This window comes from Canis lupus, chromosome 17 (genome assembly GCF_011100685.1).
Source record: "Canis lupus familiaris isolate Mischka breed German Shepherd chromosome 17, alternate assembly UU_Cfam_GSD_1.0, whole genome shotgun sequence".
Taxonomy (NCBI): Eukaryota; Metazoa; Chordata; class Mammalia; order Carnivora; family Canidae; genus Canis; species Canis lupus.
The window spans coordinates 4,221,365-4,293,453 of NC_049238.1; positions in this window are offsets into that span (position 1 = coordinate 4,221,365).

A 72,089-nucleotide genomic window follows, 5' to 3' on the forward strand; every position below is an offset into this window, starting at 1 on the left:
ATCCTAGAGCACACAAAGGCCAAACCAGTCGTGGTTTTGGGGTGGGGGGTGGGGGGATGCTCCTAGAGAGCCCTGCATACATCCCCCCCCAGGGCTGGGCTCAGCTGAGGACGGTTGCACTAGGAAGGCTGGAGGGGCCTTTTCTTTTCACTCCAGCCATCACACAACCCCAAATCTGGGGAGAGTGGAGGTACCCAGGGCCCACATGCAGAGCCTACCAGTTCACAACGAATGAATTTGTCACTGGAGAATATTGACAGGTGACAAATTATATAAATAGCTTTCCTGTTGCAGTTGGGAAAAGTGAACAAGTAGTTAACCCTGCTTCTAATATCATTACAGGTTTTTAAAAGTGACTTTTTGTTTTTTGTGGTTGGTTTTTAATTACAGGAACCTGAGAAATTATTCTGGGAAACTTCTCCCCAGCCGGAGCCAAAAGACTGAAAAGGTGAGGGTCACCTCAACCGAAATCACAGTGCTCTCCAGGCGCGTGAGAGAGTGACAGGGCCTCCGTGGAACCAAACGTTGGAAATCAGGACCATCTGTGCAGGGAAACTGAGGCCTCCCGCAGGACATCACTGGTTTGAGGTCCCTTTCACTCTTGGCATCACACGTGCTTCCTTACACAGAAATGAGAAGCAGACGCTGTTTCTACGCCTCTGTCTACACCCGAAGTGTGACACGTCAGAATTACAGGCAGTTGGAACCATGGGCTTTCTGTGCACAAGATGGGAGAACCCAGAAACATGCAAATTTCCTCTCTGATTCTTCAGCTCCTCCCTCCTCCTCGCCAGAGAAAATATATGGCTAGACCAGGACTGATTTTCCTAAACAGCGTGTGATTAAATACTCACGAGGTGCTTGCCTTAGTCAGCGGCATGTTCCTCCGTATCAAAACACACATAGGTTCTCTTGTCGTGTTATTTCTTCCCTCCTCCCTTCCTCCCTCCCTCCCTTCCTCCCACCCTCCCTTCCTTCCTTCCTTCCCTCCTTCCTTCCTTCCCACCCTGCTTCCTCCCATCCCTCCTTCCTTCCTTCCCTGTTTCCTTTTCCTTCCTTCCTTCCTTCCTTCCTTCCTTCCTTCCTTCCTTCCTTCCTTCCCTGCTTCCTTTCCTTTCCCTCCCTCTCTTCCTCCCTCCCTTCCTTCCCTCCCTCCCACCCTCCTTCCTTCCTTCCTTGCTTCCTTCCCTCCTTCTTTTCTTCTTTTTCTTTCATTTTCTGATGGAGAGCAGATGCAGCTTTCCATCCAAGCCAGGGCCCGCCATCTAGGATGTTCTGCACCAGGGAGCACTGCTGGTTGTGCTGTGTGAGTCGCTACCGAGCCCAGCAAGACCCAGAGGTCTCGGGCACAAGACCAGGGGTGGGTATGCATGCCCGCTACCGCACAGAGAGAGCAGGGGGGAGTCAACGAGGCCGCCGAGGTGCCCGCAAGCACACGCCTGGCCCATCCTGCCCTGTCAGCCAGGCAGCAGTCCTGGGGCCCAGCATCCTGACCAGCTCAGGCCACCCAAGGCCACACCCGGGCAGTGTTCAAGCGGCTTCCTCCCGCTGCCCCAACAGTCTTGGGGCTTCTTGAATGGGGGGATTGCTTTCCAGCCCATTGTTCTGGGCAGACACTTATTAACCCGACTGCACTGAGAGCAGGGGATCTCATCCATATCTATCGACCAGCAGTCGGTCGTACAGTAACCGCCCCACTCGGATCAATGCAGCCTGTAAAGCAGGCCTCCCCGCCAGCAGTGCCCTTTTCTCTGGCCATTGATGTGCTTGTCTGTGCTTGTCGGGATGTGGGAGAGGCTGGAGGGAAGGTGAGCTGTCATGTCCAGGGTTTACGGTTCCCCAAAAGGCCTGGTGAGAGCAGAGCTGCTTTCATGACAACCCTCTGCCGTTGCAGGCAATGTTAAGCAACTTTCAACAAATAAACACACTGTGTGGAACAAAAATAGAAGACTTTGGCCATCGTTCCCAGTTCGTGAATCACAATAATCCTCTGGCCAGGCAAGAACTGACATAGGCAGTTCCTGAGATCTTAAACCTTTCCCGTATCTGTGACATCAAAACCCATTCCACAAATCTGGCTTTATACTTGAACCGGATTTTATACATGCCTATCTGTAAGCGTAGAGGGGTTACCTTTGACTTCTTTGTATCCTGGGGGCATTTTTCTTGAACAAAAACATTACTGGGAAGTAACCAATGCCTGTATTTTACTTATGTCGATCAATTCTTTTTTTTTTTATTTTAATTGTCCCTAAAACAATTAAATTTTTTTGATGCATTTAAGGAATCCATCTGGGAACTCGTGATTTTTAAAGTAATCCTAAATAAGCCAGGTCCAAATCTAGTCAATTTTGTCCCCCCTTGATTGGTAGGAAGGAAGGGAGGGAGGAAGGGAGGAAGGGAGTCGAAATGATTTTATTTTATTATTATTTTTTTCTTTTAAAGAAAGCCAAAGCTAGGAGAGGCGGGATGCCCCCCTGGGCTTGCTGAGGATTCACTGCCAGGGAGGCCTGGCTGCTGGGAGGCAGAGATCTGCATTTCCCCTGCTTGCAGGGGTTGCTGACAACCTTCCAGTGAGAGAGGGTCCTTCTCTGTGCACATGGGAATACTTAGCACAGAAGGTTTCAAAAGAGAAAAGGGAGTGACCCTGACTCTCATACTCAGGTGGCCCTGCAGGGGCAGCTGGGCTGTCTGCCCCTCCCCCTTGGCACTCAGAAGCCCCGCCCCCACCTCCCCACCCCCACCAAGCATGCGCACACCCCTCTATGACCTTCCAGCATCTGAAAGTGTGCCTTCTGTGCCTCTCCTCCTAAGATCTCAGTTACATGCAATGATTTGAACTGAATGCTGAGGAGGGAGCAGTGCACGGGGAGTGGCACCACAATTATAGAGATTTGTCCACCTTAAACCCATGTGGCCAGACCATGGTTCACACCTCTGTACCATACACCTGCCCAGGTCAGATCACTCCCTTTAAGAGAATGTGAGCTTTGTTTCCAATTGTCTTTCCACATAGATGTGAAATTTTAATGTGTGTGTGTATTCTTGTAATGGTATCATCAAACATATTTATAATTAAAAGGAAGCTCTGAACAGAGGCATTGGGTGGATTTTCCACAAAGAGCCTAAGGAGCCTGTCTTTCTGGTAAATTATGCAAGTATACACACTCCAAAATTAAAAGGGAATCCAAAAGGGGAGATTGGTTTAGTTCTATTTAAAAGTAAACATTTTAGGGGCGCCTGAGTTGGCTGGGTGGGTCAAGGATCCAACTCTTGATTTTGGCTCATGTCATGATCTCAGAGTTATGAGACTGAGCCCCACCTTGGGCTCTGCATGGAGCGTGAAGTCTTCTTAAGATTATCTATCTCTCCCTCTGCCACTCCTCCTCTAAAAATATTTTTTAAATAAATAAATAAAAATAAACATTTTATTTAATAGTAGTAAAATATATGTTCTATATATGCATGTACAACATAGGTAAATTAATTTCTGTAAGAGCAGATTTTTTAAATGCTTAGATAATTTTAACAGTAAATTGCTAGTATTTTAAGGTTAGGGAATGCATCTTTCCCAAAAAATAAAATAAAATGAAATTTGGTACAAACTTGCAACATTCTTGCTTAATTACTGACATGATTTGTCAGTTCTAGGCTGGTCCAAACCAGGGTCTTCAAATTTTCTTGAAGGGTCCGAAACCAACCTGATTTTTCCAGGACCCAGATAGTAATATGATAGCTGTAAGTGGTATCTCACAGTTGTTGGTGTTGGAACAGAAACCATTCCTTGCTGGGCTCCTTTTTTCCCTCCTCTCTTCTTTCCTTCCCTACCTTTTTTCCTGGTCCTATTCAGGTGTATGTACAGAACAGAGAGTAATTCCTAGTGAACAGAAGGTGCTTCCTATGTTAACCAAATGAATAAATCATGCCTCTCATTTATGCCTTCAGATAGATAACATATAGATCCTGGGCTATGTCCTAGGGATGCACAGATCATCCCATCATAGCCCCTGCTTTGAAGAAAACTGCAGCCTGGAAAGGACAGAGGCAATCATGGCCCGTGTACTCGACTTTATACCCAGTAGAACGCCTCACCCTCTTCCTCTCTACAATGAAGTTGTTTTTCAGGAATAATCAGTTGCAATCATCGTGTTCTTGATTTATTTGCTAGTTTTAAAACAAGTAAAAGTTTTTTTTTTTTTAAGATTTTATTTATTCATGAGAGACACAGAGAGAGAGACAGAGAGACACACAGAGAGAGGCAGAGACACAGGCAGAGGGAGAAGCAGGCTCCATGCAGAGAGCCCAATGTGGGACTCGATCTCGGGACTCTGGGATCACGCCCTGGGCCAAAGGCAGACATTCAACTGCTGAGCCACTCAGGCGTCCCTAAAACAATTAAAAGTTAAGTCAAAATTCAGATTTTGAATGATATCACTCAGACTTAATTAAATATTTCTTGAATTACCAAGAAATGTGAATTTACAAACAAAACTGTCATGTCTGTTGGTTGGTAGTGTTTCACTTGTAAACTTTAGAAACAAACCTAAAATTCCAAGTGGAGTTTGAAGCAACTCAATTTCTGTTTCTTTATCTTTCAAACCGCTCAGCTTCATTGTCTACTGGAATGCTCCACTGAACCATAGGAAGATATAGAGATGCAAAGTGGGGGATGAGTGTTGTTCCTAAAGTGAGTGCCCACAATCTGAGTCACTCTTATGTAACAGAGTCCAAGCGTGACAGGGTAACCATATAGCTGGGTGTTCTCATATGGAATACAATATTTATCAAGAGTTAGGTCATAAAAATATGTTAACTTGAAGTTTACAGATATGTTATTAAAACTCAACAATAACCAGAGTTGTCATTTACAAATGAGACTAACAAAATATAATTTGCCAGAGAGCATATTTTACCACTGGCATTGCTTAGAATTTCCAGCATATCTTGATAATGAAAAGAAGGAAAGTCCATTCTATGACTATTTTGAATGCTCAGTTGACAATGCCTGTGCTGCTCTAATGCCTATTCTCACTACCCCAGACTTGATGTGCCACCTCAATCAAGCTAGCATAGAATCACAAGATAATATTATTTGACGTTGATTTGATGCTGATATGCTAACTACCCCCTTAGAGTCACTGCCACCTTCAAATATGGGTCTAGGAATCAGAACGCAAGACACTTCCCAGGGTATGTCCCCATGGGGAACAAGAACACGTGATACCATCTTCTTCCTAACCAAGTCTTCCCAACCTGTGTGGGTCTTCTTGGGATCTGAATTCACCCAGAGTGACAGAGAGTGCCATGCACACAGATGCACCATGTTGATGAGTCCAGGTGTTGTGAAGAACTGTGCCATTCAATTTCTTAGGACCGAATGAAGCTACTGAATGGTCCAGATTGATTTCATTGTTGGGGGTTTTCTGAAAACTCTCACAGGGGCTTCATTCTGTTCTGTACACTTCAAAAGCCTCTAAAATTCTTAGTGATGAGACGGAGAGTTTGCCACCATCTACAAGCTGGACAGGTGCTTATAGGACTATATTGCCAGGCACTGTTCTAGTTGCTGTATGTCAACAATGTATATCCCAATAAGCCTGTGAAGTAGCCACTATCTATATTCCTGTTTACAGATGAGAAACACAGAGAGGCCAAATAACATGTGCAAGCTCCCACAGTGAAGAAATGACTGAGCTGGAACTCAACCCAAGGAGTCTGGCTCCAAAGTCTGTGTTATCACCAGATATGACTGTGAAGTATCATGTGGAGAAACACAGGAGCAAAGCACCTAATCTTGAGAGATGAAAAGTGTGTTTGGAGTTCCATTACTTAAGTATGTTACTTATTTATTTCTACTGTCTGTCTGTTATAGGATCCCCTTTGGCTGTATAAATGAGTTCTCCTGGTGAGATTTTTATCTAGAGAGAGAAAATCAAGTTTTTGACTACCTACCATGTGTCAGGTACCAAGCCAGGAGACTGATACATGTCATTGCATTTAATTATCCAAACAAACCTGTAAACCAGGTACAGTAAATCCCTGGTTTTGTTTAGTTTCATCCTGTTTTGTTTTCCATTAGGAAAATGAAAATTCAAAAAAAGTCAGTGATTTGCACAAGGTTTCGCCTTCTATAGCTGGTTGAGAAATGGAAACTATTTTGGAACTTGGGCACACCTGGTTGGCTCAGTCAGTGGAGTATGTGACTTTTGATCTTGAGGTCACAAATTCGATCCCCAGATTGGACATAGAGCTTACTTTAAAAATTAAAAACAAAAGAAAAGAAGGAAAAGAAAGGAAAGGAAAGGATAAAGAAAAGGAAAGAAGTTACTCAGGAAATTAAACTCATGTTTCTCCAGGCAAAAGACAAAAAAACCCTGAGTTGTAAGATTATTTCATGGCTTTGGAGTCAGAAGACGTAGATTAGAGCATAGGATGGTCACAATCACCTTTTCTCTACAAACCCTGGATGGGCACTGCTCTGCCCACAGCCTCCTCCTTAAATCAACACTGCCAACAGGACCACACTTGAAGGGTCACTGCAGTGTCGCAGGTGAGCCAGGAGGTATCCCAACATGAAGGGCTTTTCCCCAGGGGTCCTATAGTAACGAGTTTTAAGTTGATCAGATGGGAACTTACTGGAATATGTACTGCAAATACATATTTGTATTTGGGGGGCGGGGGCGGGGGCGGATGCACCAAATCATGGTGCGAGGCAAATGATGTATCTAGGGTAAGGGTAAGTGCAATGGAAATGAGAGCCAGAGGGTTTAGGAGAAACCCAGAGGCAGCAGCAAGTTCCCTGGAGGCTGAACCTGCAAGACTCACAGGTTCCTGATCCCACCCATAACAACCCATGCAATTTTTCTTTGTCCTATGTACTCATGGTGATTTTAAAAATTAAGAAGATAACCCGTTTATGGAAACTCACTTAGGATTCTTACATATCTTGCACAAAGTGTTTACTTACTAATAGTTGCTATTAGTTTTTATATCACAAGGCATTCCTAAAACAGTTGTCATTCTTGTGAGCTTAGTCATAGGATAATTTCTCAAAGTTACTGCAGGTTTAAGGCTGCTGTGTTAAAAATCTAAAAGCATTGCGTTTGACATAGGAAGACCCCAAATACAAGTACCATCTCTGTAGTTTCTATCTGCGCAGGTTATTAAGAAGTACCTTCTGGATGCAGTACATACAGAGAACATAAAATATAGTGAAAAGGATTATAAGGGAAAGGAGAGAAAATGGATGACAAAAATCAGAGAGGGTGATGGAACATGAGAGACTCCTAACTCTGGAAAACGAACAAGGGGTGGGGGAAGGGGAAGGTGGGGGGTGGGGGGATGACTGGGTAATGGGCATTGAGGCGGGCACTTGATGGAATGAGCACTGGGTGTTATACTACATGTTGGCAAATCGAAATCCAATAAAAAATATACCAAAAAAAGTACCTTCTGAAGTTCTGCTTCTCCTTTCAAAACAGAAGATAGTATATATCTCCTATCTAACATGTAGATTGAAGAACAAATGTCAAAGCAGACTTAAGGTTCTTTAGAAAAGTGAAAGCCTATCAAAATGAAAGTTTATTTTGTTATCTGCTATAGTGCAGTTATAATCATAAGGAACGAGATGGGGCAAAGAAGATACAGTGCACAGCATCAGAGAAGTCCTCTCTGACTAAGTAAACTATACTTGAAACATGAAGGATAGATATGTAGGTGAGAAGGGGTAAAGAAAGAATTCCAACATATGGAGTAAGCATACAAATGGGAGCAGTGGTATCCTGGCATGAGATGAGACTGGCTTGAGAACCAATTATGAAGTCTTCAGGAATTTTGCAAGCCAGTTGTTGAACATAGCCATTGTTAAAAAATACATTATAGGGATCCCTGGGTGGCACAGCGGTTTGGCTCCTGCCTTTGGCCCAGGGCGCGATCCTGGAGACCCAGGATCGAATCCCACTTCGGGCTCCTGGTGCATGGAGCCTGCTTCTCCCTCTGCCTGTGTCTCTGCTTCTCTCTCTCTCTGTGACTATCATAAATAAATAAAAATTAAAAAAAATACATTATATAAGGAGAGAAAATGAGTGGAAATATCCGTGAGGGTGACAAAACATGAGAGACTCCTAACTCTGGGAAAAGAACAAGGGGTAGTGGAAGGGGAGGTGGGCGGGGGTTGGGGTGACTGGGTGATGGGCACTGAGGGGGGCATTTGCGGGATGAGCACTAGGTGTTATGCTATATGTTGGCAAATTGAACTCCAATAAATAAAAATTTAAAAAAATAAATAAAAGTTTTTAAAATAAAAAAAAAAGAACTTAGTAAACTCAACAGCAAAGAAACAAACAATCCAATCATAAAATGGGCAAAAGACATGAACAGACATCTCACAGAGGAATACATAGACATGGCCAACAAGCACATGAGAAAATGCTCCGCATCACTGGCCATCAGGGAAATACAAATCAAAACCACAACGAGATCCCACCTCACACCAGTGAGAATGGGGAAAATTAACAAGACAGGAAACCACAAATGTTGGAGAGGATGTGGAGAAAGGGGAACCCTCCTGCACTGTTGGCGGGAATGTGAACTGGTGCAGCCACTCTGGAAAACTGTGTGGAGGTTCCTCAAAGAGGTAAAAATGGAGCTACTCTACAACCCAGCAATTGCACTGCTGGGGATTTACCCCAAAGATACTGATGCAGTGAAACACCGGGACACCTGCACCCCGATGTTTCTAGCAGCAATGTCCACAATAGCCAAACTGTGGAAGAAGCCTTGGTGTCCATCAAAAGATGATGGATAGAGAAGCTGTGGTTTATGTATACAATGGAATATTCCTCAGCCATTAGAAACGACAAATACCCACCATTTGCTTCAACGTGGATGGAACTGGAGGGTATGATGCTGAGTGAAATAAGTCAATCAGAAAAGAACAAACATTATATGGTCTCATTCATTTGGGGAATATAAAAATTAGTGAAAGGGAATAAAGGGAACGGAGAGAAAATGAGTGAAAATATCAGTGAGGGTGACAAAACATGAGAGACTCCTAACTCTGGGAAACGAACAAGGGGTGGTGGAAGGGGAGGTGGGCAGGGGGTGGGGGTTACTGGGTGATGGGCACTGAGTGGGACACTTGGCGGGATGGGCACTGTGTGTTATGCTATATGTTGGTAAATTGATCTCTAATAAAAAAAAATCTAAAAAAATTTACAATTAAATAAATTGTATTTTTTAAATGTGATAAATACTCAAAACTCTGCAATTATTTTCCATATGTTTCTGTTATCTATTTTCTTTGGATTAATAATAATTAATAGTTCATAATTATTTTATGGTGGAAGTACAATGGGATGGGTGGCTTTGTATCTCTTCCCAATTCAGCATTCAGTGGGGTCACACTGCAGGTTGAAATCAGTCATGACAGGAGTATTTATACCATAAAATAGACAAACTACAAATCAGGGCTTAATTTATAGTCTAGATTTTTTTAAAATTTTTATTTATTTATGATAGTCACAGAGAGAGAGAGAGAGAGAGAGAGGCAGAGACACAGGCAGAGGGAGAAGCAGGCTCCATGCACTGGGAGCCCGACGTGGGATTCGATCCCGGGTCTCCAGGATCGTGCCCTGGGCCAAAGGCAGGCGCTAAACCGCTGCGCCACCCAGGGGTCCCTATAGTCTAGATTTTTAAAAAAGATTTTATTGTTTTATTCACAAAAGACACAGAGAGAAAGGCAGAGTCATAGGCAGAGGGAGAAGCAGACTCCCTGCAGGGAGCCGGATGCGGGACTCCATCTCATGACCCCGGGATCGCAACCTCAGCCAAAGGCAGATGCTCAACCACTGAGCCACCCAGGTGTCCCATTTATAGTCTAGATTTAAGATTATGTTGATTATTTCGATTTTAAAAAAGTGTGCCTGTCAATAGCTGTCACATTGTGAGTAGCAGAAAAGATTAAGGTAATATTCTTTCAATAATTGAAAACTGATCTAGTTCAGCAAAGAAGTCACTCATGCTTGACAAATGAGTGGAGTTCCAATAGACATTTTTGTTGTATATTCATGTTGCCACTACATTCATTTATCAATGTTGTGAGCAACTTCTTTGCTGCATCAGATAGTAATCAAACATTTATTCATGGACCGATTTAGTCAATTATGATTTGATTGTAACCATCGGCTGGTGATGAGTACCAGAGATTGGCAAATATCAGTGAACATATTCTGGGAGAGTCAACTAGCAAAATGGAATTTATGATAAATATTATTGCATATTTTATTATTTGCAAATTGTGAATTTTAAAATAAATTCATATGCACCCATACACACATACATACACATTTTTTTTTCCCCTAGGGAGCTAATCATAAGACCTTTCCCAGGATATTGGGTGGAAGATAGGCTTCTATCACAGTATGGAAGGAAAAACCATAGGACAGGCATTGTGAAATAAAGATAGAGAAAGGAGACGATAAGGAGAGGTGACACTGGTAGGAACCAGATCCTACAGGGAAGGTCTATCCTAGGGACTTTGGAAAGCCCTGAGAAGATTTTACTCAATGATGTGCAGTTGTTGCAATTTTACTGGAAAAAATTTTCCTGGATGCTATTGGAGACTAATTGGAGGAGACCAGGAGAGCATGAGAAACGGTTGTTATTGGGTATTTCAGTATTCCAAATCAGACCTTATGGCAGCAAGTATTAGACGGTGGCAGGAAAATATACTCTGTATTAGGCAGAGGAAGTAAGGCTCAGACGCTGTAACAAATAATTCCAAAATAGTTATTGGCTCACTAAAATAAAGGCTTATGCCTACTCACGGCCCTGCAGTGAAAGATTTGGCAGGCAGTTTCCATGTGATGATTCAGGCATGAGACCTTCCATTTAGGGTCTCCAACGATGTGTACAATCTCCTGGTACTCTCATAATCTGAGAGAGTAAACTGAATAAAGGGAAATGAGAGAGCGAGGATGAAATAAGTGGCCAGAAATGGCTCGTGTCCCACTGCCCCCAGCTAATCACATTGTCCCACAGAACTGCACAGGGCCTACCGAGCTCAGCTTTCTTCTGTGCCCAGGAGGAAAATAAAGTGACTCCTCTCTGCTCAAGTTCGCTTTGTCAATGTCTTATTTCCTGATGGTTAAGAGACACTCAGATATCTGTTGATCTAATACACAAACGTGAGTCTCACAGCTCCCACATTGAAGAATTCACTAGAGACACAGGAAGATGAGTCCTGGGAAGTTCACAGTAGAAGCAAAACCCTCAGATTTGGGTTTTTTTTCATTCTTGCTCTTCTTTTTAACCTCTCTGTGACCTTCAGCAAACCGATTTTTCTTGTCTGAGGCTTGCTTTTGAAGCCATAAAATGGAGAAAATAATAGTGCATCTACTTGGAAGGTCTAAGGAAACCCAATAAGCAGAGGTAAGTACACATTGTAAGGTGTCAGCACTCATACAGGGGCCTGAAATGCACTGGTGGGGATACGGCACAGACTCCTAGGAACATGAAGGAACTGTAACTTTTGATTGGAATATTCTTCTTGCTCTGCTGAAGCAGCAAGAAAAAAAAAGCTGCTATTTGGCTCGTTTGGAGGGAGCACAACACAGAGAGGGGCCGTCTGCACAGCCCACACTCTCCCCAGCTGTGTGGCTCTGCACGCAACCGTCAACTACAGGGTGCCTATCACTGATAGGACTTCTGCAATTTCACTGAAATCAGAAAATACATTAATACATATTTCCTAGATGCTGTAGCTTCCTGGCTGACGGGTAGAGTTGGATCCTGTTTAAACAAACAAACAATTAAGGTTTTATTTTTAAATTGCTTTTAAGTAACATAAAATTTAGTTGGCAACTGATCTTTATCCAATTGGAAGAAAAGGCAAACTCTTTTTTTTTTTTAATCAACAATGAATATATCAATAGAAACATGCTACCGTGTGCTTATTGCATATAATGTTTATCACAAAGATAGCAAAGTTTAGAATCTTCATGACCCTCGCCCCCCACCAAAAACAAAGGATGCACTTCCTCTTCTCCTTGTGTCTTCTACAAACCTACCTTTCTTGTCCACCTCGACCGTTTCCATCCCATCTACTTGTATGCCTGATAAATGACAAATTCCTATTCTCCTTTCAAGCCTCAGTTCCTAGTTCCGATGACCTGGTGGATCTCTCCAGGCTAATTCCTAAAGCCCCTCCCCATGTATGGCACTCACACAAACCTTCATTAGAACAAACACTACTGAGTAGCTCAGTGTTTAAATGCATATGTGACTCTCCTGGACTGTTAACCACCCAGAAGTAGGAGCTGTATGGTTTTCCTCCCCCGATCTCTAGTTTCTACCGCATGCCCAGCATACAGTAGATGCTTCATGAATGTTCAGCAGCAGGAAGGAGGATTTCTATGATTGAGGGCATGTGGACCACCTGCCCCATAGGCATCTCTGCAGTGTTGCACAGTGGATGGGCGGCTCACCTGTAACCCAGTGTCAGGCACCCCCATGTCCTCGGGTACCCACATTAGAGGCAGGGCCAGCACTCTGCTTCCACACTGCATCAACATGTGCACAGAACTCAGCTTCTTTGAATTCAGCAAAAAGAATCAACACACCAAATTCGGCAAGAAGTAAATACTTTATAGACTATTCCAGGGGCGCCTGGGTGGTTCGGTTGGGTAAGCATCTGCCTTCAGCTCAGGTCATGATCCCAGGGTCCTGGGATCGAGTCCCATGTCGGGATCCCTGCTCAGCCGGGAGCCTACTCCTCTCTCTGCCTCTATCCCTCCACCCTTGCTCTATCTCTCCTTTAAATAAATAAATAAATAAATAAATAAATAAATAACCCTTATGAAAAAGAAGATTCTGTACAGGTGGCAAAGTAAAAGTCTATGCTAAAAATTTCTTTAAAAAAAAAAAAAAGCCTAAACTCCCTTTCAACCAATTTCTATTTCCCAGAGCCTTTTCTACTCCTGCAGGGGTGCACTCCAAAGCTGCTTGCCTCTTATTCTCCAGAATCACCCTCTCAAGGGGTGTGGGGGGGTGCCCTCTGCTTGGGGTCAACCTGGACCTGGGGTGACCAACCATACTGATTTGTAGGGGATGGAGTCTCCTGAGATGTGGGGGCTTTCAGTATGAAACCTGGACTGCCCAGGGCAAACTGAAACAGTTGGTCACCCATCTTATTTCCTGAGAATCAGATGCCAGGATGGGAATAAATATGCAGGGAGTGTATTAGGGGAAACACCTGTGGAAGGAAGAAGGAAAGAAGGTAGGAGCTGGAGAAGTGGGAGTCTGGGACAGCAATGAGAGCCCGACCCTGAGAGAAGATGGGAAGGGCTGTGGCCACCTGAACTGCTGAGGAGCCCAGGACGTTCTGTGGCCTCTAGCCAAACCAGCCAAAGCAAGTGCCCCGGGAAGAGCCCTGCCTGTCATTGGTAGGGAGTCACCCTGGGAAGGGAGTAGCCCTGAGAAGGGAGTAGCCCTGGGAAGCTTGGCCTTGTATAAACGCTAGGACGGATTTCAGGCAGGGCTCTGATTGTCTTTGCTCTGATGACAAGATACACACTCCTGAGAGCCAAGTTTTGGAAGGAAGAGCTCTCTGGAAGTCTCTAGTCCTGCTGTTTATGGATGGTCTTCCCAGAAGTGTGGTGCAGGGAGGCCCCAGAGAGCCTTAGCACAGCTCAGGTGTAGCCCCAGCCCTGTCCACGGGGGCTCTGTGACTGACAGCAGCAAGGATGTCCTTCCTGGTAGATGGGCTCCTTCCTTTTCTTCCTTCCTCTGCCTCCCTGCCCACCTCCCTCCCTCTTTCCTTCCTTCTTTCTTATCTTTCTTCCAAACACTTACTTTATATCACTGACTTCACTTTTTGATCTTTATTGCAACTGATAATTGTACCCATTGGCAATTCTTATTTTTTAATCATTGGTATATTATTATTGTTTCTGGGGAGAAAAACCAATCTTCAGAAAGTGAAATGAAGCTACAGAGAACCTGAAGCCTAGATTGTTCCCTGAGAAAAGAAAACATCTCCAGCACATCTGCAGATCCACACAAGGAATGGGAGCTCCAGAGCTCAGAGCTGCCTAGGAAGGGGTTTGAGGGAAAGAGAGAGAAAAGAGAAATAAAACAAGAGGAATGATTAACCAAACCTCTGCCCTTTCTACCATACGCTGCCTCCTAGCTCCTGACTGTCCATCAGATAAAGCAAAACAACACGGAGACTCTCAGAGCAAGCCATGCTCCCACTACTCTGAGAGAAGCTCCAGATCGGAGCTAACATCAGGGCAGGATACTAACCAGGTTATTAACCCTTACGTACCCCTTAAGTACCCCTTACACAGGTCCTGCATAACCAGTGTAACTAGAAAACACAGGATCGGAGGGAAGAGAAGCTCTTTTCTAGACAATGTCCAAGCGGAGTTTTCTTCAGGGTCCTTTCCAGGTTCTGGAATAGCAATAGAGATCAACTGTGATTTCTGGAGTCCAAGAAAATCTAATTATCACCACCGTGGTAAGGAGTATATTCATTTAAAAGTGAATTAAATCTATACCCAAGGGATTTCTTGCGCCCTGTGATAGTGAGTTGTATGTGCCCACTGAGTTCTGCAGGGAAGCGCTGACCTCTGCACAGCTGTGCGGGTGCCTCATGGATGTGGCTAATGTCTTCCATTGGTTGACCTTAAGGAAAGAAGATTTTCCTCTGTGAGGTGAGTGGGCTTCATCCAGCCCCCTGCAGGGACCAAAGAGCAAAAGCTGAGGTTTCCCAAGGAAGGAGAAATGCTGCCTTAGGACTGCAGCCTCCGCACTCCCCTGAACTTCCAGCTGGCAGGCTTGCCCTATAGATTTAAGACTTGCCAACCCCCACAATCACAGGAGCCAACTCCTTGAGATAAATCTCGTAGTGTGTGTGTGTGTGTGTGTGTGTGTGTGTGTGTGGCCTACATTAATAGTAGATTACATAGTTGGCTAAAAAAATATATTTAAAAAATAGACTTAAACCCTTCCCAGAAAGTTACTAAAATCAACATTCAGGAAATTTTTATTTATTTATTTATTTATTTATTTATTTATTTACTTACTTACTTATTTAGAGCACAAGCTAAAGGAAGAGCAGAAAGGGAGACAATCCTAAGCAGACTCCCCACCATGCCTGGACCCCAGTGTGGAGCTCAATCTCATAACCCTGAAACCATAACCTGAGCCAAAACCAAGATGCTCAACAGACTAAGCCACCAGGTGCCTCAACATTCAGGAAAATGTAGATACTAAAGCAAGAGAGAGGGATTCCTCAGTAGCTCAGTTGGTTAAGTGTCTGCCTTCAACTCAGGTTATGATCTCAGGGTCCTGGGATTGAGCCCAGTCTGCTTCTCCCTCTGCCCTTCCCCCTACCCATGCTCTTTCTATTCCAAATAAATAAATAAATAAATAAATAAATAAATAAATAAATAAAATCTTGGAATCAATCAATCAATCAATCAATCTAGAAAGACCCTGGGAAGCCATCAGATCCAGCCCATCACCGGATGCAGGGGAACTCACACAGCCATTGTTACACCTCTGACCCACACCTGTCTAGTCTGACAGTCCCAGGCTGATACTGTGGCCCTGAGGAACCAGACTCTGAAGTGCAGCACCCTCGTTCTGTTGGAAAGGTACACAGCAGCCCCATATCTCTGCCAGTAACAGAACCCACTGGGCCTCAGTTCGTCAGAAAGACAGGTTCCCAGAAACAATTCTGTCCAGCAGGACAGAGTCCAGGGGGACCTTCTGGGCTCTAGTCACAAACACACTTTTCCTTTTCAATCAAACCTATTTAATAGCAGCAGATAATATTGATGTGGAAAATTCCTCTGCCCGGATAATAAGTGTGCATCACATTAAGGGTTTTTTTTTTTCCTCCTTCTATCTGAAAAACTCTTAGAGACTATTTTATTCTGTTCAAGCTACTATAACAAAGTACCATCGACATGGTTTATAAACAACAGAAATTGATTTCTCACAGTTCTGGAAGCTGGAAGGTCCAAGGTCGAGGTGCTGGCAGCCCTAAGTGTCTAGGGAGGGCTCACCTCTTGGTTCATGGACTGCTGTCTGCTGGCTGTGTCCTTGCAGAGTGGAAGGCGCAAGGGGGCTTCTGTAAGGGAACCGATCCAATTCCTGGGACGAATCACCTCCAAAGGCCCCATCTCCTAATACCATCACTTGAGAGACTACCTTCTCAACATATCCATGTGGGGAGGACTCAAGCATTCAGTCTGTAGTAGAGACCATCAAATACTCAAACCTGCGAATACACAAGTATAGCAATGAGCTGAGATACAAACCCATCTTGTCTATGCAGCTAGCCACCTTACATGATTTTGTTGTGCTGCCTCCAAAGCAGCCCTTGGACAGAGCAACACCTAGGCCAGCTGAAGAATGCTCCTCAGGAGCTGACCTCCCATCTCCCTAATATTTCTGGCTGCACAAGGCACCTGTGATTTCCTGACAGTTGCTCCAAATGGGCCCTATGTAGCTTTGCAGAGGAGCATGAGTCCCCACAACAGTCACGAGAAAATGAGAATTGCCTTCAAAATGACAAAAATCTTTTTCACTTGGCAAAAGACTCACTCCACACGGGTAGGGTTGTCCTTAGTGCTCCATTATCCACAGTGAACTTTGAGAAAGCTTGGAAGACAACTCTGTCTGGGAGCATGCCGTATCAACTTCTGATTCTATAATTATATCCTGAAGTTCCCACATCCTCTGCCATTAAAGAAACATGACACCCTCTAACTGTGTCTGTTGGCCTCTTTCCACCAAGCATATTACCATCCGAATGTGACAACCACACAGTTGATGCTGTGGGGGACTGTTAGCAAATATTTCTAAGGAGCTGTAGTTGAGTGCTTCTGATGAAATTCTAACAGGCAGATGTTTTGCTTCACTGTCATTGGTTTGTTTCACCTGTAAGTCAAGCCTGTCAGCAGTTGACATTTGCACCTTCAGACTCAGGTCGTATATTTCTTCCTTTAGCGGCTCCAAGTTCTTTTAAGTTTCTTAACTCTCTGCAGATATAATCTCTGCTTTTCTGAGAAGTGTTCAATCCAGTGGTTACTGGTGCATAAAGATACGCTGAGGAGGCAGAAGCAAGTTGATTGCAAATGAGACCGCAGTCCAGGCGGGGTAAGTGCCACCCATCCACAACAGAACCCGACGGAGACGGAGAAGGCGAGACGCCGGCCAACTGTGTCTATCTCATCTTGTGCATGACCCTGACATATTGAAAGCAGGCTTGGTGCAGTGGGAAGAGCACTAGACTTACAATCGTGAAATCTGACCAGAAAGTTTTGAAATACACAAAGTGAATCTCAGTTTTCTCATCAATAATGGAAATGATACCAACTTTATAGGAATGGTTGTGGGAATATAAAGCTTTTGTGCAATGTCAAATTTATATATGCAATGACACCTTAGTATTATTTTTCTTATTAATAAAAGCACATTTTCAATAACTTCAAAGCTGGGATTTGATCCTGGGTCTCTTTGGAAAAAGCATTCATATCTCCAGATCCTCTTTTCTTGAGCAGTAAAATAACATGGAGTGGAAGGGAGAGATGTTTAATAACATTTCCAGTCAACTATTCTATGATACTGTGATATTAGCAAGCCCCATTAAACATGGAAATTCTAGGGAGATACTACAAAAATATGTAAATTATGCAAAAACCCAGAGAGTAGAAAAATAGAAAAGCTACAATATTAATAGTTATAATTCTTATAATAAACATTAATACATACTAGTAATAAACTGCCAGCAATGGTAAATACCATAAGATCTGTCACTCTTGTACAAAATAATTCACTTTTTCCCCACAAAGTATAGATTATTCTCATAGAAAATAATGTGAATCAATGAGGATTTGGGTGTAATATGGCTTTGTGGAAATCAAAGCAAAAGTTTGCATTGTGGTAATTGCACAAATATCAATATGCATTCAGATAATATTAATCTATTTTGTTTTATTTTGAAAATAAATAGTGAATGCTGGTATCACAGTAAAGTTGAGCACACATTTATTGAATGACTGCTAGATGCCAAGAATCTTTCTAAGTCCTGGGGCTGCAGAGATGAACAGACACAGTTTCTGACTTCTTTCAATCTTGCTGCATATTAATTGTTTTGTCTTCTTTATCCTGTGGAACCAATGAATGGACCACCAAGTATTTTGAAGTATCTACCACGTATAAGATTCTATGTTGGAAAGTCAAGAAATATATAAAGTAAGTATCTCAGCTTGTTCAGGCTACTGTAATAGACTCCCATGACTGGGTGGCTTAGAAACAACAGAAATTCATTTCTCTCATTTCTCACAGTTCTAGAGACTGGAAGTTCAAGCCCAAAGGGCCAGCAGCTTCAAGATCAGCTGAGGCCTAATTCCTGATTCACAGATGACCATCTTGCTGTGTCCTCACATGTAAGAAGGAGAGAGAAAGTTCTCTAAAGTTTCTTTTATAAAGCACTAGTCTCATGATGAAGACTTCTTCCTGGTGACCTAAACACTTCCCAAAGATACTACCTCCCCAAACCATAACATCAAGGGTTTAGTATCTCAACATATGACTTTTTGGGGGGAGACTCAAACATTCAGTCCATGATAGTAGGTGTCAAATAGTTCCAATGATCAAGAAACTTACAATAAAGTTGGTTACATCAAAAGTTAAGAAACAACAAAAACATTGTTCATGATATTATAATATTAAAGTAGACTAAATAAAATTAATTAGTAAGTAAGAATTTTAATTAACTGGTACAAACCATTTAATTTACATTGGAGTTGATCCATAATGGCTGGCTCCTTCAATATTTGCCTATAAAATTCTCCAAAATATAATTTTTCTTGTTCCCTTGTCACAGTGGCCATTCTTAAGGTATGTTATATATCCAAGAATATGAGCGTACATCCATCATATAGCACAAATATACAGAGAGAGTTCTAATACTTTAAAGAACATTTCACCTTTTTTTTTTTTTTGCATTTCACAAATTAATTGAAAGTCTGGAATTGTTTTCAATCAAGAGAAAACATACTTCTACATTGGGAGAGCTTTTCTAAATTATCAATCAGAAAATAGATTCATGCTAATTTATGGTTAGTATTCAAATGAAAGATATAATCAGCATAAGGCTAATTCAATGTCAATATGTATTAATTATCCTTCAAACCGTGTGTAAAAGAGCACTTTTATTTGATATGTATGAAAATTATATTCTTAATTATGTCCATGATGACTAATTCTATATTGAATTTGGTAGGTGTAATCAGCAAATTTTATTTTATATTTTTAATTAAGAAAACTTAGGTAAAGAATAATCTTCAAGGCTGTCAATGAATCCACAAGATTGTAGAGATAATATATCTCCAAATTTGTTTTATCAATTGGATTATGGGCTTCTCATGAAATATGGCTTTTTTGAATGTTTAGAAATCACCAAATTTTTCCATCAAACAATGAATTGAAAGACATGAACAGAAATTTCACTAAAGAAAACATACACATGGCCAAAAAGCACATGAGAAAATGCTCCGCATCACTGGCCACCAGGGAAATACAAATCAAAACCACAAATGAGATACCACCTCTCACCAAAGAATGAGGAAAATTAACAAGACAGGAAATAAGAAATGTTGGAGAAGATTTGGAGAATGGAGAACCCTCTTGCACTGTTGGTGAGAATGTGAACTGGTGCAGCCCCTCTGGAAAACTGTGTGGAGGTTCCTAAAAGAGTTAAAAATAGAGCTACCCTACGACCCAGCAATTGCACTGCTGGGGATTTACCCCAAAGATACACATGCAGTGAAATGGCAGGACACCTGCACCTCAATGTTTACAGCAGCAATGTCCACAATAGCCAAACTATGGAAGGAGCCTCAGTGTCCATTGAAAGATGATGGATAAAGAAGCTGTGGTCTATGTATACAGTAGAGTATTCCTCAGCCCTTAGAAGAGATGAATCCACCATTTGCTTCGACATGGATGAAACTGGAGGGCATTATGCTGAGTGAAGTAAGCCAATCGAAGAAGGACAATCATTATATGGTTTCACTCATACAGGGAACATAAAAATAGTGAAAGGGACTATAGGGGAAAGGAGAGAAAATGAGAAGGAAAAATTAGAGAGGGTAACAAAATATAAGAGATTCCTAACTCTGGGAAATGAACAAGGGGTAGTGGAAAGGGAGGCAGGCGGAGAGATGGGGTGACTGTGTGATGGGCACTGAAGGGGGCACTTGATGGGATGAGCACTGGGTGTTATGCTAAATGTTGGCAAATTGAACATATATATCATATATGATATATATGTTATAACCTTAACAGAAATTATTTAAAGGTAAAGAAATATATATAATATATATAATAAAATAAAAGTAAGATTCCCCCCCCAAAAAGAAAAAGGGACTCTTAATGTTTACAACTAGTATTTATTTAGTAGCTACTATATGCAAGGAATTATTCTAGGTACTAGGGATAAAAAAGAAAAATATCCTTTTTTTCAGGGATATAGATTTGAATGAGGAGAGATAGATAAGAAATAAATACATACATATGTCAGCTGTGCTAGGTGTTATAAGAAAAATGAATCTACATAAGGGAAATGGAGAGGTACTGTGATGGATTTGCTTTTGTTTAGGGCATTCTGCATTGGTACTTTTCCTCAAGTGGAATTTGAGCACAAAGCTTTTGAAGAAGTAAACCACCAATATAGCCCAGGGGAAAGCGTTTCTTGAGCAATTGCAAGGAAACCAGCACAGGTGATTCCGGGGAGCAGAGTGGAGGCTGAGATTAAAAAGATGGGGAGAGCAGTAGGCCAGGCAGCTGAGAGGGACCATGTAGGGCTCTGAGCACTGGATCTGGGAAGGACAGGGCCATTGTAGTGTTTGGGGGATTAAAAAGGGCTGCAGCTGACCATTTTCCTTGGATGAGGAAATGATCCTGAGGATCTCCCACAGGAAGGCACAGATGGAGGCTGGAGCCCAGTTGAGAGGTTAACAGTCAAACAGGAGACAAGGATTGGGTGAAGATTTAGTGGGAAAGGGCTTGAGATAGGAGCAGAATCTCAATATATTTTGGAAATAAATATATGGCCAGGTTCTGCTGATGCCCTGCACAAGGACTGTGGGTAGTCCCAGGCTTGGATATTGACTGCTGCTTGCAGAGATACAGAGGATGGAGGGACATAAAGCATGGGTTGATGGAGGGCTTGAACCAAACAGCCACATGTGTTCAGTTCCAGAGACCAAGGAAAAGCCAAATGGGACTGTCAAGTAGGCAAAATCTGGAGCTTCAGGAGTGAAATAAGTCAGGAGATATAAATTTGTGCATTTTCAGCATATCTGATGATACCTAATGTCATGAGACAAGGTATTCAAACACTGCATGACATTTCCTTCACTTCTGAATGCATTTTTCACAATTCCACATTATAATGTACATTCCTTTGTGAGTAATGTTGGTCATATCAGCCTTAAACAAGCATTTATCTTAATTCATAAAACTATATTTTAAATTTCTTTGCAATATTCTGTTATACAAATAACACTGATAACCTTAACAGAAATTATTTAAAGGTAAAAGAGAAAATCTAGTGCCAAAAAACTCCCAAATCACTCCTACTGATCTGTGTTTCATTCTAGATGACCTTGTACATATATTTTTTTCAGTTTTAAATCATTCTTTTGATAAAATTATTTATTTTGCTGTTGTTGACATTTATATCTTAAGCATTATCCATAATTATATAAGACTGCTTCGTGTTGACCACATTTTGGCTTCATGCATCATGAAGGAAATATGTAATAATCCACTTGATCTTTAGTCAAATGCCACCTTATGAATTGCTTAGAAGAGTGCCAACAGATACATTTGGGGGCCATTCCAGTGGACAGCATGCAAATATCAGCAGTATGGCTCTGTGATATTTTATTTGGTGTGTCAACTTGACGGGGCCTTGGGATGCCCAGATATTTGGCTAATCATTATTTCTAGGTAAGTCTGCGAGGGTGCTTCTGAGTGAGATTAGAATTTTAGTTGGTGGGCTCAGTGAGGCAAATTGCACTTCCTAATGTGGGAGGCATGAGAGTCCCACCAGAACAAAGGACAGAAGAGGGAGATTTTGCCCCTTCTGAAGACTATTTGAACTGGGACATGCATCAGTCTTCTCTTGCCCTCAGACTGTGATTTACACCATTGGTTCCCCTGATTCTCCAGCCTTTGGACTCAAACTGAGGTTAACCACCAGCTTCCCTGGGTTTCTTGCTTATAGACAGCAGAACATGGGATTTTAACAACCTTTACAACTGTGTGAACCAATTTCTCATAATAAATCTTTTCATATCTATAAAATTGGTCCTGTTTCTCTGGAAAATCCAAACACCAGCTCTCACTGAGTAGAGACATAAGAGGTGAGATATCTATATATCTACATATTTCTTTACCAGTAGAAAACACACTAATGAGATGTGACCAGTAGTCATCAATCCTGTGCGTGTTCAGCCAGTTGATGAACTGGCTCTGTGACCCCCCAGCAAATCACTGTATTCTTTTACCTTCCTCATTTAAGAAAGGAAGGACTGAACGTTGGTAGTCTCAATACTTCTTTACAAAAAATAAATATGGAAATACCAGATGTAAAAGGAAAAAAAGAAAAAAGAAAAGCAGATCCTGAAACAATTTAGTTTATTCATTCTTGATGGAATTTGGTAGAAAAATTTGGCATTGTTTAAGAAATCCGTGAAGAACTACATGTCCCACCCCAGAAAGAATGATTTGAAAACTGCTAAAGTCTACAGTCATTAGGATAATGTTTCTTTCTCAAACAGAGAAAAGTAAAAAAAAAAAACAAAAAAACAAAACAGAGAACGGTATTATTTTAAGATGCTGTGTAGTAAATCCCAGTAATTAAAGACATAGACTTTGTATCAAAGGATCAGGGTTGAGATCCATTGTCCACAAGCAGGCCTGATGCATCCTGACCTCCACGTGGGCCAGCAGAAGGGTGAGTACTGGCTGTGTCCAGAAATTTAGCACCTTCTTCTGTTATGAATGAAGAAGAAATGATGGGCAAAGTGAGTGCTAATTCTCTACGTAATAAACTTTTTCATTCCAAATAGACAAATGTGTCTCAAGTCATAATAGTACAGCAGATACCTCCAAGCTTGGAGAATTTTGCAAACTAGAATTTCTCTAGCTTTTCAGCTAGAATTTCTCACAGACACCTCTCCTCATTAATCTGACAGTCCCCAAATATTTCTAATTGCAGATTTATATCCTTAAAAAGAAGCAGAAAGTTATTAAATCTTCTCTGTGCGTGAGGAGGAAGATGAGGAAGAGTCTGGAGAACAAGGAGGGAGCCTTTTCTGCTCCATCATTCCCAAAAACCTTTCCACTGACACTGTCAAGACAAGACTTCACTCTCTTGGAAACCACTCAACTTTTACAGTTTTCCTGCCAAAATTTTTTTTTTTAATCTGAGGAGATTTTATAAAATTCTCCTCTCATAGATGATACAGTGTAGTAGAAAATAGTTCCTTCCACAGCATCATTGTCAACATCACAATGGAGAAACAAGCCCAGCATGTTTTAGATCAGTATTCTGACTTCTTATCTAGTTCATACATCAGTATTCTTTCCCTTTGAAAATTCCTTCTTTATTACAGTTTTGTTTCGTTTGTAATAGGACATAACCTTTGAATTTCTTTTCGAGTTGATTCAAAAACATTCATATTCATGCTTCCTTGGCAACACAGAAACACAAACTTCATATACCTTAAAATGGAGTCAAGTAAATTATAAGACAGTTTATTTCTCGATGAATCCCAAACGGAACAGAGTTATTTGTTTTGTTAAAATAACCTATACAACATCAATCATAAGTTTTTTAAATCATCTGGCCAGAAAATTATCAGAAAGGGCCACTTATCCAACTGTCCCTTCCAAGGGAGTGCATTTCTAGACTGGCTCCATTTCAAGTGCTTTCAGTTCCTTTGATTTTTATGTCTTGTGGTCTTTTAATTGATACGCTGAATTGAGCCTTTTTGAATGGCGGTAGAATGAAAATCTTTAGTAAATCCAAACTCAATCCAATTCTCCCCGCCTTCTGCTTCCAGAGGTTAATTCTCATGCTCTCGATAGCTGCCTCTTCATCAGCATCAGGAAATCTGTCAGTACTGTTGTCAGGAGGATTCAACTTCAAGGGAATATTTGAGAAGGAGGGGATGGAAGAAGGAGAGTCCAAAATAAATGTACAATAAGTCATAATTACAGGCAAAAAAATATATGTATATATATTTCGAAACCTGTATGTACTTGCAAAATTTCATTTTGGAAAGAAAAGCCTATCAAAGCATATCATTTTAATTATACTTCTATTACCAGGGGACTCTGAAAGTGTATATTAAATTAATGGAATGGATTGCCTTGGTTCCACAGTGGTTATTAGCAGGAAGAGCTCCCAGTTTTCTTATTATGTACATCACTAACTTTAATTGCATTAGGCTGAGCTGGGAGAGCTATTTTTAGGAAATATTTCATCCACAAAACAATTTCTGTTGGCTGTCTGCCTACTACAGCTCCAGGACTGAGGTCTCTCTCATAAATGTTAACTTCTTATTTCTGCCGGTCAGGCTTTAGCACGTACCAACTTATGAAAACTACCCAACATGACTCGGGTCCTCAAGTTCCTGGGTGAATCTAGTGAAGCAGGAGAGGGGGATTTGCTCTGTGGGCAGATGATGACAGGTGTGTGGTCACAGTGCCTGGATGCTCGCGCTCCATGAATGACATCAGCATATGGAATGGGGAACGACACACCTGGGGTTTCTGCAGGTGTGGGGGGTCACTGCCTGCTGACTCCAGAATGTGAAGATTTAAATAAATAAATAAATAAATAAATAAATAAATAAATAAATAAATACAGTAAATTAACTTTTAGCAATTTGTGTCCAGTAATGCACTAAATCTGGGGTCAAATCACCACTGAACTCCATGATGGAAAGTACAGGATCATTCATTAATGTCATGACATTTCTGGTGCCAAGGTCTTGATCAGACCTTAAGGCTTATAAAATTGGGAGATAACTAAGAAATTATTAGTCCAACCTCTCCACTTGATATAGTAAATTTACTGAGAGCAACTGACATAACATCTAAAAAGTAAAATTTGTCAGTCTCTCAAAGTACAAGACATACATAGCTTCAACCTAGCAAATCATCCACCATAAACATGTCTACATTCATGAGTATAATATGGACCCAGATATGGGTAACACTGTTATAATTAAGAAAAAAATGGGAATAATATGGATATCTCTAATAAGGAATACTTTAATAAACTAAGGCCTATTCAAATTGTAAAACATCATGGAGCCTAAAAAACATGTTATAGGCATGTACATTATGAAAAACTCATATATACATATTTATATGTGTGTGTGTGTATATAGATCAAAAAAAGAAATTCATGGTGTATAGATTATATTCCTATAAATTCCTAAATAAACTATGCAATGTAATTTATAAATTTTGTAACATATAGACATACTTAGATTTCATGCATGTGAAATTCATATCATGTTTCTATACATACTTTACATATATGAAATGGACTTTGTATATATATATTACTACATATGCACACACATATATAACATTAAGAAAGTTAAACAATGAATCTTAAAAGAGATAGAAAATGAATTTGAAGAGAGGGTGATGGGCACAGACACTATTTATTCTATATTCTTTTATGTTTTTTTTATTTTACCCATAATAAACTATCTATTCATAATTTAATTGTGTAACTAAAAATCACATCCAAATTAGGAAGAAACTAGAACCAATAGAAGTTTGTTGCATTGCTCAAGTCATTCCACTAATTTGTGGTAGAGCCAAAACAAGATAAAGAGAGGATGAGATTTCTGGAATAAAACCCTTAATGTTATAGACCTTAGCACTAAGAGGGACCCCAAGGGTTGATAACAATGGCAGAGCCTTATTTAAAATTACTGTATTCAAGACACTGCTTTAAATGCTTTATGCATAATGATGTATTTAATCCTCAAAACAACCACATTATGAAATAGCTGTGATTATCTTTTTGATAAAATATTTTCAATATGGTCACCATAATCCCCTCCCTCTACAAATGCCCTACAATTGCCCCCTCCCACGGACTCTGAGTTTGGCTTTGGTGAGCAGGACAAAGATAAACATTACCTGCACAGAAGCTAGAAGAGTGGTTAAAGGGAGGTTAAAGCCTGTGCACTGTGGCTGCTGGGATCCTGCCACAACCATGTCCGTGAGCCTCAGCTAGCATCCTGGAGGAAGACAGAGCACATGGAGAGAGCTCCTCGCTGAGCTGGCATAGCAGCCATTATCCCAGCTGAGACCTCAGCGGCGGGAAGGAGGTCCTCCAGACCCCAGGCTCAGACTGTCCGTGAACACAACCTTTATTTCAGAGATGACAAAACTGAGGTCACATAATTGGTAAAGAGTAGAGCTACGTACCAAATCCAAGCAGCTGTTTCCAGAGTCTATATATCTATATCTATATCTATATGTATCTATATCTATAAAATTATTTTTGCATATATATTTTTTATTGGAGTTCTATTTGCCAACATATAACTTAACACCCAGTGCTCATCCTGACAAGTGCCCCCTTCAGTGCCCATCACCCAGTCACCCCATCCCTCCGCCTGTCTCCTTTTCCACTACCCCTCGTTCATTTCCTAGAATTAGGAGTCTCTCATGTTTTGTCACCCTCTCTAATTTTTCCCTCTCATTTTATCTCCTTTCCCCTATAGTCCCTTTCACTATTTTTTATATTTCCTATATGAGTGAAACCATATAATGTTTGTCCTTCTCCAATTGACTTACTTCACTCAGCATCATACCCTCCAGTTGCATCCACGTTGAAGCAAATGGTGGGTATTTGTCCTTTCTGATGGCTGAGGAATATTCCATTGTATAAATAGACCACAGCTTCTCTATCAATCATCTGTCGATGGACACCGAGGCTCCTTGCCAGTGTGGCTATTGTGGACATTGCTGCTATAAACATCGGGGCGCAGGTGTCCCGGCGTTTCACTGCATCAGTATCTTTGGGGTAAATCCCCAGCAGTGCAATTGCTGGGTTGTAGAGTAGCTCCATTTTTACCTCTTTGAGGAACCTCCACACAGTTTTCCAGAGTGGCTGCACCAGTTCACATTCCCGCCAACAGTGCAGGAGGGTTCCCCTTTCTCCACATCTTCTCCAACATTTGTTATTTCCTGTCTTGTTAATTTTCCCCATTCTCACTGGTGTGAGGTGGGATCTCATTGTGGTTTTGATTTGTATTTCCCTGATGGCAAGTGATGCGGAGCATTTTCTCATGTGCATGTTGGCCATGTCTATGTCTTCCTCTGTGAGATTTCTCTTCATGTCTTTTGCCCATTTCATGATTGGATTGTTTGTTTCTTTGGTGTTGAGTTTAATAAGTTCTTTATAGATCTTGGAAACTAGCCCTTTATCTGATAGGTCATTTGCAAATATCTTCTCCCATTCTGTAGGTTGTCTTTGAGTTTTGTTGACTGTATCCTTTGCTGTGCAAAAGCTTCTTATCTTGATGAAGTCCCAATAGTTCATTTTTGCTTTTGTTTCTTTTGCCTTCGTGGATGTATCTTGCACGAAGTTACTGTGGCCGAGTTCAAAAAGGGTGTTGCCTGTGTTCTCCTCTAGGATTTGGATGGAATCTTGTCTCACATTTAGATCTTTCATCCATTTTGAGTTTATCTTTGTGTATGGTGAAAGAGAGTGGTCTAGTTTCATTCTTCTGCATGTGGACGTCCAATTTTCCCAGCACCATTTATTGAAGAGACTGTCTTTCTTCCAGTGGATAGTCTTTCTTCCTTTATCAAATATTAGTTGACCATAAAGTTCAGGGTCCACTTCTGGGTTCTCTATTCTGTTCCATTGATCTATGTGTCTGTTTTTGTGCCAGTACCACACTGTCTTGATGACCACAGCTTTGTAGTACAACCTGAAATCTGGCATTGTGATGCCCCCAGCTCTGGCTTTCTTTTTCAATATTCCCCTGGGTATACAGGGTCTTTTCTGATTCCACACAAATCTTAAGATTATTTGATCCAACTCTCTGAAGAAAGTCCATAGTATTTTGATAGGGATTTCATTGAATATGTAAATTGCCCTGGATAGCATAGATTCTTTCACAATATTAATTCTTCCAATCCATGAGCATGGAATATTTTTCTATCTCTTTGTGTCTTCCTCAGTTTCTTTCAGAAGTGTTCAGTAGCTTTTTGGGTATAGATCCTAAAAACTACACCTCTTTGGTTAGGTTTATTCCTAGGTATCTTATGCTTTTGGGTGCAATTGTAAATGGGATTGACTCCTTAATTTCTGTTTCTTCAGTTTCATTTTTAGTGTATAGAAATGCCACTGATTTCTGGGCATTGATTTTGTATCCTGCCACATTACCAAATTGCTGTATGAGTTCTAACAATCTTGGGGTGGAATATTTTTTTTAAGCAGTTGGCTTTTTATTTTATTTCATTTTTTTAAAGATTTATTTATTTATGATAGACATAGAGAGAGAGAGAGAGAGAGAGAGGCAGAGACACAGGAGGAGGGAGAAACAGGCTCCATGCTGGGAGCCAGATGTGGGACTTGATCCTGGGACTCCAGGATCACGCTCTGGACCAAAGGCAGGCGCTAAACTGCTGAGCCACCCAGGGATCCCCTCGTTTGGGTTTTCTATGTACAGTATCATGTCATCTGTGAAGAGGGAGAGTTTGACTTTTTCTTTCCCAATTTCAATGCTTTTTATTTCTTTTTGTTGTCTGATTGCTGAGGCTAGGACTTCTAGTACTATGTTGAATAGTAGTGGTGAGAGTGGACATCCCTGTCATGTTCCTGACTTTATGGGAGAGGCTATCAGTTTTTCCCCAATGAGAGTGATATTTGCTGTGGGCTTTTCATAGATGGCTTTTAAGATGCTGAGGAATGTTCCCTCTATCCCTACACTTGAAGAGTTTTGATCAGGAATGGATGCTGTACTTTGTCAAATGCTTTCTCTGCATCCATTGAGAGGATCACATGGTTCTTTTTTTTTTTTTTTCTCTTGTTGACTTAATCTATCTTGTTGATTGTTTTACCAATGTTGAACCAACTGCATCCCAGAGGTAAATCCCACTTGGTCAAGTGAATAATCTTCTTAATGTATTGTTGGATCCTAATGGCTAGTATCTTGTTGAGAATTTTTGCAGCTGTGTTCATCGGGGATACTGGTCTATAATTCTCCTTTTTTGTTGGGATGCTGAGAACTAGCAGAGAACTTGCCTAATTTAGGGAGGGAAACAGGCATCTGAATGATCCAGGAGATAGAGAGGTCCCCCCAAAATCAATAAAAACCATTCAACACCTCTATATTTAATAGTGAAACTTGAAAATTCCAAAGATAAAGAGAAAATCCTTAAAGCAACAAGAGACAAGAGATCCCTAACTTATATGAGGAGAAATATTAGATTAACAGCAGACTTCTCCACAGAGACCTGGCAGGCCAGAAGGGGCTGGCAGGATACATTTAGGACACTAAATGAGAAGAACATGCAGCCAAGATACTATATCCAATGAGGCTCTCATTCAGAATAGAAGGAGAGATAAAGAGCTTCCAAGATAGGCAAAAACTGAAAGAATATGTGACCACCAAACCAGCTTTGCAAGAAATATTAAGGAGGATCCTCTAAAAGAAAGAGGAATCCCAAAGAAATCATCCACAAAAACAGGGACTGAATAAGTATTTCAATGACACTAAATTCAGATTTTTCAATAGTTACTCTGAACATGAATGGGCTAAATGATCCCATCAAAAGATGCAGGGTTTTGGACTGGATAAAAAAGCAAGACCTATCTATTTGCTGTCTACAAGAGACTCATTTTAGACCTAAGCACACCCCTAGCCTGAAAATGAAAGTGTAGAGAACCATTTACCATTCAAATTGGTCCTCAAAAGAAAGGTGGGGTAGCAATCATCGTACCAGATAAATTAAAGTTTATCCCAAAGACTGTAGTAAGAGATTATGACGGACACTATATCATACTTAAAGGATCTATCCAACAAGAGGACCTAACAATCATGAATATTTATGCCCCTAATGTGGGACTGCCAAGTATATCAATAAATTAATAACCAAAGTAAAGAGATACTTAGATATTAATACACTGATACTGGAAGACTTCAATATGGCACTTTTTTTGCAAATGACAGATCTTCTAAGCACAACATCACCAAAGAAACAAGGGCTTTAAATGATACACTGGACCAGATGGATTTCACAGATATATATAGAACTTTCCATCGGGACACAACTGAATACACATTCTTCTCAAGTGCACATGGAACTTTCTCCAGAATAGACCACATACTGGGTCACAAATCAGGTCTCAACTGATACCAAAAGATTGGGATTGTCCCCTACACATTTTTAGACAACAATGCTTTGAAACTAGAACTCAATCACAAGAAGACATTTGGAAGAAACTCAAACATGTGAAGGTTAAAGAGCATCCGACTAAGAGATGAAAGGGTCAACCAGGAAATTAAAGAAGAATTAAAAAGGTTCATGGAAACTAATGAAAATGAAGATACAACCATTCAAAATCTTTGGGATACATCAAAAGCAGTCCTGGGATCCCTGGGTGGCCCAGCGGTTTGGCGCCTGCCTTTGGCCCAGGGCGCGATCCTGGAGACCCGGGATCGAATCCCACGTCGGGCTCCTGGGCCATGGAGCCTGCTTCTCCCTCTGCCTGTGTCTCTGCCTCTCTCTCTCTCTCTCTCTGTGTGTGTGACTATCATAAATAAATAAAAATTAAAAAAAAAAAACAAATACTAAAAAAAAAAAAAGAAGAAAAAAAAGCAGTCCTAAGAGGGAAATACATCGCAATACAAGTCTCCCTCAAAAAATTGGAAAAAAACTCAAATACACAAGCTAACCTTGCACCCAAAGGACCTGGAGAAAGAACAGCAAGTAAAACGTACATCAAGCAGAAGAAGAGAGATAATAAAGATTCGAGCAGAACTCAGTGAAGTAGAGACCAGAAGAACTGTAGAACAGATCAACAAAACCAGAGTTAGATTCTTAATCAGTGAGTTATTTGTCTGAGCAGCACTGATAATGTAGGAAAGACATCCTTGTGCAACAAAAAGCGAGTTTGTCCCCAAGAAGGAGCAGCAGCATCACAGATGGGAGAGAGGTCTTTGAAGAGTATGTAGTGGGAACATACATGTGCTCAGGTTTAACTGTAACAAGTGTCAGCACACCAGAGGCAGAGCACCAAATCTGGCTGACTGCCTGTTTTTGTAAATAAAGTTTTATCAGAGCACACCATGCCCATTGGACTGTCTGTGGCTGATTTCACACCACAATGCAGAGTTGAGGAGTTATAGCAGAGACCATATGGCCCAGAAAGCTGAAAATATTTATTACCAGACCCTCTCCAGACAAAATTTGCAACCCATGAGCTGGAGGGGAAGGATGTTAATGGAGTCCAGAGATAAAGCTGGAGACCTGATATTCTCATTAGTCAAAGGACTTGATTTGAGGCTGAGGAACTTAGGTGGATATAGCAGGTCATGGGGAGCTGCTGCCTCTGCCCCTGTTCCAGGCTGGACCTAGAAGGGGGAAGAGGAGCCAGAGCAAAGGCCCACTTGCAGAATATAAGCAGAAATAAATGTGTTTGAAGACCAGGCAAGAGGTTGTATAAAAAATGCTGTCATAGGAAAGGAAGAGGGTCTAGAATGGGGTTGACAGATGCCCAGGGGTGAGGAGAATGAAGCAAGATTACTGAGTTGGAGAAGACTCTGAGGATCCCAGAGAGCTAATTTTTCCAAAGACTTACCCTCACCACCTAATTCAGGGAAGGGATGGAAGGAGCCTGGCGCATAGTGGTGAACCCGCCACCGCCCACCTGCCTGGACGTTGTGGTCTGCTCCTTTCCTGGGAGCTCACTCCTGCCCCCTCACCCACCTGCTCCCACTCCCAAGTCTGGAAGAACTGCAGGCCTCTGCCCTGAGAACACGGAGCCAAGGGGCTCAGCTAAGCCCCCACTGCATCATATGTGAAGTCAAATTTTCCTGGGATTACAGCCTTTGATTATACTGAGAAACCCTCTTTCAATCAGGGTACTGAGTCTTTGAAAGTTTGTTCATGAAATATTTCACCAAAAAAAAAAAAAAAAAAAAAGAAGAAGAAAAATCCAGATGAATATAATCTCAAAGCCTTTTTCAGCAAAAGTATGAGCATTATAGAATATTTTTTTCTCAAAATTCAGTTTCCAATTTAACTTACCTTTATGCCTAACCTGTGATACAAAGTCTGCATTTACCAGCACCAGCCTCTACCCAGGGCAGGAATTGTGAATCTGTTGCTTCACAGTACATCCTTCTTCTGTGTCCATTTGTTTGTTTGTCGGGTTTTATTTTTTGTTTTGTTTTGTTTTGTTTTGTTTTGTTTTGTTTTCTTCTGGCTTCTTACTTCCTCTCTGCTGTGGACTGAATGCTTGTGTCCCTCCAAAATTTGTATGTTGAAATCTTAATCCCCAGTGTGATGGTGGCAGGACAAGAGGCTTTCAGGACATGATAAGGTGCTGAGGGTGGAGTCCTCATGAATGAGATTAGAGCCCTTTTAAAGCATCCCAGGGGCACCTGGAGAGCACAGTTGGTTGAGCATCTGACTCTTGATTTTGGCTCAGATCCTGATCTTGGAGTGATGAGATTGAGCCCGGAGCAGGAAGTCTGTTTGAGGTTTTCTCTCTCCATCTTCCTCTGCCCCTCCCCTCTGCTCTCTCTCTGTCTAAAATAATAAATAAACAAATCTTTTAAAAAATAAAAATAAAACAAATAAAAGGACCCCAGATAACTTGCTTATTCTTCCTACCATGTGAGGACAAAGCCAGAAAGCAGCCCTCTACAACCCCGCGGTGCTCTCACCACAACTTTACCCTGCTGGCACCACCATCTTGACTTCCTGCCTCCAGAGTTGAGAGGAATAAATATATGGTGTCATGGGACACCCCTCTGCCTCTGCCTTCAGTGTTCAGCGAGAAAAAGACCAGCGAGCTGAGGCCAGAGGGCACAAATCCTGATTCTTGGTCCAGTGAGGCTGACTTTCTCCCCCATCCACATCAGATCGGCTTTTTTTTTTTTTTTTTTTTATTGGTGTTCAATTTACTAACATACAGAATAACCCCCAGTGCCCGTCACCCATTCACTCCCACCCCCCGCCCTCCTCCCCTTCTACCACCCCTAGTTCGTTTCCCAGAGTTAGCAGTCTTTACGTTCTGTCTCCCTTTCTGATATTTCCCACCCATTTCTTCTCCCTTCCCTTATTTTCCCTTTCACTATTATTTATATTCCCCAAATGAATGAGAACATATAATGTTTGTCCTTCTCCGACTGACTTACTTCACTCAGCATAATACCCTCCAGTTCCATCCACGTTGAAGCAAATGGTGGGTATTTGTCATTTCTAATAGCTGAGTAATATTCCATTGTATACATAAACCACATCTTCTTTATCCATTCATCTTTCGTTGGACACCGAGGCTCCTTCCACAGTTTGGCTATAGTGGCCATTGCTGCTAGAAACATCGGGGTGCAGGTGTCCCGGCGTTTCATTGCATTTGTATCTTTGGGGTAAATCCCCAACAGTGCAATCGCTGGGTCGTAGGGCAGGTATATTTTTAACTGTTTGAGGAACCTCCACACAGTTTTCCAGAGTGGCTGCACCAGTTCACATTCCCACCAACAGTGTAAGAGGGTTCCCTTTTCTCCGCATCCTCTCCAACATTTGTTGTTTCCTGCCTTGTTAATTTTCCCCATTCTCACTGGTGTGAGGTAGTATCTCATTGTAGTTTTGATTTGTATTTCCCTGATGGCAAGTGATGCAGAGCATTTTCTCATATGCATGTTGGCCATGTCTATGTCTTCCTCTGTGAGATTTCTGTTCATGTCTTTTGCCCATTTCATGATTGGATTGTTTGTTTCTTTGGTGTTGAGTTTAAGAAGTTCTTTATAGATCTTGGAAACTAGCCCTTTATCTGATATGTCATTTGCAAATATCTTCTCCCATTCTGTAGGTTGTCTTTGAGTTTTGTTGACTGTATCCTTTGCTGTGCAAAAGCTTCTTATCTTGATGAGGTCCCAATAGTTCATTTTTGCTTTTGTTTCTTTTGCCTTCGTGGATGTATCTTGCAAGAAGTTACTATGGCCGAGTTCAAAAAGGGTGTTGCCTGTGTTCTTCTCTAGGATTTTGATGGAATCTTGTCTCACATTTAGATCTTTCATCCATTTTGAGTTTATCTTTGTGTATGGTGAAAGAGAGTGGTCTAGTTTCATTCTTCTGCATGTGGATGTCCAATTTTCCCAGCACCATTTATTGAAGAGACTGTCTTTCTTCCAATGGATAGTCTTTCCTCCTTTATCGAATATTAGTTGCCCATAAAGTTCAGGGTCCACTTCTGGATTCTCTATTCTGTTCCACTGATCTATGTGTCTGTTTTTGTGCCAGTACCACACTGTCTTGATGACCACAGCTTTGTAGTACAACCTGAAATCTGGCATTGTGATGCCCCCAGATATGGTTTTCTTTTTTAAAATTCCCCTGGCTATTCGGGGTCTTTTCTGATTCCACACAAATCTTAAAATAATTTGTTCTAACTCTCTGAAGAAAGTCCATGGTATTTTGATAGGGATTGCATTAAACGTGTATATTGCCCTGGGTAACATTGACATTTTCACAATATTAATTCTGCCAATCCATGAGCATGGAATATTTTTCCATCTCTTTGTGTCTTCCTCAATTTCTTTCAGAAGTGTTCTATAGTTTTGAGGGTATAGATCCTTTACATCTTTGGTGAGGTTTATTCCTAGGTATCTTATGCTTTTGGGTGCAATTGTAAATGGGATTGACTCCTTAATTTCTCTTTCTTCAGTCTCATTGTTAGTGTATAGAAATGCCACTGACTTCTGGGCATTGATTTTGTATCCTGCCACGCTACCGAATTGCTGTATGAGTTCTAGCAATCTTGGGGTGGAGACTTTTGGGTTTTCTATGTAGAGTATCATGTCATCGGCGAAGAGGGAGAGTTTGACTTCTTCTTTGCCAATTTGAATGCCTTTAATGTCTTTTTGTTGTCTGATTGCTGATGCTAGGACTTCCAGTACTATGTTGAATAGCAGTGGTGAGAGTGGACATCCCTGTCTTGTTCCTGATCTTAGGGGAAAGGCTCCCAGTGCTTCCCCATTGAGAATGATATTTGCTGTGGGCTTTTCATAGATGGCTTTTAAGATGTCGAGGAATGTTCCCTCTATCCCTACACTCTGAAGAGTTTTGATCAGGAATGGATGCTGTATTTTGTCAAATGCTTTCTCTGCATCCAATGAGAGGATCATATGGTTCTTGGTTTTTCTCTTGCTGATATGATGAATCACATTGATTGTTTTACGGGTGTTGAACCAGCCTTGTGTCCCAGGGATAAATCCTACTTGGTCATGGTGAATAATTTTCTTAATGTACTGTTGGATCCTATTGGCCAGTATCTTGTTGAGAATTTTTGCATCCATGTTCATCAGGGATATTGGTCTGTAATTCTCCTTTTTGGCGGGGTCTTTGTCTGGCTTTGGAATTAAGGTGATGCTGGCTTCATAGAACGAATTTGGAAGTACTCCATCTCTTTCTATCTTTCCAAACAGCTTTAGGAGAATAGGTATGATTTCTTCTTTAAACGTTTGATAAAATTCTCCTGGGAAGCCATCTGGCCCTGGACTCTTGTGTCTTGGGAGGTTTTTGATGACTGCTTCAATTTCCTCCCTGGTTATTGGCCTGTTCAGGTTTTCTATTTCTTCCTGTTCCAGTTTTGGTAGTTTGTGGCTTTCCAGGAATGCATCCATTTCTTCTAGATTGCCTAATTTATTGGCGTATAGCTGTTCATAATATGTTTTTAAAATCGTTTGTATTTCCTTGGTGTTGGTAGTGATCTCTCCTTTCTCATTCATGATTTTATTAATTTGAGTCTTCTCTCTCTTCTTTTTAATAAGGCTGGCTAATGGTTTATCTATCTTATTAATTCTTTCAAAGAACCAACTCCTGGTTCTGTTGATCTGTTCCACAGTGCTTCTGGTCTCGATTTCGTTGAGTTCTGCTCGAATCTTTATTAACTCCCTTCTTCTCTTGGGTGTAGGATCTATTTGCTGTTTTTTCTCTAGCTCCTTTATGTGTAAGGTTAGCTTTTTTTTTTTTTTTTTTTTTTTTTAAGGTTAGCTTTTGTATTTGAGTTCTTTCCAGTTTTTGAATGGATGCTTGTATTGCGATGTATTTCCCCCTTAGGACTGCTTTTGCTGCATCCCAAAGATTTTGAACGGTTGTATCTTCATTCTCATTAGTTTCCATGAATCTTTTTAATTCTTCCTTAATTTCCTGGTTGACCCTTTTATCTTTTAGCAGGATGGTCCTTAACCTCCATGTGTTTGAGGTCCTTCCAAACTTCTTGTTGTGATTTAGTTCTAATTTCAAGGCATTATGGTCCGAGAATATGCAGGGGACAATCCCAATCTTTTGGTATCGGTTCAGACCCGATTTGTGACCCAATATGTGGTCTATTCTGGAGAAAGTTCCATGTGCGCTTGAGAAGAATGTGTATTCAGTTGAGTTTGGATGTAAAGTTCTGTAGATATCTGTGAAATCCATCTGGTCCAGTGTATCATTTAAAGCTCTCGTTTCTTTGGAGATGTTTTGCTTAGAAGACCTATCGAGTATAGAAAGAGCTAGATTGAAGTCACCAAGTATAAGTGTATTATTATCTAAGTATTTCTTCACTTTGGTTAATAATTGATTTATATATTTGGCAGCTCCCACATTCGGAGCATATATATTGAGGATTGTTAAGTCCTCTTGTTGAATAGATCCTTTAAGTATGATATAGTGTCCCTCTTCATCTCTCACTACAGTCTTTGGGGTAAATTTTAGTTTATCTGATATAAGGATGGCTACCCCTGCTTTCTTTTGAGGACCATTCGAATGGTAAATGGTTCTCCAACCTTTTATTTTCAGGCTGTAGGTGTCCTTCTGTCTAAAATGAGTCTCTTGTAGACAGCAAATAGATGGGTCCTGCTTTTTTATCCAGTCTGAAACCCTGCACCTTTTGATGGGGTCATTAAGCCCGTTCACATTCAGAGTTACTATTGAGAGATATGAGTTTAGTGTCATCATGATATCTATTCAGTCTTTGTTTTTGTGGACTGTTCCACTGAACTTCTTCTTAAAGGGGAATTTTAAGAGGCCCCCTTAAAATTTCTTGCAGAGCTGGTTTGGAGGTCACATATTCTTTTAGTTGCTGCCTGTCTTGGAAGCTCTTTATCTCTCCTTCCATTTTGAATGAGAGCCTTGCTGGATAAAGTATTCTTGGTTGCATGTTCTTCTCATTTAGGACCCTGAATATATCCTGCCAGCCCTTTCTGGCCTGCCAGGTCTCTGTGGAGAGGTCTGCTGTTACCCTAATACTCCTCCCCATAAAAGTCAGGGATTTCTTGTCTCTTGCTGCTTTAAGGATCTTCTCTTTATCTTTGGAATTTGCAAGCTTCACAATTAAATGTCGAGGTGTTGAACGGTTTTTATTGATTTTAGGGGGGGATCTCTCTATTTCCTGGATCTGAATGCCTGTTTCCCTTCTCAGATTAGGAAAGTTTTCAGCTAGAATTTGTTCAAATACATATTCTGGCCCTCTGTCCCTTTCGGCGCCCTCGGGAACCCCAATTAAACGTAGGTTTTTCTTCCTCAGGCTGTCGTTTATTTCCCTTAATCTATCTTCATGGTCTTTTAATTGTTTGTCTCTTTTTTCCTCAGTTTCCCTCTTTGCTATCAACTTGTCTTCTAGGTCACTCACTCGTTCTTCCACCTCGTTCACCCTCGTCGTTAGGACTTCTAGTTTGGATTGCATCTCATTCAATTGATTTTTAATTTCTGCCTGATTAGCTCTAAATTCTGCAGTCATGAAGTCTCTTGAGTCCTTTATACTTTTTTCTAGAGCCACCAGTAGCTGTATAATAGTGCTTCTGAATTGGCTTTCTGACATTGAATTGTAATCCAGATTTTGTAACTCTGTGGGAGAGAGGACTGTTTCTGATTCTTTCTTTTGAGGTGAGGTTTTCCTTCTAGTCATTTTGCTCAGTGCAGAGTGGCCAAAAGCAAGTTGTATTGGGAAAAAGAGAAAAAGAGAGGAGAGAAAGAAGGAAAGAAAAGAGAAAGAGAAAAAAAAGGGAAGAAAAGAAAAAAACGAAAAAAAAAGAAGAAGAAAAAGAGAAAGAAAAAGAAAGGAGAAAAAAAGGGGGTGGGGGAAGGAAACAAATCAAAAAGCAAAACAAAACAAAAACAAAAACAAAAACAAAAACAAACAAAAAAAGAACCACCGGGGAGTATCTTCTGATTCTGTGTTCTTTAAGTCCCTTGGCTTCTCCTGGAAGTTGTCAGTCTAGCTGGTGTTCTGGGGGAGGGGCCTGTTGTGCTGATTTTCAGGTGTTAGCAGTTGGGGGAGCTGCTGTGCCCCTGCCTGGTGCAGGGCTCAGTGGGGTTGTTTACCCCGTGAGGCCGCAGGAGGAACAGCCCCAGTGGCGGGGCAGCTCTGGAAACCTGGATTCAGCTCCGGCAGGAACTCCGTCTGCAGGGCCTGGAGGCTCCGGGGCGGGGCCGCTGATCTGCTCAGCTCGGGGCAGGAGCGTCCTCGCTGTCCTGGGCCCTCCCGGCCTCTGCCTGTCCCGGGGGAGGCGGGATCCTGGGCTGTGTCCCGGCGCCCTGTGCTCCGGAGCCTGCGCTGGTGGATTCGCGCTCCCGGGCCGCGCAGCCCCCTCCGCGGAGCCGCCGCCCGAGCCCCTCCGAGCTGCTCCTGGAACCGCGCAGCCCCCTCCGCACGGAGCCTCTTCCTCTGCCCGAGCCCGGCCGAGCTGCTCCCGGGGCCGCGCAGCCCCCTCCGCGGAGCCGCCCCCGAGCCCCCCGAGCTGCTCCGGGTCCCGCCGCCCGCGCTGCAGCCCTTAGGGAGCTCGGCGCACTCTCCCGGGGCGCAGGTGTCTGTTAGTGTCCCCGGGAACCCAAGGGCATCCCCGCCCTCCTGGGTCCTGCTCCAACCCCCTGCGAGCCCCTTTCCGCCGGGAAGGTCGGTGCAGCTCCTGCTTCTCGGGGACGGGGCTCTCCTGTCCTGGGGACACTCGCCCCGGCCCCAGCCCGGCTCCTCGCGGGGCCCCTCCCCCTTGGAGGCCTTTGTTCCTTTATTTCTTTTTCCCCGTCTTCCTACCTTGATAGAAGCGCGAACTCTTCTCACTGTTGCATTCCAGCTGGTCTCTCTTTAAATCTCAGGCCGAATTCATAGATTTTCAGGATGATTGGAAGGTTTTCTAGGTAGTTTGGTGGAGACAGGTGATTTGGAGACCCTACTCTTCCGCCATCTTGCTCCTCCAGTACCAGATCGGCTTTATTATGAGATAAGTGGTTTAAATGCAAGTCCTGGATTTCCTAGATAAAGATCTTCTTTAGCTCCATCTCCCTTTCCTCCCTCACCTCCACTTCCTCTTTCTTCTCTTCCTCTTCTAACAGATCTGGAAGGTTCCTCAAATGCTATCTCTTCTAGCTCTCAGAGTTTGTTAGCCCACAATAGGTTTTGGAATAATCTCTCCTAGAGTCTTGCTAAACAAAGGGATGGGATTCTGGTGGCGGGACTTCAGGTGTTAGGCCAAGTTGAGGAGATGCCCTTTATGGAGCAAAAGCATTACCCTGTGCTTGTCCACCCTGTGGGTGCTTCAGGCCTTCTGTCAAGGAGCAGCTGGTATGAATAGCAAATGGTGCCATGAGGCATCCCCTCTGATGCTCAGACATATGAAGACTATCTCTGAGCATACAACTAGCACAGACCTAGGACAGATGAGAGGAGAAGGTTCAGACCATCCTCACTGCCCTGAGGGAGTACAGGAAACCAAATGAGTTCCAAAAACAAAAACAAAAACAAAACAAAACAAAACAAAACAAACAAAAAACCCTCAAGCCTTGGCATTGAACTATGCATAGCATTTGGAGACAACATTGTCTCCCATGAGAAATTGTATTGTAAACAAGATTAATGATAATGACTCATCAACACCTACCACGTACCAGACACTGGACTTGATGCTTTAATAATAAGCACAGAAATGAGAATAATAGTGTATACTTACAGATACAGGGAGCTAATGTGGTTATTGCTTTACTCACATTCACATTAGAAGTGTGGAATTGTGTCTATGACAGACCTGGCATCCCTCCTGAGCCCCCCCCACACCAGATAGAAGTACATGCATGCATGTGTGTGTGTGTGCGCATGTGTATGTGTGTTTGGAGCCCAAGCCAGTTTAATAACTTAAGCAATCTTTATTACAGATAGTACTCAGTGATTGGACCCAGGGTCTCTTTGTCCCCCTCCTGCCACATCTTCTCTACATTGCCATCCACAGTAATCAGAACAGAAATTACATGACATCAGGTTCCAGGATTGGCCCTCGGTGTGCCTATACTTATGGTCATGGAAGTGCATCCTGAATATACAGCTGAAATTTTCATGATGTTTTCCAGACATTAGGTAGCTACTTTGACAAAGTCTTAAAGGAAATTAAAACTTACACATAGTTCTGAGTTGTTGGCTGAATTATCGGCTGAAATGAAAGGTAAGTATTTCCCAAATCCAGGAGTTTTGTCCCCATCCCACCCAGATGAACCTAGAAGGCCATTGACTTTTCCATGACACGTAGAGCCTTGGTTTTTCTTCCTGCTTCTCTAAGAGAGGCTAAATTCTTCACCCATTTCTTCACGGAATGGCTTGAATTCTTTCACCACGCTGCCTATTCTTTGAATGCAGCTAGCAGGCACGGAGTGACATCCTCTCGGGGAGCCTGACATTTAGTTGTTCAGCAGCCTCTGCATAGTCTCCTTCACACACTGCACGTATAGTAATTCAGCTTTGGGTCTTACTGATTTTTTTTTTTTTTTTGCAAACCACACCACAGTGTTTGAATTTATTCATTTTTATATGGATATCTACAACTCCTAAAATCTGTTCACATGGTCTCTTATCAAACCAAATCTTTTCCTTGCTCTGTATTTCTGTAATTTTGGAGAGGAGGTGGCAAGGGATGGTTTAAAATGCAGGTCCTAATATCTAGTCCAGGTTAATTGAATCTTATTTGGTGTGTCCATTGCTTTGGCCAACTAATAACTTTCTCGATCCTGATACTTCTGTATATCCTTAGATCACAACTCAAGGAACTGGTTAAAAACCATATAAGGTTTGGTTCAATTTAAGATAACAAGTAAATAAAATATATCATCAACTTCTTTGATTCCTTTGTGAAAAAACTGTCAGTAGATGGACAGCTCCTGTGACACTAATTTCCCATTTCTGCATACTTAGAAGCATGGCAGGTTTATCACTTCACGCCCACTGGAGAATATTGCTGTGTTCTCACTGTATACATTTTGCACTTTTTTTCCTAGAGATAAAAATTGACAGAGATGTCAAATTGTGTTTTGTAATGAAAAAAAATCTGTCAATGCCACAGATCAATGATATGCTATGTAAGGAAAATATAATTAGACAAATCCAACAAAAATCATAGTAAATGTATACTGATTGTTTTACTCCAAAGTAGCAACATAATAACTAATATTTATCACACACTTTACACTACATTCATTCCCTAACTTGATAAGCATAGCAGTATTTGATGATTTGTAGGAAGGTCCTCCCATCTTTCTCACTGTAAGGATAAGAAAACTAAGAATTGCATATATTTGCAGAATGACATCACATAGGCTTGTTAATTGTCACGTAAAAATTTCAGTGGAGGAACATCTAGTTTATGAAACCGAGCTTAAAACTCTTTCTCCAAATAAGAAAAATTGATGAAGATTTCAAGTTTTAAAAAGTTATTAAATTTAATGAAAACATAACAAATATTCCAATTAAAATTATTTTTGATTAGTATTCCTTAAATATATATATATATTTATTTACATATAAAGAGAGTTAAATATAAAAACGAAAGGAAAAAGATAACACAAATAAATCCAGTACATGTTCCCTGATTTAAGTCCATGTAGACTTATGGTAAAAAAAAAAAATTTAAAAATTAAAAAATGTTAAAAAACACTATGAGAAAATAGGAGGACATTCCAAAATAATAATAGAGTCAAAACAATAGGAAGTCACAAACATCTTTAAATGTGTATGTGCTTAATAACACAGCTTCAAAATACATAAGGCAATAGTTGATAGTAAATCTAGAGTCATAACTAGAGATTTTGACAAACTTCCCTAGCCATGAAATGATGAACTACTGCCATATGCAACAACATAGAAGACACTCAGAAATATATTGTCAATGTAGGTAATTACAAATATGATTTCTTTTATGTAAAATTCAAAAATAAGCAAGGCTACTCTATTTTGATTGAAGTTAAGATTGTGGTTTCCTTTGGGGAAGAGGTAAATATTGATTAGGAGTTACTCCAAATAGAGATCTGCGGTCCTCTTACCTTTTTTTTTTTTTTTTTTGTATTTCTAGATCTATTATTTGTATCATGAAAATCTATTGAGCTGCAGTCTTTTTTTTTTTAAGATTTTAGTTATTTATTCATGAGAGACACAGAGAGAGGCAGAAACACAGGCAGAGGGAGAAGCAGGCTCCATATAGGGAGCCCGATTTGGGACTCGATCCCAAGACCCTGAGATCACAACCCGAGCCAAAGGCAGACACCACTTAGGCACCCAGGGGCCTCTAGAGCTGCAGTCTTGACATCTGTACTGCTCTGCACATTTGTCATGGTTCTGCTATTTAGGCAAAGCATTTTACTCTTCTACTCTAAACCCAAGTTGCCTCACAAACTTAGAATAAATTTGAAGATGTAGTGGGATGCCTGGGTGGCTCAGCGATTGAGCATCTGCCTTTGGCTCAGAACCTGATCCCTGGGTCTGGGGATGGAGTCCTGCAACAGGCTCCCTTCGAGGAGCCCGCTTCTCCCTGTGCCTATGTCTCTGCCCCTCTCTATGTGTGTCTCTCTTGAATAAATAAAAAATCTTAAAAAAAAATGAAAACGTAGCCATGCCTATAATCTCACCCCTGAGCTGGCCCCTGCGTGCTTAGAGTTCCCTGAACCTGCTAGGCTATGGACAAACTACTCCCCTACCCTGCTTGTTCTTGGACATGCCAAAGCAACCCCCTTGTGCAATTTTGGATTTTCTTTTTCCTCTTTCAAGAAGACTCTTCTCCCAAATATTTTAATTGCTTGCTCTCCCATTCAGGTTGCTGATGCTACCTTATGTGAAAGGGCATCCCTGACCATCTTATCTAAAATAGAAATCCTCTTTTTTTTTTTTTTGCCCTACTTTATTGTTATCCACAGAACTGAACACTATGTAGACTTACATTGTGTGTGTCTATTTGTTTATTTTATGCTTCCTCTCCTAGAAAGGCAGAGTTACTACAATCTTTTTCATTGTTATATTCTCAAAGTTAGAATACAGAGGTATCAGTGTTGAATAATTGAACGAATAAATAAAGTAAGCTTCAGGCTCATTTTTCATAGCTAGAAGTAAATAGTCAACATCTGAATTAATACTATGAGCATATTATTTAGATATAAGTGTGCCTAACACAACTAAAATAAAATGTGGTGAAATGTGGTGACTTTGGGGGAGGGATGGCTGGTGTGGGTGAGCAGAGAACAGTTGCTCATCATCACAAGAACTTTTGTACTGTTTTCTATTGAACCAGATGCATTTATCATGTTTTTAATATTAAAATAAGAAAAAAATATGGGATATCAGGGCCTCTGGCTCTTGATTGTATTATTTTGCAGTAAACATACTCTTTTTAGCAGTCTGCCACCCTTGGCTGAAAAACTATTTCTACCAGATGCTGCTGACATTAATGTAATTATGATATTGAGCCATTGTTAGGTCCACAGTAAAACTACTCCATTGTGATTGTTCTGAACACCAGGCAAACTCTCTTCCCTGGCTACGGTGGAATTAACAATGGGGTCTACCTGGGAATGTCCTTGGATCACTGGTTGTGTATAATAAGTAACTTTTGCTTTCAAGGCTTGTTGAAAAGGAGTGAAAAGTGAACCAAAGTCCTCTCCCTCCCTACATCTGCATCCTGCTATTCGCCCTCAACTCAAACATCAAGGGATAAAACAGCATCATTTCAACATACAGGAATGCAAAAAACAGTTATCTAAATAGTTTCATGCAAGGAGGGGAGGAGTGTGAAGGGAGATAAGATATCACTTATTTTTTAGCAGAAGAGAAGTTTTCTTCCAGAATTTTTAGATGTCTAGATGCTCATCTCAAAAGATTTTTGATTTAAATATAACTCTCAATATCAGTATGAGTGGAAAATGGTGTGACCATGTATATATTTTGTTGGATCTTATATTAAAGGTATCACGTATAAAGACTTAAAAGAAGTTCTAATTTTCTTTACTTCCCATGTATCTTCGATGGACGATTCTAAAATGTGTGACAAGGCTTTGAAAATCATTAGGTCCAAGTTCAACAGGGAAGAAAACCCAATCAATAATAACCATTGCAGACTTGCATTTTCTTAAAGGCACATGTGTGGGTTTTTTTTTTTTTTTTTTTTTGCACTTTCCTCTACAACCCCAATCTTCTCCAAGAAAGAACAAGCTAATTATTCTGTCAAGAAAATCGAACTGATTACAGCCACATGGTGCGTCTTCTACGAATGAAAACCACAGAGCTGTTGTGTGCTGGGGTTTGGTCTTGTGATCTGGGAGGAGCAGGGAGATGGGTTTTGTGATCTATCACATCGTCCTCATGAAGCAGACCACAAGCAGGTGTCCACCCACCCTTCCATATGGGGGTCCCCATATGGAGCTCCCTACACTTGCTTGGCAATCTCTTCTCTCAGCTCTGACCAGGGCTGGGTCCATCTTTTCACTGGGTTATCTGCTTAAGAATCAAGTCTTGCCCCACACAGGATTTTCCTGACTGCCCCATCCAAAAAGCACATTTGTAACCCTTTCTATATATGCCTCTACCTCATTTCCTTTTCTTCTTAGGACTTGACACTCTTTATAATTATTTTACCAATGTATTTTATTTTGTGTTTATTCTCCTTGCTGAACTCTGAGCTCCAAAAGGTAGGGACTCTTGTCCTTTTATTCACTGCAGTATCTCATGGCTAATGCAGCATCTGGTACATGAATGGGAGACAACAAAACTTGCTGAGTGAGTTGATAAAGAGGTGGATTTAAACAGAAGAAGTATAACAAATAGATGTATCAAAATAAGCACAGATAGACAAAAACTGTTGAAAACGGAATGATATTCTATATTTTTAAATAGTATCCCAGTTTACAGAGCACTTTTGTGTTGATTATCTCATTTGATTCTTTTTAAAAAATTTTTATTTAAATTCAGTTTAGCTAACATCTAGCTTATTATTAATTTCAGGGGTAGAATTTAGTGATTCATCAGTTGTATACAACACCCAGTGCTCATTCCATCGTGTGCCCTCCTTCATGCCCAACGCCCAGTGACCCCACGTCCCCTGCAGCAACCCTCAATTTATTCCCTGGAGTTAAGAGTCTCTTATGGTTTGCCTCCTTCTCTGTTTTAATCTTAGTTTATTTTTCCTTCCCTTCCCCTATGTTCATCTGTTTTGTTTCCTAAATTCCACATATGAGTGAGATCATATGGTATTTGTCTTTCTCTGACTGTCTTATTTTTGTTTAGCATAACACCCTCTAGTTTCACCCACATTGGTGCAAATGGCAAGATTTCATTCTTTTTGATGACTGAATAATATTCAGCAACCTCACTTGATTCTATCAACAACCCTGGGTGAAAGCAGAAGAGAAAGGTTCCTAAGTCTTAGGCAACTTGCCCTAAATTATCCAGGTGGGCAGAGATAAAGCCCAGAATCCACTGCCCATGGCCCAGACCAGTATCCATTCTCCTGCAGCTACCTTCTCAAAGGGTGATTTGGCTCTGTGTCTGTAGTAACATTTTTCATAAGCTCTAGCAGTTTGTTTCATTACAGTATTATCAATATTTGCACAAAACAAAACTATGTGATGAATCTCCCAGAGCCCTGGTTTCAGAAGAACTTTTTCTTCTCCGTTTTCTCACCACTGTTGCTACTTGCTGTGCCATTTTGCCAACAAATGTTAAATGGAACTAGCACTTATCCTAGACCAATGAAACATCTAGTTATACCTGCACAAAAAAAAGTTATTTGCACTTGAATCAATTAATGTAGAGATAATTCTTTTAATGGATGTGTTATTTCTCAGCCCTTTAGAAATTCAGACATTCATTACTGACCAGATTGGTGATGCTTGCATAAGTCTGCAAAATGAATAGAATGATTTATCCTAACAGTGCTTTCCTTGAAAGGAAAGTTTGTTTAAAACAAAACAAAACAAAAAAAGCCCTCACCTAATTCAATGTGCCCTGCTTGTCCCAGTCCAGGGCACATCTTGGGCTGCTGGGCCTACAGATGTGATGGCAAGATGAAGGGATCCAGGAGTTGCATTTGTAATGTAACCCCACATTGTGTTGGATTCCAACAAAACTACGACAAAAAAAAAAAAAAAAAAAAAAAAAAAAAAAAAAACCTACTACATAACTGAAGAAGGAAATTGCTTTTAGGATCAGCTAATATAAACTGGGACTTGATATTTTTTACTTGAAAAAACACAAACATGCACACACACATGCTACCGTGATCTTTCATCTGACCACAGAAGGAGTAGGACAAGAGTGTCCCCTCCCCTGGTGACAGAGCATGTTTTTCTAAATCTCCGTTTCCTTTCCAGAACTGTGAAGCTGACAGCAAGTCACTTAACTCCGTCCAGCAACAGCTGTGTGGGTTTTGCATAATTAATTATTTATACCAAGGCAGACACAGTAATTAACATCCAGATGAATATGATATTCTGATCAGAAATACTTTGCATTTCAGCCACCCCTCAAGCAAGTAACTGTCAAACTGGACTGTTTGACAGAGCGGGGCCTGCCAAAAACCTCCCAGACATCTGTTCGGTAACAAAAAGAACAGATTCTCAAAGCAGTGTGTACATATATTCACTGGTTTCAGTAGGCAAGGAATAGTTGATTACCTTTTCACAATTTCCGGTCAATTTTGTCTGGTTCCAAGAACATCACTCAGCATCTCACAGAAGGGCTGAATTTTAAATGAAATCTATGTTTCTGGGAGTGCCAGCCCTGCACATGCAGATAGACCCTGCTCAGTCACTCTTCAGATCTGTGAATGGAAGTGTCATGAAGTTACTTTCATCTTTCCACAGCTAGAAAACCAATAGTGCCTGTGAATTATTCTTAACAACCAAGTAGTTACTTGACACCAAATTATATTGCCACCTGTATGGAAAATGAGAATACATAACATATATATATATATATTATATATATGTAATACATATGTTATACATATGTAATACATATGTTAATATATAATATATTATATTATATACATATATATAATATTACAGACTTCTCTAGAAATTGTGGGGAAATGTCACCAACCAGCAGATCATGCTGTGCATGTTAATGCAGGGCCTCCAATATGGCTCATATTGCTTCCTGGGCACAGTTGGACTGAGATGCTTGCCTGGCCATTTTTCAATTCAAAGTGGAGTAGTTATTGCCAAGAAATATAATTACTGCCCAGGGCTGGTGATTGTGACTAATATGACTACATGGATTGGATTATTTGTAATCCAATTAATTATTTTGAAGTCAACCAGGAAATATAGATTAGGAATCAAAAGACCCAGATACTAGTTTGGTTCCATCTCTTAGGACCATTTTGACTTTGAGACAGTCTGAACATCCATTTCCTTATCCATAAAATGGGAACATCTTATAAAATAAAAAATAAGTTTATCTCATTTATAGGTACTATCCATGAAAGCTTTATGGGAACTCCTGAAATCTACATTATGATGTCAAATGATGGCAATCATTTCAGAGAACTCTAACACTTGTTTTACTTTCTGGTATCGACTGACTCATTTTTGGGGTTGCTAGGTTTAGCAAATAAAAATACGGGATGGCCAGTCAAATTTGAATTTCAGATAAACAATGAATGAATAATTGGCATAAGTATATCCTGTGTCATATTTGGAAAACATTTATACATAATTTATTTTCTTACTATATGAAATTCAAATTTAATTTGCCATCTATATTTAACCCATATTCATCTTATATTCAACACTGCTTTTTTGGTTTGAATAACATGTTACTTGACAAGGCATGGAAAATCCACACATTTCCCCTCCCTACACAAAAGGTAAGTGTGCCATGTTTTTGAACAACCATGTAATTAGAGGTAGTGAGCCTTACATTTCCTTTCACTTATTTCTACAACACACCTCAATCCACTTGTGTTGTTTCAGTTAATACACAGGTGGTATAGATTACAATGGTATTAAAGCAAATGTTTTAATATTTATCAAAAAGAGATACCCCTTTTCCTTTAAGTATGCTACTAATTGAGTAGTACTAATTAGTACTAATGCCTGATAGAGACATTTCTATGGGTTAGGCTACATGTGATGCCCTAGATCATTCTTAATCTTAGGGATGGTAAAGTCTATCCCTGTTGGCCTCTCCTCTTATCCAAAGATCAATTAAGAGCAAAAAGCCTGGGATCCCTAGGTGGCGCAGCGGTTTGGCGCCTGCCTTTGGCCTAGGGCGCGATCCTGGAGACCCAGGATCGAATCCCACATCGGGCTCCCGGTGCATGGAGCCTGCTTCTCCCTCTGCCTGTGTCTCTGCCTCTCTCTCTCTCTCTCTCTGTGACTATCATAAATAAATAAAAAAAAAAAAAAAAAAAAAAAAAGAGCAAAAAGCCTGAACACAAAAGATGCACCAAGAATACCAATTTTGCAAATACTCTATTAACAGCTAAAATATAAACTCTACTGTGAGGCATCTTTCTTTTTAAAAAAGGAAGGAGAAAGGACTAAACATTTTTTTAAAAGTTATACAGGAGAATGTTTGTAGATTTGTGTCTGAAAGACAAAAAACAATGAAAGGATTGCTTATCTGTATAGAAAATATGGATATTTTACAAGCTTCATTAGTGTTGTCACTAGATGAAAAAGAATACGAGATGGAGATGAGGTATACATCGTGAGGATATAAGAGAGACTCAAAGAGGTTTGGAAGAGGATCATCCCACTTAAAGAGAAGATAGTTCCATTAATTTGGATCTGGTGTTTGGTGAGTTTGCAAGTAGAATTGTCTCAAGTCATATTCCAGAGGAGGGAACAGCATGAAGCCCAGCATGAGGAATGAGCAAGATATCACAGGCAACCATGTTAGGTACACTTGAGTGGGGGATGGAAACAGGCTGACTGAGAATGTCTTCTCAGGAAGATATTAATTAGAATTTAGTCTCATACACTGAAAAGATACAAGAGCAAGTCTGTATGATTCTTAAGACTTGATGTCTACCTGTGCTGATCTTGGTAGCATGTGGTGGTAGAAAGAAGTCAGGAAGTTAGACACTCTTAATTATAACCTCAGACTTTATATAAAATCATGCACATCATTTCATCTTTTTGGATCTCCATTTCTCTTTTTTGTAAAATAAAGCTATTTGGGAAGAATTTCCTGGTTCATTGCCACTCCATAGCTCCAAGCTTCTTATTCAGGCTATGTAATCCCCACTTACAGTGATCATCCTATCTCCGAGTCCAGATCCCATTCCCAACCTCAGAGAATGGGAGCAGGGATGCCTGATACAGAACACTACACCCTACCCAGTGTGAAGGAGGCAATTATAACCATAAAATGGGCCAGGAGAAGGTGGGCTACCTGGTGGAATGTTCAGCAGGTTCCTCATAGCGTTTCAGCTGACTGCTTGTTGGTGATGCTACAGAGGTTTGTGCATTTGGTAGAGCAGTTGGACCAGACCAAAGGACCAAAGCCTTAAGTTTTGAGACTCTGTCAAATCTCTGATGGTCGCTTCTATTCTCTAAAATATGTTTTGTTTAGATTTGGTGTTTTTTATGCTCTCCTTGACTAAGTCTTTGCCATAAATTCTAACCCTAACCTCTACTTTACCAATAATTGCTCTGTTATCTCAGATTCCTTGTAAGTCAGTTTCTTATTGTGGAGTTCCCTGATGGTGGAAGCTGGCCTGTCATAGAGAGGCTTCATGGACTTCCGGCAATCACCTGGCTTGCTTCTGCTGGATTGGACACTTTAATGTAATATATGCTGTTGACATGCCCTGCGTATCCTGTGGTGGGGAAGGGGGACTGGTGAGCAGACTTTGGAGCCATTGAGAACTGGCCTTCCAACTCTGCTCCATCACCTATGTGAAAGAATATCATGTCTTTTCTCTGATAAGATTCATTCTCTCAATGTAAAAATGTGTAATCTGGTTTTACTCAGAGGGTATTAACAAAGCCAAGCCTACCACAAAGAAGGCACTGGGTTGATTTTCTTTTCAACTCTTTTGTGGCCATTACCTTCTTTTCCTTCACAGAAGACCTGGGCCTTGAATTATGGATTATCATCTATACTTCATCCAGCCTACAAACCCACATTAATTCTTTGTCCATCTTTCCATGTTTGGTCTGTGTCAAGACCACTAAAACTCACCCAACATAACCAAAGGATAAATTGTTTGGATATAGAAACTTAAGTCTTATGACCTTTCCATAGCTCTGATCCTGTGTTTCATTTTTGTGTAAATACTGTTATTCCAGTATCGAGCATCCAGTTCTTTGGTCCCAGGTGCAAATATATCCTTGAGCTCCGTACCATTGCCTCATTCTCATGAACCTGAGCCCTGCAACAGCAGGTGAATCCAGGAGCAAACCAAATCTGTTCTGCTGAGTTAGCAATTTTTTGCCCTATGTTACTTTATCCTCAATGTAACCATTTGATTGTTGAAATTGTAAATTTTATACCTCTTTTTTTTAGTGACTTTATATTTATGGACTAGAGAAATCCTGTTTAGTCATTCACAGTCAATCAAGTATAAAACAATGACTTTCAACAATTAAAATAATGGTTATTATTAATTTTTCGGTGTTTTTCTTGATAGGCATAGCATTCTGATAAGTTATTTTAAGAAATCTCTGACAAGGTAAATAGCCATCCATGAGGCACGCACAGCACATAGAAACTAAAGAGATAATTGAGTGGTAATGAAAGAGTTATGAATTTCTGAATCGCTCATCTGGTGTGTTCACAGAGCATCGCTTTCCATATTAATTTAGGGATATAATCTACGAAGCACACTTCTGAGACTAAAACCTGTGATTTGGGAAACATGTGACTAATCCTCTCACATGCAAATAAACACATGTGCAGTGATTGGAAATAGTGTCTCGCAGCAGTGGAGACCAGCCTGTGGAGTCCTCAGAGCACGAAGCATTATTATGCCATGCTGGTGGGAGAGCATCTCTGTTTGCTGAGTCTGAGATTTGTTTAGTGCAGAACTGTGGGTCAAACATTCGGCTCTGACCTTTACTAAAGGGACACTTTTGGCCTTCCTAGCGAATTGTTTAGTTTTGCCATTTCCACCCCCAAGCGATGCAGGAAAGCACAGATGATCTAAGCATTGTAATTTGTTAGTTGGTTTGGACAAGATAACTACGTAACTAAAACATAAATCCAGGAGCTGACAAAACTGTTCTTGATGCTGACCTTCTTAGTCAGTAGTTCACAAACTACTAGCTGTTACGTATTTGGGCATTTTGCCCCCTTCTTCACTTTAGGATCTTGAGAGACAACTTTCTTCTGTTCTAGTTCTGCCTGCACATGATGCAGAGAATGATGTTTGGCAAAGAGTAAGCCCTTAGGAAATGCAACATCGATAGGGATGAAAGGTCTTGTTTGTATAATGCTGTCCAACCTGGGCTACGTGACATTTTCCCTACACTCAAAATTGTATATTTCAAACATATTAGTGTATTGATTTATTCAGAATATGTAATAATTGATTTGGAATAAACTATTTAAATTATAATATCTAAACTGAAATTGAGATTAGAACGTAAGCTTTGTCAACCTGATGAAAGACAAAGGCTTTATTTCAATAATAATAATAATAATAATAATAATAATAATAAGTATTAATTCATGATGATCAGGAGGATCAAGGGGAAAATTATGTATATTGATTATTTACCACTTTCGATAGGCAGATATAGTGACACAATGTTAATGGTTTTACATATGCTACTTCTTTTCATTTCCTCCAACCAGTTAGAAGGAGAAAGTGAGGCTCAGAGAAGTTGAGTAGCTTGCCCAAAGTTGAAAAGTTAATAAGCAGATCCAAGATTTGAATCATTAAAAAAGTGGCTCCACAGTCCATTTGCTTTCTAGATAATTAAAGTGAATTTGGGTCTATTGACTGGTCCAGATTGTGAAACATTATACAAGCAAGACAGTTCATCATTTATTGACAAATGAGTTTTGCCTCAAGGCTTACTATTTGCCAAGAAACATCCTGTGCACAATGGATATGCAGAGCTTGGAGGGTCAAAAATTATCCCTCAAGATCCTAAATTCATAAAGGGAATAATGTACATAGATATTTACAGGTTTGTGAACTACTGACTTCACTTGGTGTACTTGAATAAAATATCAATTTCAGAAATATATCAGATACTTTTATTTTATATTCTAAACAGTATATCAGATCACAAATTCATCTAAAATTTATCTTTCTACCCCAATCGTCTAAATTAGCCAAAAGCTTTATGAAAGTAACAAAGAAACATACAAGGAACTTAGAGGAACTAAAGGACAACAAATTTTTGGTCTACCAGAACATACTGCAAGCAGAGTAGAGCTACAAGTGCACACACTCCTGCCACACAAAGCATCACACTGGGGCCACTTTCAATATCACCAATGAGAAGTGTCTTTGCATTTGTGTTCCACTAACTTGAAGTCAGGGACTGTTTTTGAAGATGTGAAATATATAAGCTAACTTAAACCTCACAGTAATATCATACGATAGATTAAAAGCTGAGGCCCAGAGCTAGCAAGTGACAAATTGAAGAATTAAACCCTTCAGTCTGGCTGTGGGGTTCACACTGCTGACTTTTGAGTAAACAGCTGAAGTGAATGAGCAAGGGAAAGCATGGTGGAAGGAGACCACTCATGCCCTATGGAGCATCCACGTGCCTGTGTCCCATAAGCATCAGAGGGTGCTTATCACTAGAACATCTATGAATGTAATTCACACTACCTGATTAAAAGAAACATGGGGGATCCCTGGGTGGCGCAGTGGTTTAGCGCCTGCCTTTGGCCCAGGCCACGATCCTGGAGAACCGGGATCGAATCCCACGTCGGGCTCCCGGTGCATGGAGCCTGCTTCTCCCTCTGCCTATGTCTCTGCCTCTCTCTCTCTCTCTGTGACTATCATAAATAAATAAAAATTAAAAAAAAATAAAAGAAAAGAAACATGGTTTCAATAGTTTCAGTAGAATAATTTGATAAAGTTTATCATCCATTTATATTTGCTTTAAATCTTAACAAATAAGAATATAGATGATACTTTAATCTGGCAAAATATACCTACTAAAATTCTATAGTAAATATTACCACTCATACTGAAATTAGAAAAATCCACTTTCAAGGCAGGAACAAGGCAAGAATGTCTACTATTGTGTTACTATTTAGCACTGTACTGGTGGTTCTCGCCAGTGCAGTAGGTCAAGAAAACAGTAGAAGTCAAAATATTAGAAAGATGATGTTATTCTTTAAAGAGAAAGCTGAAAAGATACCATATACAAATTATTAAATTTGATTTTAAAATAGTAAATTAGTAAGTATGTCAGTACACATCAATCATTACTCAATCAGGGAATGAGAAACTGCTCTGCTCTGTGTATTTCAAACAGAAAATGGCTTAATTCAGGGGTTAGAGGCTATATTCATTTCTAGTGCCTTCCATAACGAATTACCTCTAACTAAGTGGCTTAAAATTATTAATTTTATTATTTTTATTTTGCACTTCTGGCGGCTGTACATCCAAAATCGAGTTGTCGGGAGCACCCTGCTCTCTCTGAAGACTCTAGGATGAGTCCATCCTTGCCTCTTCTGACTTCTGGTGGTTGTTGGCAATCCAAGGCATTCTTTGCCTTCTAGATGCATCACTCTGGTCTCTGCCTCTGTCTTCACATGGTCTTTTCCCTGTACCTCTCTCTGTCTCTGCATTTCTTCTCCTCTTCTTATGAAGATACTAATCATATTGGATTTAGGCCTGCTTCACTCCCTATGACCTCATCTTAATTACACCTGCAAAGACTCTATTTCCAAATAAAGATCCATCCACAGGTACGAGAGATTCAGATATGAATATGTCTTTTCACAGGACATAGTTTAACTGACTACAGAGGCTCATAAAGATATTGAAAGGGTTGTGGAACACCGATCAGGGAAGCCACTCCTGGCTTATGGAACCCAGAAATGGATGTGGACAATCTTAGCCACATGAAGCACCAAAGCAAGAGAATTTCTGATGGTTGCCCAGATGCTCACATCTGCTGAAAAGGCCACATGACAGCCTCTGTATTTTATGGAAGCAAGTGATGCATCTGCTTCTCTTGTATTCAGATGACTCACTCCCATGCACAGAATCTCACCCAATAAACTTCTGACAAGGCATTCTGGGGTATACGGCTTCTAGATTTTCCGACTCTGTATTAACTTAGAATGTTGGAGATGATGATAAGTACCTGTAGACAATATTAAGTATAATTTACAAAATCAATTGAATTTCCATTTATGAGAACATAATAATCAATTTAAAATTTTTAAAAGGTCATATATATAAAACCTAAAAATATTTTTTAAATCTATGTAATACATTTATGGAGAAAATATAAAAATTTATTAAAATTCAATAACTTGTTGAATCTTAAAAAGATAAGTACATTCTTAGGAAATATATATTGATTCATATGAATGTTCATGAAAGCAACATTTCTAATAAAAAAACTGAACACAACCCCAATATCTTATAACAAGACAAGAAATAAATAGATTATGGTATGAGTATTATACAGTGGTGAAAATAATAAATTACAGCCACATGTAACAAAAATATTGAATATTAGAATCCTAATAATGAGTGAAAAAACACGTTATGTGGTAGTACATATAGAATGGTACCATTTTATAACATTCAAAAACAAGTAATATGAAACCAAAATAAATTTAAATAAAATATAAATATGTGGCCAAACTTGTTTTAAAAGACAATAAATGACTTACACAGAATTGAAGCTATTCATTATTTCTAGGACAAATGGAAGGCTGGGATCTGGGTGACTTCTCAGTGCTACTGGCTGACATCTGGGTCTTAGATTTGTTGGTGAGATCAGGAGTGTTTATCTTATTAATGTGTTTTATAAATTATAATGCTGCATGTATTGAAGCCATAAACTATTAAATAGTATATATTTTTATGAAATGAAAGAATAAATGAATTAGGGAATAAAAATAAAACTTATATTTTCCTTCGCATGACAATGGTTGCAGTAAATACTCGACTTAAGACTCCATTTGTCTAGGAGCTTAGATTTTAGTCAACGAAAAAAGAGATAGTGCAAAATAACTAGATTTAATCTAGTTCAAGAGCTACATGCACAGGACAAATATCAGAAGTTATGCTGAAATATACAAAAAAGGCGAGGAGGACCGAGGAGGAGAAGATGGATAATGTGACTTACCTATTTATGTTTATCCAGCATAATAATAATTAAATGCATGCTTGTTCTTAAAGGCAGAGTCTTTCTCCATTTACATATTCAGTAACATGAAGCAGAGCCTAAAAGTTTTTAATGAAACATGCAAATAGTAATAAAAGCCCCATTTTAATTACTATCTAATTAAATGTATAAGTATGTAAGTTAACAACAAATATATTTGCTAACACAACACTGACTCATGTATTTTTTTTAATCTTAACCTTTATTGGCCAGGTTACCTGGCCACTGTGCCAGGTACCTGGTTAGTAATGAGGTCACATAAGAGAGATAGCCTCACCTTTTGGAGGCTTCTTAGTCAAGAGGGAATTTAGATAAATATAAATACTTAAGAACCTGGTGTGCTGTAAGAGGGGTATTATCTGAAAAGGGCCATGGGTACAACAAAGATGGAACCACTCTCCACACTGGAGGAAGGAGACAAAAGCTCCTAAGTAAAGGTAATGTTGAGGCAGCTTGAAAGAAGCGCAGGACTTTTTCAAATAGAAGAGGGAAGAGAATGGTGAGCTGTGTGAATTCAAAGAAGTGTAGATGACTATGGTATATTTACAAAATTCTAAGAAATGCTGAATGTACAGAAAATGTGGAACACATGAAGATGTGCCCTAGGTTGATGCTGGAAAGGCAAAATCGGGCTAAGCCAGATGGTGATGCTCTTTATATTCTTCACATTGGTGGAATTTTATCAAGCAAAGTTCTAAGAACCACGAGGCCATTCTAAGCAGAGAAGCAACAGTACCATACGTGTTTCCCCAGAAGGATGACTCCCCATAATAGGGAGATAGGCCATAAAGGGAAGGAACTAAGATAAGGAAGGTATTTATTACAACAGTAAATGGAGATGAAGATTTCAGTAGGAGAAATGAGCAACAAAAAGCAATCTGACAGACAGAAACAAACATACTAGATTGTAGGACTCAGCCAGGGTATGGGGAATGGGAAGCTTCACACTTGACTTCACCATTTGCAGTTGGGTAGTGATGCCATTTACCAGCATCACAGGTCAGTCCCCAGGGGAGCAGACTCCAGGATGGCCTTGTGCATGCAAGAAGTTTATTGTGCAAAGCACCTAGGATCAATCCCAGTGGGGGAGGGAGTGAAGGATGCAGGACAGAGTCAAGAGCAGTCTGCCTCCCAGCAAAGTCCTACAGGAAGTGATAGCTTAGGATGTTTTGCAGTTTGTCCCACATTAGGGCATTGCCTTCCAAAAATATGAGAAATAATTATTTGTAACCTCTATGTTTATACCCAGCCAGAATATGGAATAATCATGGAAATTACAGTAAAGAATTTTTTCAGGTTCACAGCTTCTCAAGAAATTTAAGCATCTTGCTGAAAGAAGATAGGGTCCACCAAATGAGAAAATTAACTCAAAGTGACATGAAATGTAGAGAATATAGATATAGCCTAGAAAAGACAATGGAAACCCTAGAAAGACAGCAAAGGGAAACCCTGCACCACAGCTGCATAGTAGGCCCACAGGAGCATGGGCTGTAAGGCTGACATGAGATTTAAGGAAAGGCATTTATGAAATGAGATTCATTTGATGCATCATAACATAGAGAAAATTTACATTTCTAGGACTGAATTGTGGGTAAATGAAATAATGGCTGGCAGAAAGAAAAAAAAAAACTATAAAAAACCTAAGTAAATAAATAATTATTGACTTCCAGGAAAGCAAAACACATGGTACAAGAAAGGAAATGATGTTTTCATACACTAGAAGTCTAAAGTGGCATAAACGTTATTAATTCAACAAAGCATTGTGATATATTAAGTTAAGGCTCAGGGAAGCTGGGAGGACATAAAATCTCCCATGCCTGCAGTAGGAAGTCAACAAGTAAGAGTTGAAATTCATCCTACTGAGAAACAAGTGTGGGCAAAGCTTGGCCAGTATCATTTTTTCACACTACAAGCCTGTATGCCCTGCATGATTGTGTGTATGCATATGAAAAAGAATTGTGACAAGGCCAGAGGAGTTCTGCTAAAGTTACAAACTTGATGATTTTCAAGATGTAGGAACTAACTAGGCTGCGGCTTTTGGTGAAATAAGCAGAGTGGTCAAAAGAGCAGGAGGAAAGTGTGATTAAGGACAGAGCCGAGTGTGATGGGTTAAATGGTGCCCCTGTCCCAAGTTATGTCCTCATCCCTATTACCTGTGGAAGCGATTTGTATTGCTAACAATGTAATCTAGTTCAGAATTTCGACAGTTTATCCCTAAATACAATCATAGATGTCCTTATAAGAGAGTAGCATATGGAGTCTTGAGACAGATGTGCAGAGAAAGGTACATGAAGACAGAGCATAGGGATGCACCACAAGCCAAAGAATGCTTCCCCCTACCCCACCAGCTCGCCTGCCAGAAGCTAGAAGAGGCTGGGAACACATACCTCTGCAAAGCCTCTAGAGGGAATGTGGCCCTGCCAACACCTTGATCTTGGACTTCTGACCTCCAAAATTCTGAGAGAATACACTTTTCTTGTTTTAAATTGCCAAGTTTGTGGAAATTTGTTATAGCAGCTATAGGAACTAATCCACCAGGGAACAGTCCTACTGCTGAGGCTGAGCCAAGTGATGGCAAAATAGGAATGGAAAAATTGTTTTGATGGAGGCTTCAAGGACATCATTGAAGATCTTTGTAGAACTGGTTCATTGGGTTGTTGACCACACTGGACAGCCAGAGTGAGTTGATCTTGGATGTAAGGTAAAAATAGGGGACACCTGGCTGGCTCAGTTGGTAAAGCATGTGATTCTTGATCTCAGGGTTGTACGTTAGAGCCCTATGTCAAATGTAGAAACTACTTTAAAAAATAAAATCTTTAGGACAGCCCAGGTGGCTCAGCAGTTTAGTGCCGCCTTCAGCCCAGGGCTTGATCCTGGAGACCCAGGATCGAGTCCCACATCGGGCTCCCTGCGTGGAGCCTGCTTCTCCCTCTGCCTGTGTCTCTGCCTCTCTTTCTCTCTCTGTGTGTGTGTGTCTCATAAATAAAATATTTTTAAAAAATAAATAAAATCTTTAAAAAAGAAAATAGAAATCAATGATTTCAAATTTCTGTTAATATTAAATATACTTATATAGAGGCTGTAATGAGAATAGAAGTGAGAAAATGGAGGACTTATAACCTCATATGTTAAAGTTGACATCAAACAATTAAGCCCTATTTATGATCTCACATTAGGGACAACGCAGGGGCCAGGGAGGGCTCCAAGGACTGAAGAACAGGGATTGGAGCCCACCTGGCCTCTCCACTCTTCAGCTCATGAGCCATCTTTGCTCATTTATCTCAGCTCTGTGACCTCCACGTCCTCATCTGCATACTGAAAGTAATATTAGCTGTCCATGGATCATTACATTTATTAAATAAAACAATGTGTATAACATGCTTGGCATATTGCCCACTACACAGGGACAGTCCTTGAACACATAAAAGTGATTATTATCATCTTGTTGTGAGTGTTGTCCTCGTTAGTAGTTTTATATCTGACTAGGAATGCAGAGATGCTCTATAAAAAGTCACATTAACTGCCAAAGACGCAGACCAAAGGCACTATGTATTATAGATGACCCATTTCCCTAAGTTGGTAAAGCTTTTGAGAACCCAGAGCAGGTAAGTGAGAGACAAATGGAGGATTTATTATAATACAGCACTAGTGATCCACAAACCCTCTCAGGTAGAAATCTCAAAATAAAATGTAACCTGTGCTTTCTCCTTGAGGAAACAGGGAATAAAATGTGTTCTGTGTGTTGTGCCCAGATGTCTCTACTTCATAATGAGCACATGTGCTGAAGAGCCGACCCTGTGCCACAGCCCAGCTTTCTAACTAGCTAGCTTCTCTAAGTTCTACACATTTTGTCTCAGGCAAGGAGAAGCACATTTGCCAAGGGGTGGGACTGAAATACCTAAATATCCACAAGGGGTGAATAGAAGATCATTTTTTCTTAGTAGATAACTCAAAAATGCTGGCTACATTCAGAGATAGATTTCAGCATTACACATGTATTACTGTTCCTTTGTGAACTCCTGACAGTTTTTAGCCCGGAAAAGAGCAGACTTAGAGAAAACATGACAAGGTGTTCACACACCTAATGGGCTGTCACATAGGAGATGGATTATACACGCATTGCATAGCTGTAGGTGGAAGAAACTCGAAGAATTGAAGGGGCGTTTTCTAAATGAGAGAAGAAAAGAATTTCTACACTATTGCAGATTTCTGGGAACATAGGACATAATTTGGCTCCCCATACTCCCCAGTACGTTTGGTCTTGGAACAGCCCATTCTTTCAGCTGCCATTGATAGACATCCAACTCAACCTAACTAAGCAAGAAAGGACATGTGTTTATTCACAGAACCAGAAAAAGTCCAAGGGTGTTCAAGCTTCAAATACAGCTGGATCTAGAGGCTCAAATATGCCCACCTGGAGAAGAATGGCCACCCCCAGACAATCTATGTGGACAAAGAAAGCTATGGAACCCCAAGGGCTGCTGTGAAGACCACAAGAAGATCAGACAGCGCTCTGAAGATAAAGAGTGGCATTGGGTTTCCAACTCAACGGCCATAATCATCGTCTGGAATGAGGCAGCAGACACACATATGCGGATCCTGGCCTTGAGCTGATAATTCACTGCTCTTGGGACCCCACCAGGGAATCTGCCTTTTGGATAAAGGTCCTTTGCTGTGAGTGTTAAATGTCATGGAAACATTAACAATCATTTATCTATGCCACAGTGAATTTGCCAAGATCATGGAAAGAATTAGTGGCAGAGCCAAGAAGCAGATATCTTGAACTCCAACCAGAATCCTTTCCAGTACTGTATACTGTGGTCTCACACAGCATGTGTGTAGGCAAGTGTGTATGTGCATTTACACATATGTGCGTGTTTGTGTGTATATGCATGTCCCTGTATATATGTGTGTTTCTTTTACCCAGTTTATGTTATAAAGCTCATGGCTATACACTAGTTATCCAGGACTGTACAATAACCATACACCTCCTACTGACTTGCTGTTTGACGCAGCTTATAAATGCCTCCCTGTAATGCGACTCATTACTGCAGGAACACCTAGAAGGAAACTTCCAAGCACCAAAACATTGACAGTGAACCAGACAGAGTGTTTTTGGTAGCAAATAACATAAAAACCCAATTTGACCTGGCTTAAATGATGAATAGTCTACTAACCTTTGTGTCCAAAGACACAGCTGATTTCAGTCAAAGGTCAAAAGATCAAATCAAATAATTAGAACCTGATTATCCTTCACAGTTTTAGATCTGCTCTGTCCACTCTGATCTCTCATCTTGTTGCCCCAAGATGATGGTAATGGCTCCCAAGGCTACATGACCATCTCTAAACCAGTCAGCATGACTGAGGATGCTGTTTACCAGCTATTTGGCCCTTTCTCCACCACTCATTCCCATTAGCATCTATGAGGACACATGGTTGTATGGAGGAGGAATGTGAATCAGTGTGTTTTGCCCAAGAGAAGCTTTAGGTTTTCAAAAAGAGTGAAAACTCATCACTTACATTGAAGAATTATGAGTATCTTGAAGACCAAGCTCTGAATAACCTTCCCTTAGACGCACCCTACTCTCCTAGCCTGGGTTACGTGCTTTAGTGCCAGATCCTTGCAGCAAATGACAGAAGGCCGTTCTGGATGATTTCAGCAAAGGGTATATTTGAAGGGCCATCTGGGGAGTGAGAGAACCTGGCCCAAAGCTAAACCACCAGTCCCAATATCAAAACTCTGATGCAGAAACTAGTCAGCAGAGGACAGCAGAGTCCCCACCACTGAGCTGGAAAGTCTATTTTGTGCTGCTCCATAGTAGCATCTGGAATACAATTTTGCTAAAATGAACATAAATAGAACCCTCCATGGTGCCCCCATCTGGGACCCCAGGCACTGAAGTAAGGGCCCTGTGTCCTGTGTTGGAGCCTAAGTGGCATCTGTGCCCTGGGTGCCTGGGGGCTGAGATCAGAGATCAGTGACAGGGTCCCTTTACCCTTTATTCCCACCCTTGTAGGGTGGTCTCTGCTCATCATCATGCATGGGTGGAAATTCACAAACATAAGAAGGAGTTCAGATACAAGTGGCAAATGGAATGATGAATGTCCGTCCCAGGCCCTTTTATTTTAATCTTTAAGATGGATTATTCCTCCCTTGGAGGCTCTCAGTTCTCCATGGAAATAGACTCCTGTGGCTGCCTGATTGGGTGATGGTCTGAGTCCAGGGATGGACCACAGCCTGAATAATTGCAAAGATAATACTGATTTCCACGACTTCTGAAAGCTATTTGGAAATAATTCAAAAGCTGCATGCTTAAAGCAAGTAAGTGCTCAGCTGTTGGTGTGTTTTCTTCTGTGCTTTTCACTAGAAGGACATTGATTTGATGTGGTTTGTAGAAGAACCTTCTGACTGAGGCTGACTTGTACATAGATATGTTTGATTCAAAGAGAGAGATCGAGAAAGAGAGACTTTGATTTGTTACCTAACAGAGATTGGTTAATAGGCAAACTGCCTGGACTCCCGCGGCAAAATGGCAAGCCCACTGCAAATTATTCACAATATATATTGTATAATGAAGGGAAATGAAAAAGCTATGCATGGTGGAAGAGGTGAGGAATCTCTCCTCACTGATGGACAGACCACTGCATGTTCTTCCTGGAGGAACCCACCCTAATGCCCTGGACTTTGGGATTCTCCATTTCACTTCCAGTAATTACCGTGGTTATATAAGAGATAAGCCACTACGTCTCTTCCTCTCCTCACCAAGCACACCGACAGTCCGATGAGGAGGTTCCAAGCAATGTCCTAACTTTGCTTTCCTACAGAATTTGAGACAAGGAAGTCTCTCCAAGTCTCCTGTACACTTGCTTTCCTTGGGGCAGGTGGGGTGGCAAGGAGACAACCTGCCCAGGCGGGCCCCAAGTTAGTGAGGCCAATATCACCACACTGCTTTCACTTCCTTCTGGTCAAGGGAAAAAAAAATTGTTTCCTCTTTTGCCCTATAGGAGGAAAGCCAAGCATGGAGTCTGGTGGCAACAGCCATAGAAGGGGAGCCTGAGGTGGTACAGGGAGAGAATTTGTCTCTGCTCTCCTTGTCACCGATTAAGTCAACATGAATTTTAAGTGGTAAAGTTTCAGAGCAGGACTGTACTAATGTGCTTCTTCACCACCTCAAAGCACCTTGAGATATCGTCAAAAGTGTAATATTTAATTTTGTAGTTTCCCCAAACAAAACTTTAATCCACTTTAAGAAGATACATACCTAAATGACAATTTCTAGGGCCAAGTGTTCCAGTACAGTGCAGTGACAGCAGTTGACATAACTCTTTGCTGCCAAGAGGAGCATTGAAGACTGAGTCACAGGGATAGGCTTCTCTCTGAAGAGAGGGAAGACAGAGGCAGGAAGAGGAAGAAACAGCATTTGCAAGGCTCCCACTGAGGCCACAGGCCAGACCAACAATTGTTCCTCTTTGCCTACACAGCAACCCCCAGAGATGAGTGTTGTTTTAGGGGCAAGTGGAGAGGGATTCTGGCCAAAAATGCACATGAAAACTGTTAAGGCGTGCATTTTAGAGATTTTCATGTCAAAGAAGTATTTCTGCAATACCTAAAAAAATTCCTGCGTTGAATGGGAGACTCCATGAGAGACGTTGGAAAGGTGTTCACAGTCATCAGCAGGCAGCCTGGGCATCAGTGGAGATGCCACCATAAGTTCCATTTCTTTCTGCATGGAACTGGGCTATCCGGTCTCCACTCTTCCTGCCAGTAATTTGTAACCACATACTGAGTCTGGCCAATGAACTTTGATGGAAAATAGCATCCACTCATGCACACAGGGTCCCTGGACTCCTCCCCCAATGCTTTCAGCTTTCCTAAACTACAGCAGAAGAAAAAAGATTCAGAGAACATAAAAGATGGGGACCACAGGATGAAATACCCTAATGACTGGATAGGGCAGCTTCTTCACTGACCCAATTTCAAGTTTTACATAATCAAAAAGGCTCATCTGTTGTATGAGGCCACTGACATGCCACATCTGCTAGTCTCCATGCCCAGTGTGACATTAGCTCCTTGAAGTGGCATTCTGACATACTTACTGCTTAGGATTCGGGTAGAAAGTAGTGAGGAGACTAATCCCAAAGGATGGGAAACTAGAGAAGTAAAGATCTCTGTCACTCAAGGCAAAGACCATATGCTTATTGGCTTGTAGCTCCAGGACAGTAATGATCTACAGACATTAGTTATCAGCAATTCCATGTAGCCAAGTGTCAAAAGAGGGAGAGAGAAAGGGATGTGTGTGTGCTAGAATTGCCCATTTCCAAGAAAAAGGGAAAGGGAAAAGAGAACATCCATAAAATGGGTTTGCAAAACCTGAGCACTCCCAGATCTCAAAATACAAGAAAAAGATACTACTGAATATAAATAACTTAGAGCTAACAAAAGCCCATAAAGACTCACCCATGCTGAATGATTCAGGCACTGACTTCCCACCCAAACCACTTGTTTCAGGTTAGCTAAAAGTAGCAACCTCAAGGGTAGAGGACACAGTTAAGTAGCAAAATAATAATAGTAATAATAATAATAATTAACTTTAGGTCCATAGTCATGATTATTTGTACATGAAATCAATAGGTAACAAATAGATCAGAGGCTTACTAGGTTTTGAAGGACTTTTTAGGAGCCCTAAAACCTCTGGGAAGGCAGCAGTCTACAAAAGCTGTGTAGGAATTAAAAATGCATACTCCCCCACCCCCACTTAGATGCCACTGTGGAAGATAATGGGCAAACTAGGACCCACCCCAAAGGCAGGTCCAAGGTCTCCAGGAGCCAGCAAACTGGGGAGCTCCCCTTACAGAACAGAGTCAGGGCTTATCACAGAGCTCCCAGCACCCCCCAAGGGAGTTTATATTTCCACAGAATCCTCAAACAGCCACAGTTCTGTGACCCCTGGACACCCTTCCTTCTTCTCTTTTCCATTTGGAAATGTTATTGTGATTATCTTATTCCACCAATGTAACTGGGGAGAGTGGGATAGATAGTGTGTCCTTTTAGCATATAGTTTGGTGGTCTCTAAGGAATCCTGCCTGGGCATGATTACATTAAGTGGGCATCACCTGTCGATCCTGGACCTTGAGCTGAAGGCAGCAACTGATGAGGATGCTTTGTGTTCATTGAAGATGAGTGAATGAGTTCAATTTGTGAGAGAACCTTAACCCACGATCTCTAGAACACATAGCCTAGGGCAGAGTTTATGTGCTAATAATGGAGGAGGGGTGGCATCTCCAGAAAGCAAGCATGAGGGAAGGAGATAGAAGAGTGAGGAAGGATGAGAAGGAACGCAAATACAACGTGGTACTTTACTGAGCTGATTCCAGGTTTAAAAGAAGACATTGCTCAGTCTCAGAGAGGTCCTGAGGAACTGTTCTTTCTCAGGACTGCTGTGGGAGGAAGGACAGGCATCTGTCTCCATTGACTCAGGTAGTTTAACTTTCCATACTTCCTTGTTGTAACACCTGACCTCCCCAACCAGTCAATGGGAATGTAAGCGCCCCACAGGTCTCCGGTAGAACTGGGGCCAGGGTGGCTGCCGGGGTCCTCAGATACAGTGGACGTCCCACCAGAGCTAGCCTCCCTCCTGTGGGGAGAACTAAGATAACTGGCTGGAGCAGATGAGGAGGGAGGTGGGAGCCCAGGCCTTATGGCCCCTGGAACAGCGCCGTCTTTGAGGGAGAAGCAGGGACTGCCTCTGTGTCCCGGGGCAGGCAGGGTGGGGTGCCAACTGAGCACCATGCAGGGAAGCTAAAGAAAAAGGATAGGACAGAGACCCTGGTGGCCCTGTGCTCGAGATGCATCTCCTCTTCCTGCTGATCACCCGGCCCGGCTCGGTTTCCTAAGCTTCCCTATGGTTAGGGAAGTAATATCACGATCCAGTTCTGGTGAGTGGAATGTTGTCACTTTCCTCACTGAAGTGTGGCCTTGGAGGCCTAGGAGAGGCACAGCCACCCGGAGAAGGAGCTGGGCATCTTATGACACTGCGGAGCATCATTCTCCTGCCACTTGCTACTTGCTACTGCAACGTGAGAAATAAATCTCATTTTCTTAAACTCCTGAAATGTTGAGGGTCTTGGTTAAAGCCAAGTGGTCAACTGCTGTGAATAAGAAAATCACCCCGGGCAGCCCTGCGCCTCTACTCAACAAAGGACACTTTGTCCGTGAGGAACTCGATGGCCTCAACACCACTGACGGTTTCCATCAGGCAAGTGCCTTCAGTTTCCATCTTCATTATCGTGATCTGCTTGTTCACCTTACCGCTAATTCCCGATTAAAACCTTTGCAGGACTCTGGCACAGAAGGCCAGTGAGGGGCTAATTCTACGAGGTGATGCAGGCAAACCAGCGACAAGCATCCACCCCACTGCGCCCCCCCACCTGAGGTTCCAGGAGAGTGGCTCCCACTGTCTCCGAAGGGCCTTGTGCTCCAACAATACACTCTCCACCCGCTAGGCCCTCCCGGTGCCTGTGTTCTGCTCTCCTGATGCATTTCTTCTAAACAGCATGCCTTCTTTGTTTTCTTCCTTATCGATCCTCCCATTCCACTTCACTTCCAACTCTTTGCTGCCCATCAAGGTTGTTGAACCAAAGGCGCTGACAGGACTAATAATTATACCTTCAAGTATTGCTCAGAAAGCATAACACCTGACCAGCATGAGAGTTGGAAAAAAAAATTGTGGCAGGTCAAACGCTCTCTATGGACATTCTGGTTCCCTGGGGGCAGCAGCTGGAGTTTCCAACCAGCCCACGCTGGGGTGCTGGGGAGCAGAGACAGAAGCCCAGGGGTGACCAAGCATCCCTCGTGCATCCTGAGAGGAGTCTCCAGGGAGTCTCTGGGCTTGCTCATGGCCTCCGCTCCTGCTCTTTCGAAAGCTGGCCAGCTTCCATCAGAGGCTTCTTCTCAGGATGGAATGCTTGGAAATTGGGATTAGTGTCAGGCCCTGCAGACGTGTCACACAGACCGACGTCTCAAAGAGACATGCTTTGAAAAAAAAACTTAGTTCTTCAAAGTAGAAATCAAGTTTAATTAGCAGGAGTATTGTAACAATTATAAGTGAAAAGGTCTTGACAAGGTGTGTATTTTAAAGTGCACACCGAATCCAAAACTCTGTGGTTTGAATTTAATTTGCCTTTCCCACCTTCCCTGCTAAAACTTCCTGTCTTACCAAAGAAAAACTAGACTTTTACATCCATCCTCAAAGTCATACGGCCACAGGGTGGGCCTGGGCATGGGTGTGAGGACCTAATGGTCACAGTGGACACAACGGGGCTTCTCCAACTGGGATGTGGGAGGCACCTCGCTCCAGACGATCCTGCAGAGAGTCCAAGGGGACACAGTGACTATTTTAATCCATTATCACTGAAAACACATCTTACAGTAAAACCAGATGCAAGAATATTGTGGAAGGAAACACAAATTTTTAGTGAACTACGATAAACTATGATTCCTCAGAAGTTTGGAAGCTGACAATCACTACTGCATCCTCTGCTTTTCAACAGCATCCGTCTCCTTGGCCAGGCTTAATAATTCATTTCCTCCTGTAGTAGTTCTTCTGTGGAAAGTTAAGAAGTCCAGCAATACGATGTCGGTGAATGAGGGGGGAGAAGCGTTTCTCTGAGGCTAATTGTGCCAGAGCCCTTCTCTACATCACTAGGGAGACAAAGTAGAAATCAAGCCCACGCTGGAAATTAGCTGAAAGAGCTTATTAAATATCAAAAGAACCTCATTGTGAGGATATTGAATTGTCGGTATTTCTACCGAGTGAATCGAGAAGAGGGAGCGTTCTATGCACTATATTTGGTATAAAGATGTCCTATCGAGGGAGTCTTTCTTCCTAGATATCCTCCTTCCTTATTCCTTGGATCACAAAATCCCGCCCACACATCCTGGGCCAGTTCAAACCCATCTACCTGGTGAAACTTCTCACCAATTTCATGCGCACCTGCAGCCCCTGCCCTGTGTGTAGGGGATTCCTCTTCTGCCTGTGACAGTCCCGTCGTGTGTTGTCACATCCCACTGTGAACACAGAGCTCACTGGCCTCACAAAGTTTGACGTCCTGTCCACGTTCTTTCTTGAGATCTTTTGAGGCGTCATTTAATTTTTAGGTCTTAGTGGCTTCATAGCCAAAAAAGAGGCTATTGGATGGTAGATCTGTGATCGGTGCCCTATGGAAATACAAGTGGCCAATTGTTTCCTAAACCCCCGGGGTGTGGCGGGGTATGCAGGAGAGTGCCTCACAAGACCTGTGAGCTGTCCCTTCAGAGACCCTCGTTTGGCTTCCAGCTTTAGCTTTAGCCACTTCTAACTGCATATATTTGGAGGAATCATTTAATCTTTATTCAGTTTTTACAAGTTCCCATTTCTCATTGGAAGAACAGGATTTGTGTGACCCTGGAATAAGGTGATGAATGTATATAAAGCACTTTACAGAGGGCCTGGCATACAATGGGGGTCTTCACTGACTATTCAACACTAAATCAATAATAATGGTAATTCCTAATTCAATACTGTAAATGTATATGCCACGATGCGCTTTATCATATGTTTCTTGGTGTCCATAAGTGGTGTGTATTTATCTGCTGCAAGAACCCCGACCTTCCACTCCAGGGTTAATTCAGGTTTTCTCACCACTGACTTCCAGTGTCTGGACCACAGTGTCACCAGTTCTGGAATGAATGAATTGGGTAAGAGGTTCTCTAGATGGCGTGGGCAGCACCTCACACCTGGAAGAAAGTTAATCTCATGTGCTTTCATGGGTACTACGTTCTCACAGCCCACAGCATCCTGGGTGCAGCCCCGTGTGGCCCCCGATGCGATTTTCTAAGCAGCACTCTTTGGGCCATCTGCTTCACGACTGCTGGATGGCATTGTGCGGATGAGCTGCTCTACTTACTTACAGAGTTGATTCTAAGGGTGCCTCTCCCCTTCCATATGGATATTATCCTATTTAGAAGAGTCTACATAGCACAGCATTTCCCACCCTGGTGTCTCAGCACCCTTGGTAACAATCTTGCAAGGTCAACATATCCCCACTAACATTTTAGACCTAAGTGAGTGAGAGAGAGGGAGAAAGAGAGAGAGGTGGACAGGGGGAGAGAGAGAGAGAGAGAGAGAGAGAGACTAAGTAGCCAACAACATAAAGCTAGGGACTGAGATTCAAGCCCAGGCTGTAAACCACGGACCAGTCACCTCTCACCTTGCTGCTGTATGACCTTGTGTTGATGGCATGAGACATCTCATGTTCATCTGAAGCCTTGACTGGCAGTTACATGGTTTTTGATGACTAAAACAGGAGATAATAAAAATGTTATTATTTTTAAATGCTGTTGAATAGAAAAAAATATTTCAAGTATGAAGCATTTGAGGAAAATATGAGGAGACCTCACTGATGTTAGGGTCAGAGCCTTCTCGTTAAGGCAGCATTGGCCTTAAGAGGATCCACCAAATGATCAAGGGAGGAAAGCAAGGAATCCATATCAGAAAAAGTTGGGTTTAAAAGTGGTGGCTGAAACTCAGAACACTGAGCATCGTAGTAACAGGATCGCCAACCATACTTAGACCCTTTCCCTGCAGCCTGTTCACTTCTGCTCTGGCACAATCTACATGGTGGGTCCGTCTGGTTCTCTGTCACAAACTGTTGATGAATCTAGGGAACGTAGATGTTGGTTATTTCCCTATTCTAGGTACATACTTCATTCCAATTCTTCAACCATTTACAGAGGAACTCAACAAAAAATTTTAATCTATTTTAGCCTAACTATATCAAAAATTTTCATTATTAGGTAATATCACAGCTACAGTCCATTGGTGTTGTCTGAGAATATTTAGGTCAAAATAAACCAACTTTTTAAATTACTATTGTCTTGTATTCTAATAGATTTTAATAGTCTCTGCTATCCCTAGGAATCCATCGATTCTCCTACCTCTCAGTGTGAATTATTTCTGGCTTAAATCTGGACAGAACAGGTCTTTCACAGTTTTGGAAGGAAGGATTACAAATTGCACTATTTCCGGACAAAGGTATACATTTGGATTATAGCTTATGACAAAAATCCTCCTTGTAAAACATTGCTGTGATTTGTCATAAGTGAGATCTTGTACACCGAGATAATAGGGGAGAATCTCCACAATTCTGGAAATGGAAAAGAGACTCAGTCAAAAAAAAAAAAAAAAGAGAAAGAGAGAAAGAGAGAAAGAGAGAGAGAGATGTTTCCCAATGAGGTGTGTGACATTATTTTACTGTTCAGTTTTGAAACCTTCAAGATTTGTAGATATTTCTTTGTCATTAATTCCATGTCATAAATGGTGTCAAAATACTGGCGGCCTGCCACTCCAGGGCCACCTGGTGACCGCATCAGTTCTCAAGGACAAGACAAGGAGAACATGTTTCCTGACCACCCAGCCCCGGGACAGAAAGAGACATCTGACGGTGGTCATGCTGGGACCAGAAGCTGCAGGGCCATGTGCAAGCAGGTTACTCGCTGCACGCCCCTTGCAGTAAACAGCCCACAGCAGAAACCCCACCTGTGGCTAATTATAACCTCGGCAGTGACATGCAGGCACGAGATATTTATTTACTCATCTGTGCTTCACAAAATGCTAACCAAATGCAGTATTTTTATGTCCTGGTGTCTCTCTGATACATTAAAAAAAAAAAAAAGCTGCAACAAGGAAAGAAAAACATGTATGGGGGGAGAGACACAGAACCTGTTCCTTTGTTCATGTGCGTATTTGGGAGTGTGTGTTTCAGGAAAGAGACATTTCTTGGGTGGCTTTCTGTGTCTTCAAGACCTGTCTCCTATCAAGTCAACCTGAGACAATCTCTTTACACCTGCCATACCCTATTTGCCTCTCTGCCTGCCTTGCTTTCATGCGTGATGCCACACTGCTGTGAGAGAGGAAACTAGGGGCCAGGACGAGAGCTTGCATGTGGGATGGCAACTCCTCCCTTACCAAGAAGATAGCCTCGATTATGTTACTTATTTCCTCTGAGCCTCAGGCTTCTTATCTCTAGAATGGGCCTGGAGTGTGGGGTTCCCCCAGGAGGCCACTGTCTGGTGGCGCATGACACCCCACCCTGGTACACAGAGCTCAGCTCCATCCCCGCAGCCGGTTTCCTTGTTCCTTGAGGTCCATGCTGTGTTCCCAGTCGGGGTCCTGAGACCACAAGTCTGTGCAACAGTCCAGCACCTGCGTGAACAATCCACGTTCCCCTTGTCACTGTCACATTTGCGAGCATACGCAGAGCACAGGCTTCCAGATAGCAGCTAGGAGCGTTGTCATGTCAAACTGAAAATGCTTCTGGGGTCCTTTCTCTGAATCCAACTTCTTTTGAGCAGCAATGACAAAGCCTCCATACCTTAAATCATAAAAGAAGCTCCAGGGAGTGGGAACAAAAATAATGCTTTAATACATCGTCCTTTGCAAGAGCTTGCAGCTTGGGTATTCTCAGAACAGCAGGGGAAAGAATACATGAATATAAAGGAATGTGGCTGGGGCGCTCAGAAATGTCGCTATAAGAGTTAATGAGCTGGTGTCTGCCTGCCAGGGGCCCGGCATGTTAATTACCCCAAGTCCTCCCCAAGTCACCGATGCTGTGGTTAGAGGCAGGGGCCCAGCTCCACAGTCACCTTCCTGTGTTGTCACCCCGTCCAGGAAACAATCTTCCCCAGTCCAGAGCAGGACAGCTTGAAAGGTCTCTTTGTTACTGGGGACCGTCTTTCTGGGACAAAGTAGCTGGTGATGCTGTGAAGAAAAGGCCTTAGGTAGTCTCCATGGCAGCCCAAGCCTGCGTGCTTCGGCACGCCCGGGGAGGAATGTCGTGTGCAGCTAGGTGTGGGGGCAGATCACCTCCCGCGTATCTTTACACCAGGACTTGTCTGTGCCTGTGAGGTGTGTGCCGCTCAGCAGGGCCTCCACTGCTCCTAGAAGCTGTGGATTAAAAATTCTGCTGAGTGAAAACACAGGCTGCAACTCCAGGTCCCAAGGCACCCCCCAACGATATAACGATTCTGCTCCCCTCATCAAACTGAATTGGTAAATGCAAGCCGAGTGCAGGATAGCAGAGGAGGACAGGATTAGGTCTTCCCATGGATCTATTTCCCCCAAGTGTTTCATCAAGTC